We start from the raw sequence: 72089 nt of genomic DNA on the forward strand, positions 1-72089 counted from the left end.
TAGTTATCTGCCCGGTGCGCGTAAGAAATAAATCAAAATCAAAATCAAAAAATCAAAATCAATAATGTCCCACACTGAATTTCATAGCTTGTTATTAGTGCAACTTAACCATAACGTCCCTTTAACAATGTTTTTTCTGTGCATATAAATATTGTTCATTTGAAAAGGAAGGCTGCAAAATCTATGTCCTTTTTTAATTTCTCTGTGAAAGTAAACTGAATCATAATGTGTCACACATTCATTTGTTTTAACAATCCTCAAAAAAAATTGAAGGGTGGAAGTATTCGTCTTTAAAAGTGGTATTTCTCTGAACAGCCTTCTATGCCATTGTTGCAGTCCATCTTCAACCGTATGGAATTGGACTAGGAAATCACTCTTTGCCCTGCCACCAATGGGACCAATCAATTGTGAAGTTCTATGACATCCCCCACTTCACAGGAACAAAAGAAAACTTGGGCATATTTTGGCCCTGTTTGGTTTCTGGTAGCATGCATATGCAACCCTTGCTGAGACAAATAAGGGTCTCATGTCTGGGTATACACTCTCAAGCAAAATCCAAACTTAAATGGATGGAAGGCTTTGACTTTATCATGACCATTGATGTTCTGTGTAGTCTTGCATACCACTGTTCCGGCCCATCAGTACCACTGCAGAAGGCGATCAGCAATATGTTTCTCAGTGTTGGTCCTGCCACCAATTTAAGTTTTTCAGACAGAACTAATAGGTCATGCCCCATCTACATGAGAATTACTTCCTTAGTGACCTACAGCTTAACACCTCAGGAGGAGTAAGCAAGGGATAACTGGTTCAAATATAATGAAAAATCAGTGCGAATTCAAGTGTCTAGGATTAATTAATCCCTGCTTAGTATTGGAGAGTTGCCCTAAGTGGCATGGGTATGCACAAATGAATTACTATGGTCCTAGGCTACACCACTCTGAGGACCTCCCCATATGCCCCCAACCCTGCGCCCCTAATAAGGCTGAAGTATGTCAGGAGTTGTTTGTGATCTTCTGTAAAGGGATGTGCAGATATAATCTCAGTGAAGACCCTGTGATGGCATGAATGCTCCAGTAGATATATTAACTACCATACAAGTATAAACTCACAATTTAAAACATAGTCTATGATCACACCCCAATTCTTCTTCAATAATATCATTGATAAATGTATGGATGCCAGGTCAAGGAACTAAGATCTATTGATAAAAGTGTCCTCTCAAGAGAAACTTTAGCAATCAAGAATTGAACGCATATCTGTTCATGCCTACATAGCGTTACATTGCACAAGTCATAGACGGTATGTCCAACATTACATGATAGGAATAATTAAAGGAGAACCAAACCAACAACATCCAAACTGAGCTGACATCCCATATCATCAAAGTGTTTATGAATGGACTGATCGAAAAGGATGATACAAATACCTTATTGTGAAACACCCAAGAGTGGCAGAATCTATTTAATCCCCAAAATCCACAAGACAGATGACCTTTTCACTAAAAGGAGTCATAACTGATTAAATAGACACACACGTAAATCCACAGGATTTTACGTGGAAATCCTACATTAGAGATATAATAGATAGCCTTAACCAGCTCAGCAAACATGAATGGAAAGACACCCAATACTGGTGTGACTCAACCTAACCATGGGATATACATCAAAGCACATTGCACAACTCTGCATGATACTCAACATGCGATCAGTCATCATGAGGAACAATCGTGTTCTATTTCTTAACATATTGAAAAGTAAGACCAAGTGGTTGCCATGGATGCTAAATGTTCCCTAGTCGGGTTAACCACAAACTATGTAAACTCCCTGAAAACTAAAACAGCAAAAAGTAACACACAGCAGGCGCAATATTGACTTTCGGGACCTGAAGTTCTATATCGAGAACCTGCATAGCCTGGAAACCAAAATCTACCAAAAACCTACACAAAACACATATGGTTTGATCAACCAGCAGTGCATACAAAAGTATCATCATCTCTATCATACTTATCAAATGGGAAATGTTCTGAGCTAGAAGAAACTGCTGTCTACACTGCATACCCACAAGAAACTGTGAACAGGCAAGAAAGGTACCTGACAAGACAGTATAAAATATCAAATAACCGTTGAAGCTACAAACAACAACGGAAGAAGCCCACTTTAAACAACAAGCACAACCAAGACACAGAAATTGCAGAGCAAACCCACAATACCACACAAAGTTAGGTATGGCTAGGTGCGTGGACAAAGGAGTACATGGTTTGCACCCCCTCCATGGTAGGGGACCCCAACTGACTGACTTATACACACAATTTTCTTTAGCAAACCATGAATAGCAAATCTCATGGTATTGTATAGTGTTCTCCTAAGCCTCTGGCCATGCCGCCTGGATGTTGTTGACAACAAAAGTGTGAGTTGCTCGTGTAATTCTATAATTAATGTCCCCCTACATGCAGTTTGTGTTTTCACTATAGCAAAACAAGTGCAATGGTAGGGTTTTCACTTTTCGGGGAGAAATATATTGTTTATGTGCAGTAACCAAAGTTGGCATACAAAATAATAAGCTTGAATGCTGGGATGGTTCAGAAGATAGCTCAGTGAGTTAGGCACTTGTTACAGAGATCTGCCTTCATATACCAGACCCAAGACCCAGATTCCAGCAGGGAAAATGAAAATGCAGCAAGTTTTTTCTTTTTTTTCTCCTGCTACCAGTTTACAGTGGAATAAAGTACGGCAGAACACTGTAAAATTTAGTAGTGTAAAGAAAATGAAATTCATCTGCAGGAATCAGACTTTTAAATGGTGAAATCGCCTTGTGCTGTTTAGCCTAATAATCTTTGCCTAGTAATGGCGTTTTAGAATTGTGCGCGCTCCTGTTGCGAGTGTTGAACTGTTGAGGGTCTGAAGTGCGGTTCACTGGAGCGTCGTGTGACCGTTGGGAAAAGGTCCCTTTGAGGAGTTCTGTGTGGATCAGGAGCGGAGAAGCTAATGATGATGTACAAGAATGTTGCAGGGGTATTGGATATCCTTAGAATGCTGGATCCTGTGCATTCTGACTCATGCCGGCAAACGCAGCAACGTATTTTTCTGTTTCCGTTTCTTTGTTCGTATGGAAACAATAGAGGAATTGCCCTGGCTACGTCCTCTACGCCGTGACGTAGGCGGAAAAGGAGAGAGCTGCAGTGAGAAGGAGCTGTCATTAGCGAAGCTTAGCTTTCACTCTCCGGTAACAAAAAAATGTATCGGATGAGAAGAGCTGCGGTGATATAGTAAAGCAGCATTTGAAGAGCAGCATACGAGGCATGTGGAAACTGCATTGTAAAGAAAAAAAAGGAATGCTGTCGCCTCCACTGCTGACAGTATGCAAAGGTACTGCCTTTGTTCTTGTGTCTCTGCAATTGGGAAGACAAGACGGAACTTGTTATGAAGTGGCCATGTTAGTGACGTGCTGTTCTTTTAGTGGCTCCGGTTAGCATGACTGTGCTAAGGTTAAATGGGGAGCATATCAACATGTTTTTTTTTTAATGTTTCACGCAAAGAGGAGAAAAAGAAAGTGATTTATAAGTCTGCAGCATCTGGATCGGTGTGATGTCAAGGAAACAAAGTGCTGTTTTTATTATTAAAGACATCTCTTAGCAATAAGAGGCACTCTGCATAATACCAACAAGCAATTTATGGACTTCTCAAATTAATGTTTGAGTAAATGTGTGCTTTTAAATTAATGTTGTTATATGTATGTACTTTAACTAGCAATGCAGGACTAAGGGGAAGTAACCATAGGGCATATGTGCTAGTGTGAGTTTGGCGCCTGGCTGGGAAGGTGCTATGATTTTGGCAGTGAGTTGGCAATGACAATGGATGTGATATGGAATTAATGTGAAGTGTATGGTTTGTGCATAATAGTATTAAAAAGGTGTTAGGAAAATGCAACAGGTTGTATGCTAGGTGTTTAACAAGTTTCAGTATTTGCAGGGTGAATATTGACATATAGTCATCTATGGACAGTGGCTTAATGGTTTTGAAAAACTGCAAAATATGGTAAAGTAGAAAAAGTATCGTGATAACATTATAGTATGTTTGGTTTTGTTTGTGCTGAAAAATGTTTTACAGATGTGTAGATTTAACAAATTTGAGGATTTTCATGGTGAGCCTATGGATTTATAGGTATTCACATGGACCTGTAGTGAACAATGTTTTACGTGTGACATTTAGGAAAGGAAATGCATTACACTATTTGTATATTTAAGTTTTGGTTGGTAAATGTTTAAATGCATGTAATAGGTGGGGCATTAAGTTAGGTGAAGTGCAAGCCCCTGATTATATGGAGTGTTTTAGTATCCTCAGTACATTTTGGTATATCAATATGAGTGATGTGAGTTTTAGTGAATTGCATATGCATATGTAGTAAAGGAGGTCGCGCCTCTGTTATGAGTGGATTTGGATGTAATAGGCCCTAATGATGAGTTCTTTGAAGAGTATGATGTGTATGTATGGGCAATGGCTGTGAGCCATGATAGTGGCAATTTGTAAGTGTCCAGCGCATGTGGTGTGTCTGGTGATAAGATGAAATGGATCCACACTTTTGAAAGTGAAATGAAATTTTATGGATTTTTGCGCATACATTTTCCAGATGTATTTGTGTCTGCAAGATCTGTACACTTGATGGGTTGTATGGCCAACTTCCTATTCTAGTGTTCTTTTCACGTACTGTGCCTATGCAGTTACACTGTTTATATGTGATCTTTGTTTAGTTTGTATCTTTTCTTTATTTTCCTACTTTTATATGTTTCTTGGGGCAAGTTGAGTATTTGAGTGTGAGCACAATCTGCAGGTTCTTTGTGGTGAGAATGAGAGGTTGTGTTGTATGGTATGTTGATGTATTGATAAGGGTATAGAATGTTAGTTTGTGTATTTGGTTGGTTGCGTGAAATTGCGCGTTAGTGCTGCGGGTGTGGCAGACCCGAGACTCCGTGTGGCAGGCGGAGTGGAAGGAGTGTAAGCCGTGCTGTATGAGCCATTAAGGTGATGGAATGTGGTTAGTTTGTGGTTTGTGCTCGTAAGTGGCAGTTATGAGATCCAGTGGTGGCAGTTCTGGATATATGGTTGGTTTGTGATATTTATGATGGCTGGGGAACGTTAGTTACGCAAATGTAGATGTACGCTGAGAGGGTTGAGAAAGTGGTTAGTAATTGTGAGGGTGATGAATGTTTGTTTAGGTGGTCTGATGTGAGTTCCTGTTCAGAGCTTGTTGTTGGAGTGTGTGTCTGTTATAATGAAAGGGGATGTGTAGTATGCTGCTTGTATTGGTGCACAGATGCAAGTATCGGAATGTTGCCTGGTGACTGGAACCTACACTACATCAAGGTTCCAGTGGAGACAGTTAGGACACACAGGATGGGAGAGAGATGAATGAAGATGTTTCTACCTTGTGCTCCTACCCTCTTCCCACAACTTCCCTGTAAAAAATAAAGCTAACCTCCTTTCATATATATGTATATATGTCTGCCTCCAGTCTGGTCCCTACTTATATTAAGAACCCTAAATGCTACACTAACCCTCTCTGAGATTCATAATTTCGAGTAGATAAGCTTTGGTGACAATAACACCAACTTCTACAACATAGCATCTGCATGATGGGAAATCTATCTCTTGGTCCTGTCAAACAAGGTTTGTAACAAGCACATCTATTTCTTTGGTCATGCCAAACAAGCTTTGTAACAGCTGGACAGCCACCCAATAAAGAGCATACAGGGTGAGTCAGGGGAGGCCAGCATTTAGCCGAGCTCAAGACAGTGTAGCCAAGGCAAATATCTTGACTTTGCCACCAGACAACAGTGTGATCCTCAACAGATCAACATATCTCACTGTATACAGTACTACAGTACTGTACTGTCTTCAGTAATAGGTTTTTGAAGTAATCCGTGACACTGGGTAAAAAGGTAACAACTTTATTCTGAACCCAGCGGGAAGCCACACAGCCAGCCGCATCGAAGGAAAACTCTTAACTGGCTCACATGGAATGTTGATCCATGAAGATGGAACAACATTCCACATGCGCCAAACATAAGATACAACATATCTCCTCCCCTTCACCCCCTAAACATACAATGACATATGGATGCACACATGAACAAAAATTTGGATTAATTGAACATAAATTGAGCAGTACTATACATAACCGAATAGAGAACAGAAAAACAATGAAGGCAATACAGAGCATTAAAACAGTTAGATAAAAATGAACTAGTGACTGCTGACCATGTCACTCACTAATGCAATTGGACTACGCTAGCACACATAATCTCTGAGCTTGACAGGAGGCAGACGGCTCCTAACTGGGTGCCTCGTGACTCCACCACTCTCAACACAAATATCACCACACCTGCCGTCCTGCAGACCACCATCCAACGGATCAACACCCACGGTCTCTACATCACTGACCACCTCCGAAGCAATATTCTCACTCCTACGCGACCCACTTTCCTCCAACCCACTAGCTTTCCGACCAATGGGAGTGAATTCAAATACATCACCATCTTGGTCCCAACCAGATGTAGCCTCCCTTCTGATACCCAATTTACTACTATCTAGGACCACAACCCGCCTTTTTCTCCCCTTTGAGCCATCCTCCAATTGCACATAACCCCTTCCATATTTGATTACCTTCATGGATGGCAAAAATGAACTCCCTCCTTTGGGAACAAATCTGGGATTTTTTACGCATACCGCATCCCCCACCTTCACTTCTAACTCCTTTCTAACCATTTGGCATATCCTCACTGCCTTCTGGTGCGCCAAAACTCTCGCCACTTTAATTCAAATCACACGGGCCACCACCACCCAAAGCCAACGTCCTTAATCTAGAACCAGGTTTTCTTCCCCTCATCAATTCAAAAGGTGTCCTACCCGTGCTAGCAGAAGGGGTCCTACGATAAGCCGCCAAATACTCTGACACCACCTCTTGCCATTATAACCATTGGCAAGAGCTAACTGAATGGCACTTTTAACAACCCCATTGACTCTTTCCATCAGACCATTGGCGCTGGGATTTTAAAGAGCCGTGCAATGATGCTCTACACCCCACCACCTCAAGAAGTCCTTCATGAGCTTGAAGGTAAATTGAACACCATTATCCGTTACCAAACTGGCGGGTATGCCTTTCCTGTCAAAAACCTTTTCCAAAAAAGCAATAACACACTCTGTGGTGACCCTTCCAAAAGCCGCTACTTCCACCCATCTGGACGTGTAATCCACCAACACTAACAAAAATCTACTCTCAGGTTCTAAATATTCAAATGGACCCATGATATCCAAAGCCACCTTTGACCAGACCTTCCTGGGAATGTCAACTACGTGAATCGGCTGGGGATGGACCACCCTGCTCTTATCACTCATGGCACAAGCCGACAATCCCTCACCACATCACGGTCCATGGCCGGCCACCAATACTCTTTGCGTAACCTCCTCTTGGTCAAAGATCGGCCCAAATGCCCTTCATGGGCTAACTCAAGAAGCCTACCCCTTAGACTGACAGGTGGCACTAACCTCTCTCCCCTGGACACACCCCACGGACCAACCGCCAATTCGTCCAACACCTGGGCGTACACCTTACCTTCAGGTCTATCCTTAACTAGCGCCCAACCCTTGCATAAACCTTCCTTGACCCAAGCCAACGCCACATCCTTTTCACTCTCTGCAAACCAAACAGGCTTATCAATTGTGGGACGAACGCAGGCAATTTGTAACTCCTCTTCACCACTAACCACATCTTGAGCAACCAAATACTTTATAACGGGTAAACGCGATAAACAGTCGGCCACCACATTTTGTTTACCAGGCAAATACTCCATGATGAAATTATATTCCTGTAAATCCACAACCCACCTGGCAATCCTTGGAGATACAGACACAGTTCCCCGAGTGGAAAAGACATGCACCAAAGGTCGATGATCTGTTCTGACCACGTATGGAATACCCCCCAGGAACGTTCTAAAGTGTTTTGACGCCCAGGTTACGGCCAACGCCTCACGCTCAATCACTGAATACCTACACTCCGCATCCGTCACAGTTCTAGATGAAAACGCCACCGGCTTACACTCGCCTTCGTGCCACTGCTCCAATACCACGCCCAGACCCACCTCACTTGCATCCACGGTAAGGATTGTCTTGCATTTGGGGCCAAATGACCTTAAGCATGGAGTATTCTCTACATCATTCTTCACAGCCTTAAACTCCTCCATACATTCATCTGACCACAGAAATCTGGCACATTTCTTCAGTAAGGCTCTCATAGAAAGTGTTTTATCAGCATAGTTAGGAATGAACTTTACATAGTATTCAGCTAATCCTAGAAATTACTTTAACTGGTCCTTATTTGTGGGTGCCAGCATCGATTTGATCACTTGTACCAAATCTGCCTTAGGACTTACTCCTTCAGCACTAGTAAGTCACCTTATCTACTCCCACCTGACATTTCGATAACTTCACGGTCAAACCTTTTTCACTCAACACTTTCATGACCTCCTGCACTCTGACATCATGTTCCTCTCGACAACTACCCCACACTAATATGTCATCTTGTAAATAACACACCCCAGCATGTGACCAAACAATTCATGCATGAATCTCTGGAACACTGCAGATGCCGTTGCAAGACCAAAAGGCATGCGGCAAAAGCGATACGCCCCAAAGGGCATTACAAATGACATAAGTGGTCTGGAATCAACATGTAAGTCAATTTGGTGGTATGCAGCAGAAAGGTCAAAAGTCGAAAAACATGTTGCCTTACCCAGGGTAAGTAAAAGCTCATTAATATTGAGCAACGGATGGTGATCTACCCAAATACTCGAGTTCAACTCACGAAGATCTACGCACTTCCTGAGACCACCATAACCCTTCTTGACAAGGACAACAGGAAACAACCCCTCCAAACTCTCAATTTCCTCAATGACCCATCAGCCCTCAATCTCTCTAATTCAGATTTTAAACCTTCCCTTGCCATCACTGGAACCCCTCTCACCTTATGTATCTTGGCACTGCACCCCTTTTAAGAACAATGCAGTGGGCAAACCCCTTTAGTATACCCAAATTACCCGAGAACACCTCTGGGTACTTCACTCTTAGCCACTCAGATGTCACCCGACATACCTCACCATCATCTTGCTCCTGAATGCTTAATACAGGCACAACTTTCCCTGGGTGAATCTGAATATTAAGGGTAGCTTGTTCATCCCAACCCAGTACACTGGTCCCTTTGAGGGCAACATACAATTTGCACATGGTTCGTCGACCCTTAAATTCAATGCAAGTCTGAACATAACCCAGTACAGAAATAGGACTCTGCCCATAGGCACTGGGACTGATATCGGAGCACAAAGGGCTGACACCTCCTTCACCAAGCTTTCCTTGTATATTTCTGGGGATACTATGGTGTAAGGTGAACCAGAATCAACTAACATCTCTAAAGGATGTCCATCCACCAAAACTGTAACCCAGGGACCCTTGCGCGAGGACCCTTCCACATGGAGTATAACACCCTGTTCGGGCTTCACCCAGGAATCACTGCCCGGTTCCGCACCAGCATCATCCAAAGCTACCATACCAATCACACCTCTAGCTTGCACCTCACGTTGCCCCTGCACATGCGTGCATAATGACCTCTACATTTGCATCTTCTGCATTCAACATTTAGCACCGGGCACTCAATCAAGCCAGTTTGGTGAGTAAACCAACCACATTTTCTACATGGTTCCTTAGCTCTGGACATCCTCCCTCCCTGATTGTCCCCCTTGACCAATCTCTTTTTACTGTCCACACCACCTCTTCTATTTTGAGGTAAAACAGCCAGAACAGCATCCCTGGAACCCTCCTTTTCAGTGACAATTTGTACACTCGCTTTGGACGTCTCAATGGCTCTGGCAATCTCCACAACCTTGTCTAAAGTGGGTCGCAATCAATCCATAGTTTCTCTCTTATCTTTTGGCTGCTAGTCTTCATCATAATTTGGTCTCTTAAGTATTCTTCGAGAATCCCTGAAAATCTACAGGTGGCCATCAACGCCCTCAAGGCCGTAACATATGAATCAATAGACTCCCCCGAGCCTAGTGCTCTGGAAAAGAACTTGTAGCGTTCCAAAACCATGTTGATTCTCCTGCCAAACTGACCTTCCAACTTTTTTAATGCTGTCTCGTATGCACACTGGCCATACCTAACGGATATACCATATTGCAATCAGATAGAACCGATACTCGGGGTGGAGGCATGGCACTCATAACAAGAAACAATCTACCTTGCAGACTAGTGCCATCCCCAGTCATCAACTCATGCGAGCTCATGACAGCAAAAATAAACATAAGCAACATCCAGACCCTCACAATATACCTGGTCTACAGACCTCCAGGCCCCATTGGGACCTTTGAAGATGACATATCTAATATCATCTCAAATAACCTAAAAAACTCCTCTCAAGTCCTACTACTAGGCGACCTGAACTTAGGTTACAATGACTCCAAAGACATACATGCATCCAACGTGGCTAGTATCCTAGCGGAAGAAGGATTCAGCCAAAAAGTGCTCTCCCCCTCACACAACAAAGGCAGAACCCTGGACTGGGTAGCAGACCACAACTGCAACCCCACGATAGCCTCCATATCCCCCAGATTTGGACAGATCACTACCTCATAACCTTTACTCTAACCACCGCCAAACCCACCTCGGCACCCGCACCTCTAGTGCTGTCCATCCCTACCCGAACAAAAAAACATCACCTGTGACAAACTGCTATCCCTCATCCTCCCCACACTCAATGCCATCCCGGAAAACCTGGACCCCGAAGCTATGGTTAAGGAATTCAACCACATCATGACCACATCTCTAGACTCCATCACACCACTCAAACTTAGACAACGCAAACCCAAAGCCCATCTCAATTCGTGGTATACCCCATACCTAAAATCATTGCGCAAACAAAAAAGGCATTGCGAGACATCCTGGCGAGCACAACCCTCTGACAAAAACAAAGCCAACCTCAGTTCCATCACAGCCCTATACAAAAAAGAAATAATCCTAGCTAAACGCGAAACCTACAACTCCAGAATTGCCCAAGCCAACTCTAGCACGAAAGAACTCTTTGTCATCCTCAAAGAGCTAGAAGCACCCATCCCTGTGCCAGACAACTGCATCAAAGACCAACTCTGGTGCTCCAACATACAGCAAGCTCTAGCCAATAAAGTCACTACCCTTCAAACAAAAATTTCCTAGAAAAAAGCCACACTCTCTGGCAACAAACCCACTAACATCAACCTACAGCAAACAAGTAACCCTACCAATCACCCCAGATTTAAGTTCTCCAAGGTCACCATAAAAGAAACAGAAAATACTATACTATCTCTCAAGCCCACCAACTGTCAAGGCGACCTATGCCCCGCTCAACTTCTAAAGGATGCAGCCAGAGATCTAGCCCCCTTTATCACGAAACTCATCAACTCATCCTTTTCCACCAATACCATCCCATCTAACCTCAAAGAATCATGGGTGCTTCCTCTACTGAAAAAGCAGACCCTATACCCACTAATACCCACCAATTACCACCTGATTACCACAGTGCCTTTTCTCCTAAAGATCTTAGATAAAATGGCATACTCCCAGATACAAAAATACTTAGAACCCAACTCTTTACTAGGAACCAGGCAATCTGGCTTCTGACCCCAACACGGGACAGAAACAGCCCTCCTAGACCTTACGTCACAGATTGATGAACTCCGAGATGAAGGGAAATCAGCCTTCCTTCTACTCCTGGATTTATCAGCTACCTTCGTCCTGGTCGACCACAGAGTCCTATGCAGCCACCTGAACTCTGCAGCTCACTTCTCCAAAGAAGCCATAGCATGGATACAATCTTTCCTAACCACCAGGACTATGAGAGTCTTCTCTCCTACGGCAGCAGCCAACCCCATACTCATAACTTGCGGAGTGCCCCAGGGATCTTGCGTCTCACCCCCCCTCTATAATATCTTTACCAAGCCCCTTTTTCGATAATCTGGACCTTCAGGGTGTCACCTACACTAACTACGCAGATGACAAACAGATTCTCCTACCGCTTACCGGTGATTACGACAAGGATTTGGCCTTGGTGAACAGGATATATCTCATCATCCAGGCATGGATGGCCACCCACGGTCTATGCCTGAATGATGACAAAACAAAGATCATCATCCTGGGCACTCCATCGACCCTCAAAAAACTCAGCCTCAAATACTCAGCATTTAACATAGACAAAAATATTATTACTGTCGCCAAAGTGGTTAAAACTCTGGGTTTCTACTTGGACTCCACTCTCTCCTTCAATAAGCAGGTCAATGCCTTGGCCTCGGCCACGGCATATACATGCAAGTTGATTAGAGCTGGCAAGGCCTTCCTGTCACAGGACAGCTTCATCACCCTAGCCAGAGCCTTCATCTTATCCAGGCTGGACTACTGCAACGCTCTATACATAGGAGCCAATAAACAAACCATCAAAAAAATCCAACTCCGACAAAATAACGCGCTGAGAGCAGCCTTAGGAATCCTTACGAGAGGACCTATTTCTAATGCCAGAAGAGCCAACTGTCATGATCTCTGCTTCCAAAAGGTCAGGGTTTTCCCAACTCCCTTGGAAGCAGATCCATAACCCAGGTTCCGAGTGCCAACCAGTCCCAATTGGGACCTTTTGGACCCAGTCCTGGCGCCGGTGGCACCAGGCTCATAAATATGCCCAGTCCCAGCGCTGGAAGCGCCGGGCTCATAATGCTTGGGTGGACTTACCTGCAGCAGACCATGCTGCACTTGCCTGCCAGTTGAGCCTCTGATCCTCTTCTGTTTGGAACTACTTTTCCTGTTGGGTGGGGCAGGAGCCACTCCCTAGATTCAGAACACTGGAACTCTTCTGGAAAGCAGGAACTCTTTTCTTACTAGGCGTGGCTGTGGAAGGAGACATCTAAGCACTACAGGAGGCTATTTAAACCACACCCGATGGATGAATCTTGCTTTGCGTTATTCTGCATCCTCTGCAGCAGAACGCTCATCGTGTCTTCTGCATCTGATCCTGGGCCTAAGGAAAAAGGCTTACCATCCTGAATCCAGTCTTCAGCAACACCTATAAAGACAAGAAAGAACAGGTTAGCATTCCGGCATCTGAAAGGCAAAGGCTTACCTACTCTTCGTGCGCTCCGGAGGTCTTCACACTGCATTCCGGCATCTGAAAGACAAAAGCTTACCAACTCTTCGCACGCTCCGGAGGCCGTCGGCGCTGCATCTCGCATCTGAAAGACAAAACAAGGTGCGTTTAAAGACATTGGGGAACTTTAATACTCACGTGCCATTACTCCTTTCCACATCTAACCCAGTGGGTATCCCGGCACCCTGCAGCCGCTCCGAACTTGTACCTGCAAAATAAAAAGACAGTTAGAGCGCTTTGTGAAGCTGGCAACAAGCGCTTACTTACGTGCTTCCAGGCGCTTCTATTCATCACACGGGCTCCATCTTCAACTCACTTCAGCCCGTCATCCGCCATCGCCGGAACCCTGCAAAACAAGAGACATCATTATTAAAGACTTTAAAGACATTTGAGTTACTCGAAACTTACCGTTCGTGCAGTTAACGACGGACAGCAGTCCTCTGAAGTCAAGAGGCCTGCGCTACCTATCCAGTGAAGAAACTGGCTACAGCACCCTGCCCCGAGGCAGATGGAGAGCTCGGCATTCACTTACCTAAGGTGAGAGCGTTAACCTGTGGGGGTCTACAGGAGAGGAGAAGAGGAAAGAGATAGGGACACCCCAATAACCCCAGTTCATTAACCCCGTATTTTCTATCTGCAGACATCTTACTCTGCACGTCAGGCATACAGGGCACAGAGGTCCAGCCCAAAGAGCCAATCGGGTGCTGCACATCACCTTTGAAGATACGGTAGTCGCCCAGTCAAGACCGGCGCCTCTGCGAGAATCAGGTGAGCGTTACACCAACAACTGGCTCTCCACCCACGATAAAATAAAACTAAAAACTGCATCCCTCACCCACAAATGCTTGAACAATGCAGCACCCCGCTGCCTTTGTGACAGATTCACCTTGAAGCCTACCACAAGAATCACCAGACTTGCCCACACCAACTACCTCTGGGTCCCCAGATACAAACGTGCCAAAATCGGAGGCAGCAGCTTCTAGGTCAAGGCAGCATTCCTATGGAATTCGCTACCATCCCCCCTAAGAATCGATCAAACCTATCACAAGTTCTGCCATAGCATCACTAGTTGGCTCAAAGATGCCGACATCTAGGCACATACCCGCTGACTCTGCCCGCTACCCTCTCCACATTGCAGGCACCAGCAGCACCAACTAACTACCTTGTAAATCTATGCATGCCACAATGTACCTGCCTATATATATATCTCAACCTGATTGTGCCAACATGTAACCAATCAGCACTTGCACACAAATGTATTTTCATGTTGTAACCAAGCTTTGAATATCCTTAAGCCTTGCGCCTGAATACAATGTGTGACCCTTGGGTCTGGAGCGCACTACAAATAATAAACCAAGCCACTACCAGGCACTGTTACTTCCTCTCCTGGCAGGTGGAAAAAGATGCGTAAACCCTCTGTGCCAATACAGTTCAGCAGTGCTGCTTCCTTCTCATCATCACTAAACTTTGCGCCCCCAGCTGTCCTCAAATACACCTTGAAGGCGTCAATCCATTGGTCCCAAGGGGACACAGGTTCACCTGGAGCAGGCAAAAATGCTGGAGGAGGCCTGGCTGCCGTGTAAAACATGACAATGGAACACGTAAAATAGGCAGTACTGAAGGGATGTCCCCAGATCACAGTATCCTTCTACAGGAACAGTACTTGTCTTCCGAGATCCAATGCACACACACACCCACCAGGACTGCTTCAAGTATACCTTGAATAATTTAAGGCAAATTAACACAGTACCTTATCTCAAGGCTAAAATTGCATCACACTCCAGCCGCTTATGGGATAAATGCCACCAACAGACAACACCAGGGGCTGCAATGCCCTGGTACTCAAGGACCTTAATGCGGAGCACCGGAGTCTAACAGCCAATGAGCGATCACTCCGCACAATGTATACGTGGGCGGGACCAGCAACACTCCATCTGTGAATCTAGTACCCACGTTAATGCAATGGGAGGCACAGAAGCATGGGGCACCAGTCAGCGGGGCTGCCTGCGCAGCTCCGCCCAGAGCCGGCTAGGCCCCTTATCAGGTTGACGTACTCTCTACCCACACGAGTATCCAGGCGTTGTTGGCGGATAGCCGCCTGGCCTCTCCCACTTCCGTCAATATGCAGGGCGGGCCCCCAGACAGTAGCACCTCCTTGGGCCTCTTGCGCAGCTGCGATAAGCTACGCAGCTGTAGCCCCTCCTTTGGTTTCTGCGCAGCTGCTATATGCCCCTGAGTGATGGCTCCACCTCGTACCAACCGACAGGTGAGCGCTGTGCTGCCCTTGGAAGGCAGGGGGGGGCAAGGCCACAGAGCTCCGGGGCCTGCGGAACAGACCAGACCCCAGCCGACGTCACTGGCAGCTGCACAGCTCTGTCGCACTGCGATTTTCGGCTCCCCGCTTCTCCTGCTTCTTCTGTCCTAAACAGACGAGCCTGCAGACCAACTGCCCAGTGGAGCGTGATGACTGATCCGCACACGTGGGTTTGAAGACCGGGTCCAGAATACTCCTCGTCGCCAATGAAGAAATCCGTGACACTGGGGAAAAAGGGAACAACTTTATTCTGAACCCAGCGGGAAGCCGCACAGCCAGCCGCACCGAAGGAAAACTCTTAACTGGCTCGCATGGAATGTTGATCCATGAAGATGGAACAACATTCCACACGTACCAAACATAAGATACAACAGTTTTGCCTTCAGTAACCTGTATTTCTACATTGCATTTTAAATGTCTCGTAGTTATTGCTCTCCACACCAGACTGAATAATTGCCTACTACCGAGAGTGATTGCAAAGTTAGTACCTCCTTTGAGTGTTCCACTGTAGGATTCTTTGGTCCTTGCGCCCCACAATACTTCCAGAATCAAAAGACCATGGGCCTCATTACGACCCAGGCGTTAACCATGGCACTATTAGCGCCATGGTTGATGCCGGTAATTTACCGATTCCGCCATGGTGAATAGCAGATTTACCGCCCCATTCCAAGGTTGGCGGGGAGGTAATTCCCCATTCACCATTGGCCCTTCCCCATTCCTATTTTTGCCCCCATAGGGCTCAATGGAAATTGGGAAGGCGATAGTTACGGTACTGCAAATTGCGGTACCGTAATTACCTCCGAGGTCCCTTTGCGGGTCCAATCCTTAACGGCTGGTAAAACCAGCCATTAAGGTAGGGACCCGCAAAGGGACCTCGTAATTAGGCGGTAAGGGTTTAACGGCGCCGTACCTTACCGCCTGGGTCGTAATGAGGCCCCAGGAGTATGTTACACTCAAGGACTTGCCTCATATCTGATAATATTGAAGTACACTAGAATAGTCTGTCTACACCCATCTCCTTATCTTAATTTGCCTAGCACAGCCTGACTGACCACCTTGCACTTGCCTTAAGCACATGTGCACTAAATAAATAATATAATGTAAATATGATTCTAGTTCGTGATTGCCTTCAAGTTGTGTCTGTTCCGAGTAAGATACGGCAAGTATGATTCCAGTATGCTGCAAGAAACTCTGTTTCTGTTTCGGTGAGCTACCTGTGACTTACCTGATATCTCACTCATGCTAATGGCTTCATATATGTATCAATCTCAAATTATGTTCTGGTTAGGATATACTTACAGCGGCCATTTTCCTGGTATCCATCTCTTCCTCATGTCCGTCCTCTGTGATTGATATTATTTTTGTTATTTATCTATTATGTGCAGGTGATTTAGAAGACACCAGCAATGAAAACATTTGCTTTTTTACACTACAAGTGAAATGAGTGGTTCGGAGGGTGGGCACAATAACAACAACAGTGATACTCTAGCATGGGCTGGGAAACGGGAAAATGCAAAGGGTGCACCAAAAAACCCAAAACAGCACATCACTGTGTCACGAGTGAGTGCCCTTTAAGACACCTCACTCGTGAGGTGGACGTCACAGGCGGATGTGACGTGGTGAGGGGCGGGGGTGTGCGGGGCAGGCACTTGCCGGTTAGGAGAGGAATAAAGAAGTTATACTCCACTCTGCTGGATCCTGTCCGTTATTTGGGGCCCTCCGCCCCTAACATTTGGCGACGAGGATTCTCCCTGGTGCCAGCGGTCCTCCTTCCCGCCACGTTGGGGATCCCCCCCCGTGTGCGTCCTTTACATCGGTGATCCCACCGACGAGCGGATCCCCGCTGAAACGGAGGGGGCGCGACCGTGGATGCGCCTCCCTTTCCCACCTCCTCCACCTTCAAACGCGATCCGAATCCCTGGAAGCCACGCACGCAGCTGCCGTGCAGTAGAAGACTTCTCTGCACACGGCGCCTGGTGCTTTCCGTCAGCCTGAGCACCACCACAAAGCAACCACAGACTACCAGGGGCCCACAGAGCTTAAAAAGGAAAAAAAAAAAAAAAAAAAACATGTTCTACATCACCACTCCTCATTTGCTGGGGCCTTCTTCCTCGTCCCAGTACCTCTGTGACTTTGTGCCGACCTGCCTGCAGAACGACTCTCAGCTCCAACCCACCGCTGAGGCCACATCCTACACGCCACCATGAGCACCACTGCTGCCCAGGCATCTTCCAGCTCTCAACCCCCACCTGCGCCAGCTGTCACCAGATCCACCGCCACAGCATGGCGCATGCGCCCCCGTTTTCCATGACACCTCAGGCAGATAAAGGACCTCGATGGGTGGAATGGTTTGAGGACTTCAATAACTTCATTGAGGCCGCTGGAGAAGAAAACTCCCCTCGACTGCGCAGCATGTTCATAAACACGGCAGGGGGAGAGATAAAATCACTTATCAAAACCATTAAGCCAGGGGAAATGGCTGATTTTGATGCCCTCATCGCAGCCCTGAAGAAACGTCTTGTCATTGCTCCCAACAGAGACTATGAACGATAACACACTGCAAGATATGTCAGAGCTGTAGAATTGCAGCAGCAGGGCACCCTGAGCCAGAAGAATAACCCAGATAAGTGCAGGAGGAACCGGTCGAGAGCCAGGTATGAGGCGCACGGGAGGAACACAGAACAACAGAGACGTGGCAAGCGGAGAGATATCAGTGCACGGACGAGGTGCAGGCTTGCAGAGTAGGCCCTCTCTATCACATTACACTCATGTTATCTATTGATGCAGTTATATCCAACTCTTTGTTAAATCCTTCAAAGGCATGTTTCGTCTTTAATCTATATTTATTACATAGTAATCAGGGAATTCCCGTCCACACCGAGAAACCCATGTCGCCACTATTCAACAAGCTTGTACAAATGCCAATTCACTAAAATCATACCCTTTACGTTGGGCATACTATTTAACAAACACAAACGGGTGTGATCATACCTCTTCTGGTGCGACCGTGTTACCACAGGGTATTTATTCTCTGTGCTTACATACAGGGTATTCTCTGTGCTTACATGTACAACCACAGTTTGAGTACCTGTCACCCCCACAAATCCCTACCTACAAATATGTTCTCAGATGTTATGACTAGCGTCACTGAAGCCCATCAGCCACTGTTTTCCACATGAATGGACGTGGCCTCATATTTTATGAGGAAGAGGCCCTTTCAGGGTTTGACCATGTCTACAATTGTTTTTTATATCTTACCTATTGTTGCAGCAGACTAAAAAAATATGGAATGGAAAGATTCCTAGAATAATTGCCAGTGGCTATGATTCATGGAAATTACCATTAACACTTTCACTTCCATGATTTCAATTCTTTCCCTTGAAAATAACATATTTAAACATACAGAAGATCAGGCAATTCCCTCCCCCTCATTCTGATCTCTTGTAAATGTGTATTAGATCATACATCCATAATTCTCCGCTTAGGGAAGTAGCCTGGACGCGTTTCAAAAAGAAAGTTTCTTCATTTTAATTGCTTGAATTCTTCATTTTAGGATTATGGTCAAGTTGAAGCTTTAAAGTTCTTTTTTTTAAACTTTCTTTATTTACACTTGCATCATACATCACAGTACATTACATTTGGCTTTGCAGGCGGGCGTCCAATGGGGAGACGAAGGGGCATTAGTGTGAGGAGTAGTTTGGGATAGTTTGCCATGGTGGGTGCACAGAAAAGTACCAGGGTGATTCACTTGCAGAACCTGTCAACATTTAGGTACACAGAGCATTACTATCAACAGTCTGGGGTTGTATCGGCAGCTGGAAGTACACATAGAAGGTATGCAGTGAAGGCCACCCAAATGTTTCTCGGGCGAAGGTCAATTGGTTGGATCTGCGCCCAGTGTTTCCGTGTCATTAGCCCACACAACGTCTCTTAACCAGTGGTCTTTGTTAGGAGGAAACCTGTGCAGCTCCCTCTGGGACCACTGCAAAAGATTTAGGACTACAGGTGTTTGGCAGTAAACCCACTTGGTAGCAGTCTGCACCACACAGATTCACTGTTGGTAGCTGTGGCTGAGCAGTCAGACTTCTCTCAAGAAGAGTTAAGCAGTATGTGGAGTATACAATATAGGACAATTCTTCACAGTAAGACAAGCAAACACGCAACAAGGCTTCAGTGTAAAGATATTAAGGTATTTATTTATAACGAAACATCTATCAAAAACACTATGGCACTATCACGGCAAACAAATCAAACACAAAACTCTACGAAGAAGAAACGATCAATCCCCCTAGCAATATTTCGACAAGTCTAGGTTTTTCCGGCACCACTTATTTACAGACAGAGGTGTATGCCTCAACCTAGATGACACTCTAATATTAGTTAGGACGGGAGTGAAAAATAGGCAGGTTACGAAAGCAACACAGTTCAATACTTCACGGGAAAAATGCAAGGCAAGAAGGCAAGAATCACAATAGATGATAAAGTTCAGAGGCCAGGCCCACTCGGAGAGAGGCATGGCGATATGTCCCAAAAGTCTCTAGTGGATATGCGTTTGAGTCTTTGTAGCAAATTGTTATCGGCAGATTGAACCAGTTCAGAACAATACGTGAGAAAGCTTGGAGGCGACCCAACGGAAAGGAGAGGATTAAGACACCTCACTCGAACCGATCGAAAGGGAAGCCAGGCGGACACGGTACCTTGTTGTGGAGGGCAGCTCTGGTGGGGGCAGTTGTTCCTGGTGGTGGATGCACGTCGGGTCTTTGCCAAGAGTAGAGATGTTCTCGTCGTCGAAGGAAAGTGAAGTCCGGTGCACCACCAGGGAAGAGACCAGCCGCGGAGTGCTCCGTCACAAGGCACCACCTTTTGGTCGCGGTGCAGGGGTAGTGGCTATCCGGTTGCCGAGGTGCTCTGCACGGGCAATTCGACCACTGCGTCAAAAGCAAAGGGGACTGGTTGTTCCCACCAGTCAGGGGAAGAGACTCTCCGGCAGGGAGATCTCCTCTGTCGTCGGGAAGTGGTGAGTTGGTTCCGCAGGGCTCCACCGGAGGTGTCGTCGTGCAGGTCGGCTCAGCCTTACCCTCGTCGGATTCTAAGGTCCTGTGGCGACTTCTGAAGTTCCAGTCCCAAAAGCCCTGCTTTTATGCAGAAACCCCCATTCATTCAGCCTAGCTGTCAATCAACACATGCTAAGTGGTGAGCGGGGAGGCTCACCACTTGGGCCAATCACTCCAGAGTGCGACCGGAGTTGGCAAGGCAACTCTGTCCAGGGTGCCTAAACCCCCTCCCCCACCCCTGTGGTAACCCAGACAGAATGGCACCACTTTGGAGGGTCTCTGTACAGAGCCCGCCAAAAGTGGAACAAAGGGCTCAACCTTTGGTTTAGGAGTCACAGAGACGAAACACAGACGCCATTTTAAAAACCGAGTTCTGGCAGAAAATACCATCCGATAAACTTATTTACGATAAGTAGACCTGTGGTACGTTAGAGATTAACGAGGAAAAGTATCAACCTCCAACAATGGGACGAATCCCATAGGGTTATGTTCGGGGTCGAACATAACAAGTAGTTTCCACTGCCACCAGCCAAAACTCGACGAGGGGGGACGGGACAGTGCCCCCTCGAGTAACAGATCCAGGAGTAATCGAATTACCCCTACTAGTACGTCCGCAATAAGATGGTTTGTACTAGTTCTGTTAGTAAATTTAGGTCTAGTAAAGCCAATGGTCACTTTACATGCCCCGGGAGACAGTAGTCAGTCCCCGGGTATGGAGTCTATGGTGGAGGTCCGCTAGGACACCCCAGTGTTACGGCACGTAGGGTGCGGTGTAACACACATAGAAAAACATATGAGACCCTATGGAGTAAAAGACCCCATAGCCCATAGAACACATTGATATTCAAAGGAATTACACACATTCATGTCCAAGAGTGGGAGGAAAAGAGTCTCACTCTTGGCAGGATGGAAAAAAACAAACTCCAGAAATCGAGCAAAGCTGCTGGGGGACTCACTAGGTTAGGAAATTCAGCCTAAACAGAGAATTCTCCCTAACAGTCTTTGTTGGGGACATTCACACTCATCCATCGCAGCAGTATACATCTTTTGGCAAGGAGAAGGCACAGCTTTACACACTTGTTTGCACTGCCCAAGGGAGAGTCAAATATGTGGAACAGATAAGACAGTGGGATGGGTCGGATCTTTTGACCCGCCATTTCCGACATTATAGTGCATACATCGCCCCAGAATGGTTGCAATTTCGGGCCCTCCCACATCATGTGAAAGTATTTGGCATCAGTACCATTATAACGCGGATATGTCCCCGACCCTTCATTGGGGAACAGGCACAATCTGGCTAGTGTGTAGTGTAGCCTGTGTAACACCTTCAATTGTATCAGTTGAAATTTAGAATTATATGAGACTTAGTGTGTCTGTGCGCACATGTCTCACCAGAGATCTGGTGTCGATCTGCAGGTCTGCCACTCATTTAGAGCGAGCCTTGTGTTGTGGGCAACCCAGCACGTTTCGGTATAGGGATGACACCAGGCCACGGCTACCACTTGCGGGGGTCAGGATATATTCAAGTAGTGTTTCGTCTGCTGGCTCCCAAGGGAATACCACCCACAGTTTTTTACATGCTCAGCGTAAACCCATGTATTGTAACCATTGTGTTGATGCGCTGTGTGCAAACATTGGGGCGTCATTAGGCTGGATAAAATTTCCTACCAGGTATAGAGACCCAAGGTAATGGAAGCCGTGTCACCCCCAAATTTTGCGTGAACCTGAATCCAACCATGGTAGGTCGGCTACACATTCCCACAACGGGAGATTTCTGTGGTATGATTTTGCACCAAGCGAGTGCAGTCACCCTGGCCGGGTGAAATCTGCAGCTGTCTGCAAGCTGGGATGGAAAAACCAATGAATCCAGGTCTTTGTCCCCTGCTGATTGTTTTTTTATGTGCGTGTGGGGCTGGGGGTTGGTTCCACGGAACGCCAGAGTGTAGCAAACTGTGCCTGTACAGCCATCCAATACAGGTGAAAGTCTGGGGCCGCAAACCCTCCTTTCTCATGTGGTAATGATAGTGTGTTCCACTTCAGGCGCACCGCTACCAGGTATAGAGACCCAATTTTATGGAAGCCGTGTCACCCCCAAATTTTGCGTGAACCTGAATCCAACCGTGGTAGGACAGCTATACATTCCCACAAGGGGAGATTTCTGTGGTATGATTTTGCACCAAGCGAGTGCAATCACCCTGGCCGGGTGAAATCTGTAGTTGTCTGCAAGCCGGAATGGAAAAACCAATGAACCCAGGTCTTTGTCGCCTGCTGAGTGTTTTTTTATGTGCGTGTGGGGGTGGGAGGTGGGTCCACGGAATACCAGAGTGTAGCAAACTGTGCCTGTGCAGCCATCCAATACAGGTGAAAGTCTGGGGCCGCAAACCCTCCTTTCTCATATGGTAATGATAGTGTGTTCCACTTCAGGCACACCGCTACCAGGTATAGAGACCCAAGGTTATGGAAGCCGTGTCACCCCCAAATTTTGCGTGAACTTGAATTCAACCGTGGTACGTCAGCTGCACATTCCCACAAGGAGAGATTTATGTGGTATGATTTTGCACCAAGCGAGTGCAGTCACACTGGCCGGGTCAAATCTGCAGCGGTCTGCAAGCCGGGATAGAAAAACCAATGAGCCCATGTCTTTGTCACCCGCTGAGTGTTTTTTTATGGGCGTGTGAGGGGGGCGGTCCACGGAATACCAGAGTGTAGCAAACTGTGTCTGTGCAGCCATCCAATACAGGTGAAAGTCTGGGGCCGCAAACCCTCCTTTCTCAGATGGTAATGATTGTGTGTTCCACTTCAGGCGCACCACACCAGAGTGCCATACATATTTGCATATTTCAGTTTCCAATTCTTGAAATAATGCTCGCCCTGGCCACATTGGTATATTACGAAAAACAAATATAACTGTTTTGGGAGCATAGTCATTTTAAAGAGTGCTATCTTGCCGGCTACTGTGATAGGGAGTTTGGCCCATCTCCTGAGTTTATCGCGTAGCGGTGTAATGTATGCAACATAGTTGCATTCGTATAGATCATGGCTGTTTCTAGCAATGGTAATTCCTAAGTAATGTATGGTTAAGGGGGCCCAAGTGAATCCTTGTAGGTCAAGGGGTGGGATGGTGGCGTCTATAAGAGGGAAGAGTTCTGACTTACTACAGTTGACTTTGAGCCCCAATATTTTGCCAAAGTCAGAGACATTGGACATAATGGGTTCAAGATGGAAAGAGGGGTCCCTTATGTACAATAAGGTGCTGTCTGTACATAAGAAAATAATTACTGATTCCCCGGTCATCCTAATATCCCGGTGCTTGTGTTTGTGCTGAAATAAGTCTTCAAAGGGTTTGATGACAATCGCAAATATGAGGGGTGATAACGGGCAGCCTTGTTGGGTACCCCTCTCTATCTCAAAGGGCAAGGACAGTGTTCCATTCGTATTGACCCTAGTGGTCAGGGGCGTGTATAAAAGGCATAGAGAAGCAAGGAACTGCGGGCCAAATCTGCATTTTGTCAGTACTGTGTACATGAACCTCCAGGATACCGAATCAAATGCGTTTTGGACGTCCAGGGCAGCCACTACCGCTTGAGTTTCTGGAACTATCTGGGCCAATATATTAAAGAGGCATTGTAGGTTCAATGCCATGGATCTTCCAGGGATGAACCCTGATTGATCCGGGTGGATAATGTGAGGCATAAATGGCATCAGTCGTGAGGCCAACATCCTTGCGTGGGTAATGTCTGTGACTGAAGGGATTCTTGCCATACCTGTAGTAGGTGTGGGGCCAGGCAGGTCTTGTATCCTTTGTAAAATCCGGCCATGAGGCCATCAGTGCCAGTGGCTTTCCAAGACGGTAATTGTTCAATGACTTGGATGATATCGGTCAATGAGATTGGTTGTTCTAAAAAAGGATCTGGCATCATGAGAGAGCTGACTGAGTGGTAAAGCATCCAGGAACCTGTCAATGTCCTCCGTTTTGCATGTATCAGAATAAGCGTAGAGGACTGTGTATGTCATGATGCCCGCTCCCGGGGAGCCGGTTCAAGCCCTGCGTCCCCGAAAGCGGACATCCAGTCCCCAAGGAAGGACCCAGCAACCCCATATAGGGGCCCTTTGGACAGTGTCCTGGCGCCTATGGCGCCAGGCTCATAAAAGACATCAGTCCTGGCGCCGTAGGCGCCAGGCTCATTATGGGAGTGCTTGGGTGCACTTACCTGATGCAGACCATGCTGCAGGATCCCGGCCTCCTTGAGACCTGAAAGGAACTACTTTACCTGTGGGACTAATTTACCATCCGGGTGTGGTCGGGGAAGGATACATACCTGATTGGAGGAAGGATACATACCTGGAACTTCTTCCAAGGCTATTTAAACCCCACCCGAACAGCCACAAGTGCTTCGCGTTGTTCTGCATCTAGCAGCTGGATGCTCACCGTGTCGGCTCCTGCATCCTGACTTCTGCCACGCCTGCCAGCATCCTGGATCACCTGCAAAGGAAGAGAAGAAGAGAACAGAAGAAGGAAAAGTCCTTACCTGCTAAATCCGCATCTCGCTGACAATCCTGAAAAGGAAGACTTTTATTTAAAAGCTCATCGCGTCGATCGCTGCAGCGCCGCATTCCACTCACCTTTTCAGGGCGCCTCCATGTTCAGCAGCGATCATCCGGATTCGCAGTCACGCCCCAGCACCTAGGGAGAAAAAGACCAGAACAAAAGGTGAGAGAGAGAAGGGAATAAGGAAAGCTAAATCTCCATGTGAAGACTTACCAGTTGATTCATTCCCTCTTCATTTCGGGTCCGCGCCGCATCCTAGCATTTCCGGACCCCGGCCCCCAAGGGGAAAAAAGACATCAGCTTTAATGAGCGAATGAAAAGACATTACCAAAAAAAAGCTCATTAAAGACTTACCTGATTTCTACAAGGATTTCACTTCTCATCTCGGGTCGGTGCCTGTTCCCCGGCATTCCGTACCCCGGCCCCTATGGGGAAAAAGACACTAGCATTAGTACATTAATGCATGGACACAAGGGGAACCTCTTATAAAAAAAAACTTACCTGGAAGCCAAGCAAGTTTGGTTCTCACCAATCCGAAAATCCAGTGAAGTAACTGGATACCAACGCGCCCCTGCATCAGAAGCAGGATGGAGAGCTCGTCCTTCCAGACCCTAAGGTGAGATGCTACGAGGAATCACAGAAGGGTTTCGAGGAGGGTGAGAGGGGAAAGTGGGAGGCCGATTGCATTACCCCGCAGACAGTTAATCCCCTATTTTTGCCAACAGAAGGATACTTCTGCGAGCCAGACAAGCCAGATTTGTGGGGCCCGGTCCAGTCCATCTTCCGAACCCTGTGCATCACCCTAGAAGAGGTCACAGCAGCGCGAACCAGGCCAGCGCCTCCGTGGGAGTCAGGGGAGCGTTACAGTGTAGAACTCGGCAAACACCTCATTGATGGCCGCCGGTGTGTGTACCAGGTTACCTAATGTATCGGTAATTGTCGGATGGATCCACTACCCTTTTTTGATGGGATATCCGGTTAAGCGGCTTACCCGGTCTATCCCCTCACCATACCTCTGTGTTGCCATAGGAACATCAAGAACTTTTCTTCCCATTCGGCATGTGCCCTGAAAGTATCTAGAGTCTCTTTTATCTGCATTAATGTGGCGGTGGGAGGAACGGGCGTCAGGCCGTTCTCGGGTTCTTTCAACTTATCCTCGCTTTTCACAATGTCTTGCCTTATTGTTTTGAGGATGCTGAACTCGGTAGACATTGCGATCCCCCGTATGTATACTTTGAAGGTTTCCCAAAGTGTGCTGGCCCGTGCCACCAAACCCACATTGGTCTCCAAGAATAGGTTCATGTGGTCATCCATGACAGATGCGAACACCACATCCAGCAGCATCTGTGATTTAAAACACCAATTATTTCGAGGTCTGGGGAGTGTGGACAGTGTCAGGTTAAGACATACCGGGGAGTGATCAAAGTAGGTTCTAGGGAGCATGCAGGCCTCTCTGACCCCCCATCAGTACATCAGAAACCAACCACATGTCGATGAGCCGAGGAGTAAAAGAAATAAGATTGTTCGCTACCATGGACCACTCTCCAGGCGTCAACCAGTCCAAGGTGATTTGGGCCGCCCATATTAAGGTCCTCTGGGATGTTGTGGATCTATCTAGTAGGAGGTCTCGAATGGTATTAAAGTCCCCTCTCCACAGTATTGGGACTATTGGGCATTGGGATAATCTGCCAATGACTTGAGCATAGAATTGAGGGTCATCTATGTTAGGGCCATAGACGTTCATTAACTGTATCTCCCGCCCCGCCAGAGGCACATATATCATGCCATACCTGCCAAGAGGGCCAATATCCACATGTCTATGCTGAAACGGGAGGGATTTGCATATTAGGGTCATGACTCCTCTGGCTTGTTTTGAATATGACATGTAGAATCGGTTCCCCCACAACTGCTTAGCAAACCCCTCACAAGTGGCAGAGAGTGCATTTGTCTCTTGTAAATATTGAATCTTGGCTAAGCTAAGACACTTCACGTCACCCATCCCAATGCTGACAGAAATAGACGATTGCCGCCCATGACTCCGCCATTCCCATTCCTGATCCCAACCCATCAGTAGAGCCCACATATGTCCAATGCTTGCATGTGTGATTTTTCTCACCTAACTTCCCAATCCCTCCCTCCACCCACATCCCCCCCAAACTAATGATGAAACCTTTTCAACTACGTACCCATTAACAAAAAATAAAAGAGAAATTAAAACAACCCAGAACATTCAGCTCAACGTTGCATGGGGGACTGGAGCGCTAAGCAACCCGGGTGCATCTCGGGCCAGTCACATAGATAAGGATATATGTTTGCAGCCTTGTTGAAGTTGATTTGCCCCCATGGGGGTATCATTTGGTAATTGATCGTGACATTACAATAGCGGGAGGCCTCCACCTCCTAGTAACTTGGACGGTGTTGGGAAGGTAAACGCGGAGTACCTAGTCAATTGACATATAGAGGGGTGTGTGAGTGTCCAGGTATAGGGTCACATTTGCAAGTACAACCGGCGGCTGCTGCCCACTTGTTATGGTGCCGGTAGGATCCCATCCAGGAATTTAATGGGCTCCCCTGGCAGTGTGAAAAAGTAGGCCTTGTCGTTCAATTTCACGCAGAGTTTAGCAGGATATAGCATGGCGTATTTCAAGTGTCCATCATGTAATCACCTCTTGACTGCCAAAAAAGGATTTTCTCTCCTGCTGCACAGCAACCGAGAAGTATATATGGACCCTATTTGATCGCAGCTGTAAGTCACCCTGCTTGCAGGCCGCACGCAGGATAGCATCTCGATAATTAAGGATACGTGCAATGATTGAATATGGGGGTGCGCCGGGCTTGGGTTTGGGTACCAATGATCTATGGGTACACTCGACAGTAAATTGTAGCGATAGTGTAGGGTTGCTCAAGCGTGGCAGCAGGGTGTTGGTGATCCATTGTTCCAGGGAGGACTCGGTGTTGCTCTCAGGGACCCCTGTAATGCTAACATTGTTCCGGCGGGATCGAGATTCTAAATCATCCTTTTTCCTCTCCACCTGGAGTACTCGCATAGAGAATGATGTTAGTTTGGATCGGGGGTGGATACATCATCTTCCACCATGCCCCTCGTGTCTCAGCTTCATCTAGCCGCTAATCCGTTCTGTCTATTTATGACATAATGGAGTCAATAGTAATAGTCATGTCATCGAGTTTGCTGTGTACCTTGGCAAACCCCTCCTGCATTGATCCCATCATGCGCTGTGTTTCGGAGGGCTTGGCAGGAGACAGTTCTTGTTCCATGGTGGCAGTCGCCTCCGCAGCTGCTACATGCTGAGGGGTGGTTTTAGTATATTGACTCATAGAGTGTTGAGTCTTGCTCCCTTTCGTCATCCTCAAGCGATTACCCCTGCCAGTGGATAGGCACCCTTTCAGCGTGGCAATTGTTCTAAGAGTATCAGAGTTTCAGATGTGCCCACCAGGTGAAAGAGGTGTTGGAGCTCAGTTCAATGGGGACTTCCGTATTGGTTCTGGCATGCAATCACAGGTGTCCCCCCAGGTCCCACATAGTCTATCTGGTGGCAGCTGGGGGGCTATTCAAACCAGTCCCAGCCCCACTGCGATCACAGTCAGCGCCAATGCTGTCCCTAGGGACACTTTGAAGGTGCCCCCTGTGGAGTGGCAGGCAGCTATTGTTTGTAATAGTACAGGAAAGAGACTGCAGTGCCTCGCATTGGGTGAGACTGCCCAGGCTTTGGAGAGGCCAGTGCATGAGGCTGGGCTTCCCCCAGTGTTACTGGCCTGTACTCTAGTCTGCACAAGCAGAGCGGCAGCACAGTATTCAGGCTGGTCAGGCCAGTGCTTCCTGCTGACAGGCTTATCCTGCAGGGGAGGGGTCCGTGTCACATAGTCCCCCCTCGTGGCATGTGCGCAGAGAGGGCTACCTCTCATGTACCCTCTCTGCAATTCGCATTAATATGTGGAGCGGGCTGATGCGCTGGTGCTCAAATGTGCCCCAGTGGTTAGGGGGTTAGGCGCCCTTCCTTCTTTCTCACCTCCATTCTGGCGCAGTAGCTGGTGCATTCTCTCCGATGTTGTGCGACTGGGCCTGCTGGTACGGCGCAGCCGCGAGGTCACGTATGCTTGTGGGTAGAGGTGTGCCCAGCTCCTCGCAGGTCCTCTTCACCACGGGAAACACAGCCGCCCGCTGTTAAGCCAGGTGGCCCCACTCCAGATTTCAAAGTGGCCAAAGCGTAGACCAGGCCATCCAGGGTTGGTGGGCAATCACGGTCACAGTATACAACGGCTGCAGAAGGTGTTGCGTGGCCAAGGATTACACCGGGTGCGGGAGCTCTAGACGCGAGCTGCCATCTTGGTTGCCGCGCAACAGTGCCCCCCTTTAAAAGTTCTTCTTTGCCTAAATAATATATTATTCCAATGTATGTCAATGATACCATATATGTTGTTGGGTGCCCTGGTGTCTTGATCCAATTATTGAAGATTGTCATTGCATGATTTTCACAGATATCTCGAATAATACATTTTTCTACATATACCTTAAACAAATATTGTTGATTGTTGTTATCATATTATGTACACTATTGAAAAATGCTTCGATCCAGACTAATTTACACATTTAATAAAAGAACATGCATGGCACATACTAGTAAAATGGTTTTAGTTTACAATTATCTCTCGGAGTCATGCCCTTGCTTTTTCGTTTCGTCTTTACCTGTAATATTGACAAATTGTGTGGTGTTTATTCGTTTGAAGCATATTACAAATGCACCTGGTTGATGCATTACATATTCCAAGATAATGAAAAAGGCAGAATGCCTTGGCTGAGAGTATTTCCAGAGTATTTCCAAAGTTGAAACTGCTTGCATTTCTCTAACGATGCACAGTTTACCAGCACTGTCTATTTATCATAATCACGTTTGCCATGAACAGGAGTAATCGTTGCAGTGTTTCACTCTAATGAGAAAAAAGACGGTTCGATGCATTGAACTATTTTACATTAACATTATAATTGCAACCACAAATTACATAAATAGCACAACCTCTATAAACGGTAGCTATTGCCTGATCACCTGCAATTTTACTAAGTGCTACTGGATATCTATAATCTATTAAGGTCAAACAGATCATCACAGCTCCAATGTGAGAAAGTTATTTAAGCCCATGTGCTCTCGCATATTGATATCTTACAAAATTAGCCATTAGTGAGGTAGGTGGGGCCAACTACACAGACAGGAAGGCACCGGCATATGGGATGCTGAAAAAAAACGAGTGATTGATAAGGCAGTTGCATCCCCTACCACATCCCTAGAAAGCTTGTTGATGTGTGTTTTTGTGAATTAGAAAAGCAATCATTCGAAATGTTGTACTAATTGATGCAGCATACGAGGGAAATGGAGAGTCTTGCATAGAGTGCGTGTTTAAAGCACAGGGAATGGGAACGAGGCACAGCTGAATCTATAGCTGGTATTGTATAGCACATGCTTAGCTAAACTATTGATTGCCAGCAGAATTATAGCAGCACATAAAAATAACGACATTTTTAAAAATATTCCAGATTTAGGCCCACTACTTACATCAAAATATGCTTAATAATATCAAGAGCCTGGGTGGCAGGTCAGTGGCAACACGCTTGTCTTGGAATTACGACTACGCTGAGCAGCATGGGTAAAATACCCAGTCCCCCACTGAGAGGCTGGGCTTTGGCATGAAGCATAATCGATTAAACCATTTGTTTTATCGATATATATCAGATTTACTTCTTGATACCCTAGCAAAGTACTTATCGACTGGTGGGCCTAATTTTCTGGAATCAAGGAGGACATATGATATAGACAAATAAACCATACATGGTGACACATTTTAAATAAATGCAAATAGGCTGCACAATGGCTATATCCTATGAAGTGCCTCATGTTTGGTGACAGTAAGCATATGCCGTGGCCTGCAGATAGCGCAAGGAGAACATGACATGAATATAAACTGGAAGTGCTATATATCTAGGCCTCAACCTACTTATACAGCATGGGGAATTGACTGAAGTCAGTTTCATGAGTGATTGGCATGTGCACTGAACATTGTCACAATTTATCACATGGCACACGCGCATGCCTGGAATCTCCTTCCCGTACAATGTGTGTGGCGCACAATAAAAACGCTTTGATTTTTCCACTTCGGAATCTTTGTTTGAGTAGGCCTCCAACCCGTTTCGCACGCAACCTCCACAAACACCCCGTGTCACAATGGACTAGGTACCAGACCTGTGTGCATCAATAAGATATTTATTAATTTATTATTTAATGTCAAATTAGAATAAACCAATTACAACAGCCACCATTGTTGTGGCAACCATCTGCCTGAAGCCTGGAAATACCTTGGGTTTTGCAATTTGCACGGTATCCTCCAGTTGAGTGCAGAGCTCTCTTGTTATGGTGTTGGCCTGGAGGGTTCACGGAGGGAAGATAGCCACTGTTGACTTGAAATATCACCTCATCCTTCCTGATGTCACAGGTTACCTCTTTTCCCACCATAAGGGCAGGATGAGTACACCAAGAAATTCCCACCTTTCCGGATGAAAATCTTGTCTGGCGGTATATTGTCGTCACAGTGGTAGCAGTCATTTGGAATTTGTCCCTTGATCTCATTCCCTAAATCAATGGAAACATGTTGGGCATCAACCAACATTCCAATAGACGTGTCTGCGCCCAAAGCGAAACTTTTAGGGTCGCTTTTATCAACCAATATACGAATGGTGTTGTGTTCTATGTCAACTAGTGGTGTTGGGTTCAAATACAATGCCTGCTGTTGGAGGTGATAATTCAGATTTATATAAGCGTCCTGATTTTTGAGGTTCTGTCCTCGCTTACTATTTGGGGGAACTGTGAATTGTGGTACCAGTCCTGGGATGGTGACCTCTTCTCCAGTTTGAACTTCAACTGCATACAGCAGCAATTGGGCTGACCGAAATGCTTTCTCATCATTGTAAAAGCCCACAGGGTTACTCCAAAATTGGGTCGAGACTTTGTTATTAATTAGGTCTAAATTAGTTGGCAATCGATTGAGAATGTCACGGCCTGAGTAAAATGCAGAGGGGACATCACTCACAACCCAACAATTATGATCTATGCTTTTGTCACCAATGGACATTTTTAGCATAAACCTGCTAAGCAGGAGATGTTTGGAATCTGGAGTTTCCAGCCCCATTTCGCACTTAACAATCAACTTAAATGTGGGAATTGTCTGATCCTTTGGGAGTTTCCTGAATAAAGCTTTGCCGATTAAGCTTTTTCCATTATTCAGGCATACTCTGAGGAGAACAGGCTACCTCCCTCATTTACCTGAATGGGGGAAAAACAACTGCTCACCCTTTTTCTGAATATCAGCCAAACTTTGAGTTGGTTTTCATCATCTTTTATCATGGGATTTGGGTTCTCTTCAAATTGTGGATCAGTATAACATTTCAGGGTATTTCCTTCCAGTGTGGCATGCCACTTGAAACTGGGAGGAAGGTTGATTTTCAAGAATGGCAAAGGGTTCCCATCAGCTGATCCTTCCCATCAGCTGATCCTTCTTGTCCAGCTAACTATCGCCCAATTTCCATTACTCCATTTCTTGGCAAACTCCTGGAAAAGTTGGCCATCTCTCAGCTTAACCTTCATTCCAATTCTGTTGGCTGTCACCATGACCACCAGTCTGGCTTCAGAGCTGCCAGAAGCACGGAAAATACTCTCCTAAACATCCGTGAAGATCTGCTCACCAACCTTGACTCTAACATTCCCTCTGTCCTCATTCGCCTCGATCTCTCTTCTGCCTTCGACACGGTCACCCATACCATCCTGCTCAACCGTCTCTGTGAAAACCTGGGTATCACTGATCAGGATCTGGCTTGGCTGACCTCTTTCCTCTAAGATCGACCCTCCCAGGTCCAACTTGGGTCCTTCCTTTCATCTATCTTCCTCTCTACCTGTGGCGTTCCCCAGGGGTCTAACCTCTCGCCATGGCTTTTCAACCAATACCTGGCAACTCTCACCCACTGCATTGCCATTTTCTGCTCAAATTTCCAGTGCTATGCTGATGACACTCAACTCATTTTCAGGCTGCCCTCTGCCACCTCCTCTCCCTCTCTCATCTCTGATTGCCTAACTGCAATTCAAAATTGGTTTGCCGCCAATGATCTTTGTCTGAATGCCAGCAAGACGGAGATCTTCCTCATCGGCACACCTTCACCATCCTTTCCCCTCACTCTCTGGCTGGCCTCCCTTGTACCTCCTCCTACCCTCACCTGCGAGGCTAAGAACCTCAGGGTCATCTTTGACTCCACCCTTTCCTTCTCCACCCACTTCACTGAGGTCTCTAAAAATTCAAATTTCCGACTGCACCTCCTCAGAGGTACTCTGCCTTTTCTCTCCTTCCCCCAGAAGCTCATGGTATCTCAAGCTCTGGTTCACTCTAGCTTGGACTATTGTAACAGCCTCTATCTAAATCTAGCTGCCTCTACTCTCTGCCCTCTGCAACTAATCCAGAACAGGACTGCAAGATTTGTTCTTGGCCACAAGCCCTTGGATCGTATCTCTCCAGCTCTGAAATCTCTCCACTGGCTCCCAGTGGATGCAAGGATTAAATTCAAAACCCTCTGCATTGTCCACAAGGCTTTCTGGGGCCTGGGTCCAAAATACCTTCAGCTATCCCTCCGCAAATACCTCCCCTCTCGAGCTCTTCGCTCCTCTACCTCCAACTCACTCAGGGTCAGTCGTTTTTCTAAGAAACAAGCTGGGGGTAGATCTCTGTCTTTGGCTGGGGCCTCCCTCTGGAACAGCCTCCCTGCCACTCTAAAACTTGAGGAGAACCATCTCCGGTTCCGGAAGCACCTCAAGACCTTCGTCTTTTCTTTTGTCTTTGCTCCCCCTCTCCCCTGCTGATCTGTTCTCTCTTTGCACCGTGCACCTGGCCACCCTCTGTCTTTTGGGCCCAGGTACCTGCTCATCCTGCCACCCTCCCGCACTGCCTCCGGGCCACCCCTTGCACTGCGGTCTGTATCTGTACCCATACAGCCCCCCCCTTTTTCTTCCTGCACTTATCAGACCTACCCTGTCTGCTGCCTTAAACCTAGCACTTGAAAATTGCTGGCTGCATTACCACTGTTTGTTGCCTTTATTATTTATTTATTGTTATTTATCTGTTTCTCCTCTGTGTCGCACTTTCCACCTCTCCCCCTTCCATGCACTTTTCCCCTCACCCCTCTCCCATGCACTTGCGCGTTCTCAATGTCACTGGGCCTAGTAAGATCACTTTTTTGTTCGCCCCTGTTCCCCTCCCTTGCCTTGTCGTGCTCTGAAACACTTGTGTACGAGCGCGATAGAAATAAAATATCAATAAATCACCAGTTTGTTCACCTACAGATATGACAGTGATGTCGGAGACTTGATTGTTCCTAAAGTGGAATTCGATTTGGTCACACTGCTGCTCAATCATGTGGCAGGTGCCATTTAGAGTTACATAATTTGTACTTTGTTTCAACTTTATTGGCTGGTTGGTCTGTGTGCAGAGGACCTTGTTCACGCAGTCAATCAGGGGTGACAACCTCCGGAGGAGGTCATTCCCCAGGAGACAAGGCATGCCATCTGGAGTGATAACTATCTCTGGGTGTTTCACCCTATGTCGACCAATTTTGATCTCCAGATATGCAGTTCCCTCGACGGAAATGTCATTTCCATCAAAGTTTTGGAGTTGTCCAGGAAGAGGTTTGAGGGGAATTTGGTGACTCTCCCCCATCCTGAATTCATTTGGTCACATGCCTTTTTTGACAGAAGGGTGGCTTGGAATCCTGTATCCACCAGCGCTGAAAATGCACATTGGCCCTGTACCTTGACGGAGGCATGAGATCTGCCTTCTCTCTCCTCAAGGGGGCAAAGAAAATGTGGATTTTGGGTCAGCTTGGCAGTAAGTTTCTTTATTTTGAACTCCAACACTGTGTGATCTTGGGCAGATTTCTGTGTCGGAGTCGGGAATCTGTAAAATAAAATTGGCACCCAGATATTTGTGGGATTGTGGAATACCCTTTTCCCCCTGATTCTCTGTTGTCCCCCTTTTCTTGGAGACAGTCACTTGAACTGGTTTGGAAGGACGATCCCTCATTTATTTCAGAGTCATCTGGGTGACATGGTTGGGATTCAGCAATTGGTGGTTCTGGGTCAGTCCCCATACTTACCCTGTCTAAGTTAGGGTATTTTGAGACCCATTTTCCCTGGGAGAAATCCCCCCATCTCTGAAAGAGAAGATGTTCTTCGCTGAATCCTCCAGGGATTCTTCTCCTTCAAACTGGATGACACAGACTTCCTCCACGAAATGGGTTTTCTTTGTCCCTTGGTTTCTCCTACTTACCCTCTGTTCCCTGGGTTGCAGCTTTTCAGGGGTAGGAGATTTGGGATCAGATTCAGAGGTTTCTAGGGGTTTTTCACGAGCAAGAAAGGAAGTTTCCTCGTGGGCTTTGCATCTCCCTTCCTCGGCCTCCTCCTCTGCAACCTGTGGGTTGTCAGGATTTTCTCTCTGTCATTGCTCCGGGGCATTGGCCCCTGGTTTGAGCTGTTATGGGCAGCCATTTTCATTTGAGGGCCCTGCTGAGCCCTCAACGTGCGACTCAGGTCTTGGGTCAGACTTTGGACCTGGCGCTCCAGTTGCGACAACCTCTCTGGTTGGTATGGGGGTCTAGAGTCATACCTTTGCTGCTCTCGGGAAGGGTAGCTGTCCCTTCTCCCAGAGTAGCTTGGGTATTGAAGGTTTCCATGGTAGCCCTCCAGCTCTGGTCTCCCTTCTCCCTGATTTTGAGGTCTAGACTCCAGCGGGAAGAGAGAGGAGGATTGTTCTGAAAGTTGGGGTTTGGAGGGTACCTGTGGAAGAAACTTAAATTGGAAGGTGGAATATTTCTTCCATCCTGAAGCACGTTTTGCGGGAATCTTTGAGGGAGGTTTGGAGAGAAGTTTTCTGGGGCCGTACTTACCTGATTGGACCCCCCCCTTGTGCCAGGGGAGTCCATACATACCCCAAGATGGGTCTGTTACCCTTGTATTGTGGGCTAATATAGGTGGCAGAGTCAGGTGACTCATTTGTTGGATACCTTGCCTGGCTACCACCCAATTGGGATTGATCAGAGGGTCTCTTCTGCCTCTCATTTTGCTTATTAGTGGGAGGAGAATTTTTAGACCCCCCCCATTTCTAAGTCCAAAATTGGGGTATTATTAAGCTCTGCCACTTTGGCAGCGGCAGGGGTGTTGGATGGTTTGGGATTTTTGGGATTTTGGGATTCAGGTAGCCTGTTCTATTACCCAATACAGAGTCCTTTGCTCATGGAAGTCCCTTACCAATTGGGTCATCATATACTTAGGGAGGGCACGAAAATATGAATGAATAAACTCCCTACTATTGGTCCACAGCTGTCTAGAGATATGGTCAAATGCCCGCATCAGTTCTTGCACAAACGCTCTAGGAGCCTGGTCCTCTCCACACTGCAGGTTGTAGGCCACCTTGCAAGCCTCCTGAGGGTTCCTGTTCAAGTGTTTCAAGATGGCCGCCTTGTAGGCAGACCATCTTTGATGTTCTTGTTCCTCCAGACCAGCAAAGACGCTGGAATATTCAGGGGAGAATGTCCACTTGACAAACTCCATGGAAATGTGATAATTTTGTATGCCAAATGACGTTATCATCTGGTCATAAAGCTACAGATGCTCCCATACTGAGTATTTTGCATTTTTGTGGTAGGGAGTCATGAAGCTTCTGATGGCTTTGATCTGCAGAATTGGATCTTTTACAAGAGCTCTCTTTTGTTTGGCAGACTTCTTTTTCTGCTGCACCTGAGTCCATTTTCCCTCAGACTCAGAGCTGTTACTATTTGTGGTCCACTCACTGTCCTCCAGGAGAATCCCTCCCAGAATGTTGGCGTCTGGTTTCTTCTCCCCTGTGGTGCTGTGGGCTCTCTGGGTCACTTCCCTTGGGCTCCCCTTTTCGCACAGGGGAATACTCATATTCCTCTGCCCTTCCTCCGGGTGTTGTAGGGTACATTTAAGGCCCAAGACAGAAATCCCATTCAAACCAAATCCTCATTGAAGTAATGCCACAAAACGGCTGTGCTTTCTTTCCCTGGCGCATGTGTGGCGAGCATTGAACACTGCCACCAAACGAAGGGCTCTGCATTTGTTTTACCTTCATTTAAATCATCACACAATTGCCGACATTCAGAACGGCATCACATTTGCTGTTCTGTACTCTGAAGACTAAAGCTGCGCCTGACATCCAAAACGGCTTTACAAATTGTTCATTTTTTCATGAAAACATCACAAAGATGTGCCCATGATGGAAACAAACCCTTGCATGCTTTATTTCTACTGATTACCAAGGAGTGAGGCAACACATGTCAGGAACAGCTGTGGAACTGATAAAGTTCTTGAGGAACAACGAATTCTGTTTTGAACTCAACACTGCTTGTGTTTTCTTTTGCCAGACCATCCCACTCAAATTGCAGAAAAGGAAAAGAATTAATGTCGCATTTCTTTTTCTCATGTCAATATCAAAGAAAGCCTGGGCAACATCCGTTTGAGTCCATAAATCAACCGTACATGCAAACAACCCCAGAAGGTTAAGTGAAATGAAACTATGGTCTACAGAAACAGCATTTGTAAAGTTGAAATGCAAGGAAATGAACACACGTGTGAATTTGCTCTTCTGAGAACCAGGAAAATGCTGTTTAAAAGTGAAATGACAAATGACAGCTTCTGCTCACACAGACATGTGATTGAATATGTGGGTGGGGGATTTTGCTATATAATGTACGGTATATTTATTCCCAAAAGATTTGGTTTCCTTTGGAGAAAAAAAAACCAGAGAAACCAGCAGATCTGTTTTTTGGCCCAGGCACTGACATCAAGAATGTTCTGCCTCCCATGGAAAAAGTTGCATCCATAGCTGAACCAGCCCAAAAGGACACCTGAGAAGCCCAAGAGTGTGAAAATGCACGGCACCCACTAGACTGTCCAGCATCCGTGCAGAAAGGAACAAAGAAACCCAGTAGGGCTGGTGCATGACTGAGAGGTACAATTTCCTCCAGCTCCCACCCTGAAGGTGGAGCTGTAAGAACTTCAAAGGGCATTATAAAACTCCTTTGTTGTAAGACAAACCTGGCAGAGACAGTTGGCTGTGGGGGGCTGCAGGACCGCCCACACAGTGATAATTTCATCCCATTGACTTTAAAGAACTTTGGTACATTAAGAAATTTTTTGAGCACCCTGATTAAGTAGCAACCTCATATTATGCCAGTATTTCATGTGATTTTTAGACAAACAGAAAGAGACCCAGTCCGTGTTTCTAGCACTTGGTTAACTGAAATGGCCATGAAAAATGCATTTCGGGTGAATTATAAATGGGATAAATCTGAAACTAAGTGGAAAGATGCGAAATGGTATTGGGAATATGTGTAGCCATTGGCAGATTTTTAAAATATGCTTTTCATGATAATTGTGAAATTGTACCAAAGGGCGATGCGACTTTGCACAGAGTTGGTGATCGGACTATCCAATTCCCTTTGACTTAGGAGATCTGTATATCTGCTTCTCATAATGATGACTAGTATAAATGTGAAGTTTGGAACCACAGTATCAAGACAACCACAAGATGCTACTTACAGGACTACTAGGTGAAAGACTCAATGTAATTGCACTTATGATCGTCTCTAGCCAGAGTACCGAAGGGAGCAGGGGGGTGGAGGGTATTTTGGTTTGTTGAATGTTGATACACTAAATGCCAATAAAAAGAATTTTAAAAAAATGTGCAGTTTGGCTCTATAACTCATTTTAGGTAGCTCAGGGGAGGTGGGCGGATCGATAAGCGTGCCTATTCTAGGATAGGATTAATTCCAGAGTACTTCCCCCTAGATTGTAAAATTCTATGAGGTCACTTTGGCTATTCAAAGGGAAGACAGAGAAACACAAGGGACAATCCACTGAAATTCACCTTCAAGATCCAGGAAAGCAGATCCATCCACCCGGATCCAGGCACACACAATAATCCAGGGAGGGGAGGCAACTGATCCCATTCAAGAGAGCAGAGTGACCAGACCTTGCCTGGCTGTCCAGCACCCCATCCAGGAGAGCCCAGTGACCAGATCCCTTGGCCCACCTGTCCCAGTGACCAGATCCCTTGACCCAGCCTTCCAGAGTGACCCGATCCCTTGGCCTAGCTGTCCAGATACCTCACTGGCTGTCCTGAACCCCAAACAGAAGCTTGCATTGTAAGTATCACATCACCCATTCCCCAAATTGCATATCCCAATCTTTTGACTCTTATACCCCATTGAAATCCCATTCAAATCTCATATTGCCAGTATGATCTCTTCACCTTTCCATAGACAAATCTGTATTCGCTGTGTATGTTAGTGCATCTCTTTGATAAATCTTTCAATAGTCTGCATAAATCCTTAGCATTATTTGAAATTAAATCAATGAATTCCCCTATAAAGAGATTCACGGTGAGCTGGTTGCCATTTGAAATCAACCACCTCATGCCAAGTTCCTTTCTTTAATAATTTTAGCCATTAAAATATAGTCTCATCAGAACTAGTCCCAGTGCAACAAAAAACAAATTTGCCTGTGTATAGTGCTTTCATGTAAAATCTGATTTGTATGTGTCCAATTGAAAAACCCAAACAGTAACCCCATCAAGAGTGATCCCTTTCCATCAGAATCCTATCTGCAATGTGCCTTTGTTTCTTATCCTAAAAAACGATTTTTGATTTTGACAGCCAAGCCCTTTCCGTGGCTGCTGTCTTCCCAAGTTTCATATAGAAACTAATTGATATTCTGCCGTGTGTGTTTTCTTTTGCATTTCTGTCTTTTTCTCCAAATCGATTTTCCTACCTGTGTTCACATTGCTTTGGTGCCCTGCTCAGTAGTCTGTAAGCTTCCTCATTTCTTAAGTGCAGCCACACAAATTTCTGTCCTAGCTATCTCACCGCAATTGTAAACGGATGTGCAAGTAACAAGTAAAATCTGATTATGCCATTTTGCTCATAAATAAGGTTTTCATTTTCATTCTGCCCTCCCATTATGAATTTGAGTGCTATCTGTTATTTTTAAAAACACTTTCTCTTCTTTTTCGCTATTAACGGTTTGTGTATATTGTGTTCTAAGGTTTGAATTAACTGTATTGTGGGAATCGTTGCATTATATTGCCACCAAAAAAAAGAAATTAAAAAAAAACTATGCACGAACTTGTCAGATCCAGACATCAGTTTATTTTGGTTATGCCATTTTGAGGCTGGAAACGTTTTCACGTATTGGGCATCAACATATGAGTCGCCCTACGACATATTTTTGCTACTTCAGCAGTAAAGTGTCTCTTTCGAGGACTTCTGATTTATGAGAACGGTGACGCCTGAACATACTTACAAACAATTAATACTTGGAAGGAACCGATATATGGAGCTTTGCCTTGAAAAAGACCTGTGGAGGACAAAACATGTGTTGGCATACTACTCTGACTTCTGAATATGGACCCTTGATTATGGCCATTATTAAATATTGAAAATACAACCTTGAGATCTCTATGAGTTGCATCTTCGAGGACTTTGCTTCACTAGTAACCTTGAATACTATCATTGAAAGTCTTGGACCCTATTTTTGATGCTAGCAGCGCACTCATGTGGTGGAACACTAATGTTTCTCTTATATTGCCCCCACATTGGTGATTGCTGCCCAAATTGTTTGATTTGCTTGATCTTTCATTGAATCCTACAATTAATAAATATCATATTGTTACACACTGGCCTGGTTCATAGTCCATAGCAATACGGGGTGTTTGTTAAGGAGGGTGTGCGACAGTTTGGGGCCTACTCAAATAAAGAACCTTTGGTTAATTCAAGATAAAAATCCTTTTTATTGCACGCCACATTCATTGTCAGTGGAAGAAGTCCCTGGCTGTAGTGTGCCGTGCTATAAAACTGTTAGGCAGTGGTGGCTTGTGCCGTGATTGAGATTAGAGTTTCCAGCCATGACAGTCTTACACAGAAGGCTAAGCCATTGAAGGTAGTAATACGTTTAGGGGCTAGAAAACTGTGTTACACTGTAAAGGCGCTGCCCCAAAACGTAAACCCTAGGTATCAGGTCTGTGTCTCAAAATAAAATAAAGTAAAGTTAACAATAAAGTAGGAAAGAGCAGGGTACCATTTTGTCTTTGCATAGATGAATAAACAAAGGAAGAACACTCTTCATAATGACCACTGTGGAGATTAACATAGCTAGGCAGCATCTTCACTCCAAACATTATTAGAGGGGAATGGGCAGAACAGGAACCGGAGGCCTGGCTAGCAACAGGTCACCTCCATAAGCATGGATGGGTGGCAGGACAGTGGCCTGTTCCATCATGCCCTGACTGAGTATTATATGACTCAGAACAACAAAGAGGAGCAGATTAAGATGGTCCAACTCACCACCTACATATACCTCCACATCATAGTTTTGGAAGGAAAGTGTAACCTCTGGGAATAATCAGTCTGATCTTTTAAATCAAACCCAGAGTGAATTAAAGCAGGTAGAAGAAAAAATGCGAGAGAGCCAAAATTCTGAGGTAGAATTGGGAAACCTCATCAAACAGTTAAAAGAAGAGTTGTCAGTACAGCAAAAAATCAACTCAGAACAGGAGGCCCAATTAGCTACATTAAAAGAGGAGTTCCAAGAAAGGGTTGACTCTCTGGAAGAGGGTCAACAAAAATTAAACCAACAAGTGACATACAATAGAGCCTGCTCAGGGCAGATAACCACTTAACAAAATCAGATCCAGCAATTGGAAGAGGAGAATAATAAGTGAATCATTAAGGAACTCCATTCCCATACAGATTCTGACCAGGAGTGCCAGAAGCTAAGCGCTATAAATCAACAGAGGTATGACATGACTGAACATGACTGAACAGATGGGCACCATGTAGCAGGAAAAAGATGCCCTATGCAAGGAAGTGTGCAGATTAAGTGCAGACCTGGTGAGGAGTGTGTCAGGCCTCCAAGAACTGACTGAGCTAAAAGTAGAGTATGGAAATGCAATGGGGCATATAAGACAAGTAGAAGGGGATCTAGAAGTGACCACCCAGGCCACAAATGTGTAGAGACAGGAGATGCATCTCCTGCATCAGAAATGGTCTGGGTGTTCCCATACAATACAAGAAGCACAAAAAGAAAATGATGCCATTTGTGATGAGAACAGGGGGCTCCAGAGCCAGGTAGCAGCACAAGGGAATGTAATAGAGGTCAGTCAAGCCCTGATAGCAGTGCACAAGGCTCAGGCCTTTGCATACTATCAAGGGGCTGAGAAGGAGAAACTTGGGAAGTTAGAAAAAGAGTGTGCTAGATTAAATCAAGACTTGAGGAACCCCGAACTGTCAGAGAGTGACAGGGCAACCCCTGAACACAGTGTGATGCCCTCTGTACCAGACAGGCAGGGAAGTGAGGGGAGTTCTCCACCAACCGTGGAAACAGTGAGGCGTCAGATGACTACTTTCCTGTGCGAAAGAGGGAGTCCAGGGTAAGTGACCCAGATAGCCCCAAGTACAACAGGGGAGAGAGACTAGGCCCCATCATTCTGGGAGTGACTCCCGAGCTCAAAGAATTAGGGAGCGCCTAGAGGATAGGAAAAGGACCTCAAATAGCAGCAGCTCTGAGTCTGAGGGTGAAAGGACTCAGGTGCAGCCGAAAAAGAAGGTTGCCAAGCAAAAGAGAACTCTGGTGAAAGATCCCATTAAACAGATTAAATATATTAGAAGTTTCATGACCTTGTACCATAAGAATGCCAAATATTGAGTCTGGGAGAATCTGGAGGTATATGACCAGATTCTGACATCTTTTGACATTAAAAATGATCAGAACTCCATAGAATTTGCCAAATGGACCTTCTCCCCAGAGTACTCCAACTTCTTTGCTGGGCTGGTGGATCAGAACCATTCAAGATGGTCCACCTACAAGGCAGCCATCTTGAAGCACTTCTCCATGCACAGAAACCCCCAGGAGGCTCGCAAAGGGGGCCTACAACCTGCGGTGTGGAGAGGATCTGGCCCATAGAGAATTTGTGCAGGAATTAAAATGGGCCTTTGCACAAACCACCAGGTGAGTGCGCACGAATAGTAGGGAATGTATAATTACCTATTTTCATGCACTCCCAAAATACGTCATGACGCAGTTGGTCAGGGACTTCCATGATGAAAGGACTCTGGACTGGGTAATAGAGCAAGCGACGCGGATCTACGAGGTCCAAAAGCCCGTAGAAAACAAGAATCCCCCAAAAGCCCCAACACTCCCGCTGCTGCCAAGATGGCAGAGGTGAAGGTTCCCCCCATTTTGGACCTAGAAATGAGGGGGCCTAAAAATACACCTTCTGCAAACCAGCCAAATCAGAGGCAACAAAGACCCTCTGACCAGTCACAAACAGGTGGTAGTTAGGCAGGGTACTGCACAAATGTGCCCCCTATTTCTGCCAATTACATCAGCCCGAGGTACAAGGGCAACCGACCCATCTTGGGGAACGTGTGGACTCCCCCAGCCCGGGGGGGTTTGCAATCAGGTGAGTACGGCCCCAGGAAACTTCCCTCCACACTTCCCACAGGTGGGCAGTAATCTTCCAGGTTCTGGTTTAAGTTTCTGCCCCAGGTACCCTCAAAACCCCAACATGCAGGACAACCCTCATTACACTCCCCGCTTTCAGGAGTCCAGACCACCAAATTCCCCTCACCGTTCTTCCTGGACAACTCCACAACTTTGACGGAAATAAAATTCCCGTCGAGGGGACTGTGGATCTGCAGATTGAAATTGGGCGACACAAGGTGAAACACCCGGTTATAGTCGTGACTCCAGAGGGGACCACCTGTATATTAGGGAATGACCTGCTTAGGAGGTTGTCTCTCCTGATAGACTGTGTTAAAAAGGTCCTATGGACTCAGGCTAACCGGCCAATAAAATTAAAACAGAGTACCAACTACATCAGTCTAAATGGCACATGCCACATGGTTGAACAGCGATCTGACCAAATTGAGTTCCATTTTCAGAACAATCAAGTACCTGACATTACTGTCATTGCTGAAGGACAACAGACTGGTGATGGGAACTCCTCTCCATGAATGAAAATCAACCTTCCTTCCAGTTTCAAATGGCATTCCATACTGAAAGGAAATACCTTGAAATTGTATACCGATCCACAATTTGAAAATCCAAGTCCCATGATAAAGAGTGATGAAAAACCTTCAGAAAGCTTGGCTGATATTCGGAAGAAGGGTGAACAGCTGTTCCTCCCCATTCAGTTAAATGAGGGGAGAGAGCCTGTTCTCGCCAGAGTATGCCTGAATAATGGAAAAAGATTCATCAGTGAAGCGTTGTTCAGGAAAATCCCAAAAGATCTGTCCATTCCCACTTTTAAATTGATCGATAAATTGGAAATGGGCCTGGAAACTCCCAATTCCAAAAATCTCCCGCCTAGCAGGTGTATGCTAAAAATATCCATAGCTGATAAAAGCATAGAACATAAATGTTGGGTTGTGCGTGATGTCCCCTCTGCATTCTATTTAGGCAGTGACATTCTCAATTAGTTTGCAATTAATGTGAACCTCATGAATCACAAAGCCTGGTACTGACTGGGGGGCAAACACATGGGCTTTGATGATTCTGAAAAGGCATTTTGGTCAGCTCAATTGCTACCTTATGCAGTTGAAATTCAAATTGGAGTGGAGGTCACCATCCCAGGACAGACCCGACAATTCCCAATTTCCCTAAAAATTAAGAGGGGACAGACACTCCAAAACCCGGACCCTTATGTACACATAAATCACCATCTCCACCAGCAGGGGTTTGGGTTGAACCCGACACCATTAGTTGACTTAGCACACAACACCATTCCAATAATGGTGGATAACATTGACCTTAGGAGTATCACTCTGGGCGCAGACACCTTTATTTTAATGGCGGTTGATGACCAGCATTTTTCCTTGGATTTATTTCCTTGGAAAGTATTTGTGCTTTAATTCTTTTAACCTTGTCTTTTTACCCCTTTTTAAAGTAACTGAAGTGCCATTTTGCTCCCACTTCAGGGGAGCTGCACTTCTTCAGAAACTGATTAGTTGTCTATTGTAGTATATTAGATTGTGATATTGAGCTGCTCTTACTAGTAGAATGTTTTCCAACTGACTGTGTAAATAAATATATATTATTTTACCAATAAACCTTGAGTAAGTGTTTGTTTGAACCACTGTGATTGCTGCCCCTTTGTGTAACCTCTTGTACTGCTGACTTTACTCTTGAGATAAGTCTGGCTGCTCAGCCACTGCTACCACATTACTGTGTAGTACAGACTTGTACTAAAGGTGAAATTGTACTTACACTTGTAGTCTTAATTGTGTGTAGTGTTCCCAAAGGGTACTGCATGTGATTCTGCCTAACATGAGCATTCTTCAGAAGTTTGTTGCAGACTCTGGGCCTAGTTGGGACATCCGATTACCACTTGTTCTGATTGCCATCGGATCTACACCATCTTCTGTAACCAAAATGTCTCCATTTGAGCTTATGACTGGACGAAAAATGGTGCTAACCCTATAGAACACAAGAACAGACACTGATTATTGCCTCCACAACACATGAATATGTTGACAATCTAAGAAAACACCTTTAGTATGCTTTTTCATACGCTCAGCGGAATCTGGAGAAATTGGCAGAGGGGATGAAAACCCACTACGATTTAAAGACAACTAAACAATAGTATCAAGTAGGAGACAGGATCTATTTGTCCAATTTTCAGAGGAACCAGACCCAGGAGCGGAGATTTCTCCCCTCCTGGCATGGTCCCATTGAAATTGTAGACAAAATTTCACCTGTCGCATATAAGATCCGCATTTCCAAAGGAGAACTGTCAAATGAAAAATGGGTACTCATCAAACGGTTAAAAAGCTGTCACCCCAGACACACTTTGTAGCTGATTGATGAGCCAAAGGAAAATCCAGCAGAGCAACCATCCGAGGAGTGAGAAGAAAAGAAAACGCAAAGGGGAGTATTTAGATGCCTAGGTATATCTATCTAACAGGGAGTATTTTTCTTGATGTTATTGGAAAAATGATGAAACAAAGTTGTTATCAAATTCAATTTGTTGACCTTGTTCTGTTGTAAATTACTTGGTGTGATTGTAAAAAATGAGAAAGATCTCTATAAGAAAAATTGCAAACTGCAATCATGGTTTCACTGTTGTAAATCTTCTGGGAAAACTGTAATTGAAAAATCCTAAAACTTGTTTTTTTTATCTATCTTCTATTAGATCATTAACATCATTACCTCCTATCCTGGCAAGGATCACCCCAGGGACCTGGAAGGGAAGGAAGGAAAGAGGGTGCCCCTCCATACCCTCCAACCACAGGATGGAAGGAAATCCTGGATGGCGCTCCCTGATGAAGGAGAATTCTGCTGAATGGACCCCACTCTGCCCTACTCTCCCTCAACAAAAAGTCATTGAAGAGCAGGGGGGAATCTGTGGGATACATTTAAGGCCCATGACAGAACTCCCCTTCAAACCAAAACCTGCATTGAAATAATACCACAAAAACAGCAGCGCTTTCTTTCCCTGGCGCATGTGTGGCGAGCATTGAACACTGCCACCCAAGGAAGGGCTCTGCATTTGTTTTACCTTCATTTAAATCATCAGAAAATGGCCTACATTCAGATCAGCATCAGATTTGCTGTTCTGTACTCTGGAGACCAACTCTGCGCCTGACATCCAAAACGGCTTTGCTAATTTTTTGTTATTCCATGAAAACATCACAAAGTTGTGCCCTTCATGGAAACATACCCTTGCATGCTTTATTTCTGCTGATTAAGAAGTGAGGCACTACATTTCAGGAACAGCTGAGGTACTGATAAAGTACTTGAGGAGCAACAAATTCTGTTTTCTACTTAAAACGGTTTGTGTTTTCTTTTGCCATGAACCATTGCACTCAAATTGCAGAAAATGAAAAGAAATAATGTGGTGTTTCTTTTTCTCATGTCAATATTAAAGAAAGCCTGGGCAACATCATTTTGAGTCCATAAATCAACCGTATATCCAAAATCCCACAGAAGATTAAGGGAAATGAAATTATGGTCTACCGAAACTGCATTTGGAATCTTAAAATGCAAGGAAATGAACACACATGTGAATTTGCTCTTCTGAAAACCAGGAAAACGCTGATAAAAGTGAAATGACAATTGACAGCTTGTGCCCGCACAGAAATGTAATTGGTATATGTGGATGTGAGTTTTGCTGTATAATGTATAGTATATTTATCCCCATAAGACTTGGTTTCCTTTGAAAAAAATAACCTCAGAAACCAGAAGAACTGGTTTTTGGCCCAGGCACTGACTTCAAGGATGTTCTGCCTCCCATGGAAAAAGTTGCATCCATAAGTGAACCAGCACACGAGGACACCTGAGAAGCCCAAGAGTGTGAAAATTCACTGCCCCGCTAGACTGCCTGGCATCTCTGCAGATAGGAGCATAGAAACCCAATAGGGCTGGTGCATGACTGAGAGGTGTGATATCCTCCAGCACCCACCCTGAAGGGGGAGCAGTAGGAACTTCAAAGGGCATCATAAAAATTCTTTTTTGCAAGCCTAGCCTGGCAGAGACAGTTGGCCATGGGGGTTTGCAGGACCGCCCACACAGTAACAAATTCACCCCATTGACTTTAAAGAACTTTGGTACATTAAGATGTTTTTTCGAGCACCCTGCATAAGTAGCAACCTCATAGTATTTCATGTGATTTTTACATAAACAGAAAGAGACCCAGTGCGTGTTTCTAGCACTTGGTGAACTGAAATTGCCATTAAAAAAACGCATTTTGGAGTGAATTATAAATGGGATGAATCTGAAACTAAGTGGAAAGATATGGTATTGGGAATATGTGTAGCCATTGGCAGATTTTTTAATATTATGCTTTTCATGAAAATTGCAAAATTGTGCCAAAGGGTGTAACATCGTACAGAGTTGCCAATCAGACTGTCCGATTCCCTGTGACTTAGGGAAAACATATATTGGCTTCTTATAATGGTGACTAGTATACATATGAAGTTTGGCTCTATAACTCATTTTAGGTAAAAAGTAGCGTTGTGAGACATAGAAAGGTCATAAATGCACACACATAAATGATGTCATTTTCCCTGAACCAATCAGCCCCGGGGGAAGTGGGTGGGCTGATAGACTGGTCTATCCTAGGATTGGAGTAATTCCAGAGTACTTCCCCCTAGATTGTAAAATTCTATGAGGTCACTTTGGCTATATACGGGGAAGACAGAGAAAAACAAGGGACAATCCACTGAAACTCACCTTCAAGATCCAGGAAAGCAGACCCATCCACCGAGATCCAGGCCCACACAAGAATCCAGTGAGAAAGGAGGGGAGGCAGCTAAACCCATTCAAGAGAGCACAGTGACCGGACCTTACCTAGCTGTCCAGCACCCCATCCAGTTGAGCCCAGTGACCAGATCCCTTGGCCCAGCTATCCCAGTGTCGAGATCCCTTGACCCACCCATCCAGAGTGACCAGATCCCTTGGCCTAGCTGTCCTGAGACCTCGCTGGCTGGCCTGAACCCTAAACTCAAGCTTACATTGTAAGCATCACATCACCCATTCCCCAAATTGCATAGCCCACTCTTTTGACCCTTGCACCCCATTAAAATCCAATTCAAATTTCAAATTGCCGATATCATCTGTTCACCTTTCCATGAACAAATTTGTATTAGCCTGTGTATGTTAGTGCATCTCTTTGATAAGTCTTTCCATAGTCGGCATAAATCCTTAGCATTATTTGAAATTAAATGAATTAATTCTGCTATAAAGAGATTCACGGTGAGCTGGTTGCCATTTGAAATCAACCACCTCATGTCAAGTGCCTTTATTTATTAATTATAGCCACTAAAATATAGTCTCACCAATACTAGTCCTTGTGCAACAAAAACCGAATTTGCCTGTGTATTGTGCTTTCCTATAAATTCCGATTTGTATTTGTCCCATAGAAAAACCCAAAGAGTAACCTCATTAAGAGTGATCCCTTTCCATCAGAATAATATCCGTAATGTGCCTTTGTTTCTTATCCTATAAAATGATTTTTGATTTTGACAGCCAAGCCCTTTCCGTGGCTGCTGTCATTCTTCTATGTGTGTTTTCTTTAGCATTTCTGTCTTTTTCTCCAAATTGATTTGCTTACCTGTGTTTACGTTGCTTTTGTACCCTGCTCAGTAGTCTGTAAGCTTCCTTATCTCTTAAGTGCAGCCACACGAATTTCTGTCCTAGATAGCTTACCTCAATTGTAAACCGATGTGCAAGTAACAAGTAAAATCCTGTTCTGCCATTTTGCTCATAAATAAGGTTTTCATTTTCGTCCTGGCCTCCCATTTTGGGGTGATGGCTGAATTCTAAATCTGATTCTTCCCTCTTCATTCTGACTCCTTGCCACTGCTTTCCATCCACAAAGAATTTAGTTAGCAGAAGTTTGGAGTGTCCAGGGGGAGTGATGAACAGTGCTACCTGTTATTTTTTAAAATGTTTTCTTTTCTCTTTCGCTATTAAAGGTTTATGTATATTGTGTTTGGAGTGTCCAGGGGGAGTGATGAACAGTGCTACCTGTTATTTTTTAAAATGTTTTCTTTTCTCTTTCGCTATTAAAGGTTTATGTATATTGTGTTCTAAGGTTTGAATTAACTGTATTATGGGAATCTTTGCATTATATTGTCAACACATTGGTGATTGCTGCCCAAATTGTTTTATTTGTTTGATTTTTCATTGAATCCTGAAATTAATAAATATCATATTGTTACACACTGGCCTGGTTCATAGTCCATTGCGATTCAGGGTGTTTGTTAAGTTGGGAGTGAGACAGGTTGGGGCCTACTCAAATAAAGAACTCATGGTTAATTAAAGATAAAAAGCCTTTTTATTGTGCGCCACATTCATTGTCAGTGGAAGAAGTCCCTGGATAGAGTTTGCTGTGTTATAAAACCTTTACAGAGTGGTGGAGAACTCTCCCCTTACACGCTGGGTGAAGGTATTTAAAATGTTCTTTTGAGGCCTAGACTCTGATCCTGAAAGAACAAAGAATATCGAGGCTGAGTACCACAAAGGAAATACACCAATCACGGGCTAAAAAGTTTCACATATCTTTTATTACTGTAAAGTTTACAAAGCAAAACAGATAGCTATCTGGCTCCCAACACCTCGTGATGTGTACCAGCTGACTGGGAGAGGTGAGAGAGTGCTGGAAATCTAAACATTTGTGCTTTTATACAATTCGTGTAACATTGTCCAACCTCTCTTCACGTTAATAATTTGGAGTCTAGAGTTCGAGCCTAGTTCACATACAGATTATACAATATTATGAAAAGGATTACATAGGTTTGCATTTCCATGAAGGCACAATACTGATGTATGTTCTCGGATCCCGCGGTAAGCCATGTACAACGTTCCTTTACAATACAGCTTGACCAATGTATACGATCGAGGTTTGTTCTTCACTGTCCCAATGTTTATACAAGGATTAGTCTTGTGAGCGCAGACAACACTTAAACAACAGTTCATATGAAGCACAAGGTCTCATTGCTTAGTCTAAACAGTTGGTTCTCGGATAGCCTAAACATTAACAGAACTCAAAGATCGAAAGGCTTGGTTGGAAGTTGAAAACATAGTCTACCATTTTAGAATGAAGAACACACAAGTAGAAATCAAAATGGCAGATGAATCTTAAAATGGCGGCGAAGTTAACCCAAAAATCTGAACTTTTCAACGCGGTTTTCCGTGTAGCGAGAGTAGGCTTAGGCCAATATAAATACTAAGGAGGCACTACATAATTACCATTTAACAAACCCTCCTTTTGGCCTAAGCCAAGAGCCTTCCTAAAAATATTTGCTTTACTCGTAACTCCACGTTTCAATGTCCGTACATCCTGAATCACATTCATCAGATACATCAATTGCCAACAAATCCTTAACAGTAATTTCCTTCATTACAAAAACATTAGTCATCTTCTCAGGTGTGTGTATTTTCAGTCCTAATATTCCTACAGTTTGCGCACAACATCCCCCTAACATCGAACATATGACAGGAAGACATTGTATGCAACAACAACAGAACAACAGAATACCAAGGATAACCATTAAGACTGAAAGAAGTTTCCATCCCCAAGACCGTAAAAAGTCCCAGAACCAAGTACTAAGATCCCAGTTTTCCTCGGGAACATGCACTTCTGTAGTTAGGATGTGCAGATTTTGAATTGCCTTGAATATGGTCGGGGAGGAGTCGGGTGCAAAAAAGCAACAAGCAGATCCCACCAATTTACATACTCCACCACGCTCGGCCAGGATGACGTCTAACACCATCCGGTTCTGTAGACCCACTCATGTAATTGCTTTCTGTTCTAGCGCCATATTGTAGAGTATATCGGTAGTCTGGTTGATGGTTCTCTCCAATACTCTTGCTAGTCCCCTAATATCCTCGGAATTCATGATCTGACCCCAAAATGGCACAAAGGATTTCGCTACATCACCCATGACTTGAGAAGGAGTATCACCTTTCTCGTCCTACCTTGGACGAGCCCTAGAGACCTCAGTGGTGCTAGCTACATATACCCCTGGTAGCAAGATACCCAAATAAGAAGTACCCTGCCAATCCCTAGGTAGCCACGGAAAATCTTAATTACCGCTAATGAAATAAACAGGATCACCTACATACAAAGGTCTGTCCTCACTAGTCAAGTTCGCAATATTAGTACAACCCTCGAAAGTACCCATTGACTGAGAACCATTCCTTTGTATGCAGACGGAACAGAGTTGGGGCTCTGTTTGCTCGTATAGGAAGGAGGCGTAGCATCCCGGTTGCCTACGGGAGCCATCTTGAAAGAGATTAACGATTGAAAAGGTCTAGATAGTCTATCAAAAGGCCTAATAGAAATAACATTAAGCTTGCTCCTATTTGCAAAAAGGGAGCATCCCAGCGGCATTAGGACTCACCTTTCGAACTCATTTAAATTAGTCCCATCAAACTTCCCTGAGATGCTATCGTTCCAACGACCAAAGAATAACACCCTTAGAGAGGCATAGCATGCAGTAGTTAGAGGCAAAGGATGAATATACCAGCCCAACCTTTTTCCCCGTGTTGTTGCAAATGCGAACAGATCCAACAATTAGTTCTATTCAGGATTGCATGAGTTGCATTCATAATTAACATAAGTGTATTATTGTGGTTAACTCTGTCTGTGTTGGGAATCCCAGGGAGATAGAGTGTGCAGATTCAAGAAAGGTGTAGACATAGTGGGAATACTCTCAGTAGGTAAAAATGTTTCAAGTGGACTCACCCCTTCAGTGTACCAAAACCCAAAAGCAATTGCTTCTGTCAGACCGGTTAACATAATTAGAAAGGAAACAATACGTCCTCCAGGGCCATGTATTTTCCTGTCCAATGTCTTTGTTAGCCACACAATCGATTGGTTGTTCCGTACGAGTAGAGATAGCGACAGGCATTGTTCCTCGAAGCTCTTTCCCGAAAAATTCCTTCAAAAAACACTGTAGTTCGTTTGCTGTGATCTCCTGATCATGTGATCTTGATTGAAGATAGCTTTTGCTGGTCCCAGCCACTTACTTATGTTTCATCGCAAAGGTGGCAATGGATGAGGTCACCAGTCTTTTCCTGTGGGCACAGCCGTGCTGTGCAGTAAGTCTAGTGCCGTGGACGCAGATCGTACCTTAAGACTCCAGGTACTGTGTGATCTGTAAACAGCGTGTCGTTGCTTCCTGATGGAAGTGGTGAAACAGAGGTAAGGTCGTTCAAAGGTGCAGAAAGATTGGAAGAAGAATTCAGAGACAAAGCAGCAGTCTCCACAGGCCCCTCGGGCTCAGGGAGGTTCTCTGAACTACCCTTGGTGTTGTTCAAGACCGATTGATCATCAGAAACAGAGCAAGTAATTTTCTTCTTTTCTTCTCCGTCGTGTGGCAAAGGGAAAGCTATCCTCTTGATGTGTGTCGTGTCTATCCAATGTTGTTTACCAGCTACTTGTACAGCAGTCTGTGTGGCCAACAAGACCTGGAATGGTCCTCTCCAACGCGGTGCAAGGCTGGATGCTCTCTCAGATGACTTTGTGAGCACCCAGTCACCGGGTCGAATTCTGTGACCTGGCCCCTCGTATTTAACTTGGAGGGCTTCTCGCACCTGTTGATAAATCAAATGCAAGTTTTGAGTTAACTGGTCACAGTATTCAGAAAGAAGCAAATGCTCTACATCCTTTAATTGTTTAGGCTTGGGTAGGCTCCAAATGTTAGCTGGCCTCCCCATCACAATTTCATATGGGGAGAGCCCAGTTCTAGTCTGTGGGGTTGTCCGCATGGACAATAGCGCTATAGGTATTGTGTCTGGCCATTTCAAATTACTACTAGCACAGACCATAGCAATTTTATTCTTCAAGATACCATTATGGCGTTCTTCAAGTCCAGCACTTTAACGTGTCTTGCCAAATGGAACCATTTATTGATCTGTAATCCCGCGCATACTTGCAGAATAACAGCACCGATAAAATGTGGACCATTATCCAACCAGATTACCCTTGGCAAACCAAACCTAGGAAAATATTCCTTAAGCATGGTTTTCGCTGTTGTCATTGCTGTAGCATCTTTCACAGGGAAGGCTTCAACCCACTTGCTAAAGGCACAAATGACTACCAAAACATACTTGTAGTTGTTATAGTGCTCCATCTTTATGAAATCGAAATGAATTACCTCAAAAGGCACAGAGGGAGGGCCAAAACTACCCCTCTGTGTCGTACCATTCCCCACATTATGCTGTAAGCAAACCATACAATTCTGGACAAAACGCTCAGCAGTTTTTGAGATGTGAACGTTCACCCAGACAGATTCTAACATTTTGCAGATTTTCCTAGCACATATATGGGTGGGACCATGGGCCCTTGTGATCATGGCGGTGACATATGCATCGGGTAACATCCATCTTCCTTTTGAATTATCTACCCAACACCCTTCCTCATCCAACTTTGCCAAACGTTCAGCACAATGTTTAAGTTCTTCTACAGTGGCATCAGCTTGAATATTCTTTATCGAGTCAATCTCTTCATCTACAGTACAAGTGTTTGTGGCTTCCTTTGTAATATACATTTCTGAGTACAAATCAGTAGCAGTCTGTTTAGCTATCCTGTCAGCAAAAGCGTTCCCTTTCCCTACATCATCTACTACTTTCTGATGTGCCGCGCACTTCATGATTGCTAGTTGAGTAGCAAGCGATAGTGCTGAGAGTAGATGAACTATCAAGGTGCCATGTTGGATTTTTGTTCCATGTGAGGTCAAGAAACCTTATTCTGCCCATAGTCTACCGAAGTTGTGAACCACCCCAAAGGCATACTGGCTGTCAGTAAATATATTCACTCTAAGCCCTTCGGAAAGTTCACAAGCTCGAGTCAGTGCAATAATCTCGGCGGCCTGCGCAGAGTTGTGTGAAATTCTCTTGGTTTCCACGATCATGCTTAGTGCAGTGATGGCATAAGCAGCAGTGGATGTACCATCCGGAAGTTTGAAGCAGGAGTCATTGGAAAACAGCTCCCCTTGTGGATCATTCAGAGGTGTATCTTTCAAATCAATCCTGCCTTTAGTTTATTGTTTTGTGGTATAAAGACAGTCATGTGACATTTCGTCATTGCAAGCAATATCTTGCGGAAGAGGTAACAATTCAGCCGGATTCAATACACAACACCTTTTAATTTGAATATGCGGTGCAAATAGGATCAGTTCATATCTTGTTAATCGTGCGGAAGTAAGGTGTTGCGTTTGCGTTCTATTCAATAGAACATCTACAGAGTGAGGTACCAACACGGTTAAAGTATGGCCTAGGACCATGCCCTTGCTCTGCTTTACAGATGCAGCAGCAGCGACAGCTCTCAAACATCTCGGCAAAGTGCATGCAACAGGATCAAGTGTGGAGGAAACATAACTGCACAGTCTATTCTTCCCCCATGTTCCTGTGTTAATACAGCCAAAGCACATCCATCACGTTCATGCACATACAACTCGAAGGTCTTATCAAGATCTTCAGAAAGATAGGCAGTTGAAGGATTATCAAAGATGTTTCTGCTATCTACACTAGGTTGCTGATTATCTTGCGAGAAAGACTGAGAATTTTTAGCAAACTGACTTCTAACAGGACCCCTACCCCAGGGCGGCCTCTGGATCATCTACCCATGACACTGTAAGTGCTATTCGACCTCTGCTGGAGGATCAGGCATTGTGCTCGCCAATGACCCTCTTATGCCGGTAAGATAGCTCAGCGGGTTGAGCGCTCGCTGCTGCGATCTGAGCGTGATCTGCAGGTCGCAGGTTCGAATCCCGGCAAGGCCAACTCAGCCTTTCATCCTTCCGAGGTCGATAAATGAGTACCAATTTCGGTTGGGTGATATTGTATGTAAATATGTGGTCTGTACAGCGCTTTGGATTAAGGCGCTATATAAATAACACATCATTATCATTATATGCAATAAGCACATTGGTTCACGTGTACAGGACCCAACGGTACATTACTTTGGGGAAAAAACGGACCTCAAAACTGTGTATTACCACCTCTAGGCCCTCTAACTATCTGTTGCAATAATACCTTAGTTTTTAGATCGCCCCTTTTCTTTTCAATCCTTTCTTTCTCATTGTTGACTCTATTCTCATAATACTGAGCCATATGCAATACTTCAGTCTGTGATTTAGCTTGCCAAGCACTCTCGGAAGTCATAATTTGTGACTGTATATCAGCCAACAATCCACACACAAATGTATCCACAAACAATCTTTTCCCTGACTCAGTGCTTAAATCCTGTCCGCTTAAATCTGAGAATACTTGTTCGAACCGATTAAAGAATTCGGAAGCACCCTCAGATTTTCCTTGGGTACAAGCAGTGAGTTTGTCCCAAACAATCCTTCTCTCAGGAATTAAAGTCTTCAACTTTGCTACTATTCTTTGTGGCAAAGTCAGTATCACCTGCGGTGGTCTTTCCCCAGCTGTCCTTTCTGCATCTAACCTAACCAAGTTAACCCATGTGTCACCTAACCCTGCTGGATCATCTACAGTCCTATTCTGTTTACATAAATCAGCAGGTAGGAGCACAGGAAACAACAAGTCTATATCACCCAGAGAAAGACTGATGAATGCAAGACAGATTCTATTTCTTTGTAAAAACCCTGCTGGATTTTCCCTAATGTCTGGAATCGGCTGTCTAATAGTATTCACCTCCTGTCTTGAGAAGGGGTCATCAACAAACTGTGATACATAGTGAGCTGCAGTATCATAGGCTGCTGCACCCCTTGCAACATTAGCCGGAATCTAAACTTTGGGAACAAATGTCAGAGGAACCTCTCTCATGGGCAACTGGAAAGTAGGCAACTCCGAATGTTTACTAAGCAACAGAGCCAAATGGAGCAAGTGGTGGAAGTAGTATCAGACGCAAAAGCTCTCTTATAGATATTCAACAATTCTGCGGGACAACAAATATTTTCTTTATACATTCATTCTGCAGGTATTCTACCATTACCTGTAACTCTTTCCTCTGCATTTCTGGAGTATACTGACTATACGTACCATATACTTCTACGGGAGATATCGACATATCTGAAATCCATCTAAGCGCATCCCTTGTGCAAATTCGCGTTTATTCACTCGTTGACTTACAAGGAGTAAGGAATTGTTTCTGCACGTAAAAAGCGTTCAAACTATCACCATCTACTTCATCATTCTACAACTGTTCTAACTCCCTTCTAAACTCAAAAACCCTCTTGTCATGCTCATGTACATTCTCTGCAGTATCCCCTGAATAAGCTAAAACATTCAAATCCCTCAACCCTTGTGGGACATCTGTGTCCATTAATCTATTCCACATTACAGCCAAATGTATCCCCATCCCCTCACTAAAGACATTCTGATCGGGAATACTTTCTAGATTAGAGAGTAGACAGTTAACAGTAGATTGTTCACTTTTCTCTATACATTGCTTAGCCCATGCATTCAAATTTCTCCTCGTCTCTTTAGAAACTGTGTTTCACGTTACAATTTTCTATTCAACACTCGCTCCTTTATCAGCTACAAGCGGAGCAGAACCACTTGGGAAAGAAAGAGTAGACAAATTCTGTACAGCAGGTAGTGGAGGCACTACTACTGGCGACAAAGACAGATCTATTGGAACAGTAATAGTCGGTAAATGTGGAGGTATAGACGGAGGAATAACAACAGGAAGCAGAGCAATAACTGGCAGCGGAGGAGCAAAAGGAAGAACAGGAATTGCTACGGGAGAAGGAATGACAGCAGGAAGAGGTAAGACAGCAGGAATAGGTACATAAGGAGGTGGTGCAGTGTAAAAGTGTATCAATTAGCTCATTTGAGGCATGAAAATCTTTAGACGGATATATTTTCTGTATACCAAGTTGGAAAGCCCTATCCATGTTTCTAACAGACTCTGATTGTTTTTGTTGATCATACAGTAATGCCTTTTCTGAGTTTGACATGTGTCAACGTGAATGCTTCTCTTTACTTTACTAAGTTGCTGCATAGCTTCCTTTTTACAATTTTGTATTACATCAAATGCTGCAGGTCTAGCTTTTTTCTTTAACAATATGGATTCTAAATACTCTATTTGGGCAATCTCAAAACTACCATTGATTTTCCACTGAAGTTCAGAAGCAAGTCTAATTTGTCTGTGTCAAATATCATTGAATACTATACTACCAATGCCGTACTTACAGTACATAGTACATGCCGGCGACCCCTCCTGTGGTGCCGGACCGCCAAATTCCAAAAATTGTCTGTCTCTGCGAAATAACGCCCTGATACAGGTAGACAATTTCCCAGGCATGTCAGATTACAGGTGTTACCTGCCACCTATTGCGCTTGCGAGTACAATACTACCACCAAATATCAGGATACTTAGGAATCAGGGCATGACTTACCTGATTCAAAGGACTAAGGGAGGTCCGATCGGATTACAAAGGACAACAAAGGACCCTTGTGGTTGGTGATTTCGGCAAAACTACCCGCCTCGATATATGGACCCTCGTCAAGATGCCGTCTCGGACCGCGCGCTGATCGTCCAGGGATCGGATCGTGCAGTACTGTTGAGGTGTTGCGTCTCATCCACAAAGGGGCCCCCTTTCTCACTGTCCGATCCTGGTCCAATAGCCGCGTCAACTCTTCAACGAGGTGGCATCAATCTTGAGGGTCCCTATTCGGTCGCCATCTGAAAGAACGAAGAAATATCGAGGCTGAGTACCACAAAGGAAATACACCAATCACGGGCTAAAAAGATTCACAGATCTTTTATTATTGTACAGTATACAAAGCAAAACAGATAGCTTTCTGGCTCCCAACACCTCGCAATGTGTACCAGCCGACAAGGAGAGGTGAGAGAGTGCTGGATATCTAAACATTTGTGCTTTTATACAATTCATGTAATATTGTCCAGCCTCTCTTCACGTTAATAATCGTGGTCTAGAGTGCGTGCCTAGTTCACATACAGATTATACAATATTATGAAAGGTTTGCATTATCAAAGGAAGGCACAATAGTGATGTATGTTCCCGGATCCTGGGGGTAGCCTTGTGCAACGTTCCTTTACAATACAGCTCGACCAATGTACACGCTCGAGGTTTGTTCTTCATTGTCCTAATGTTTATACAAGGATGAGTCTTGTGAGCAGTTCATATGAAGCATATGAAGCACAATGTCTCATTGCTTAGTCTAAACAGTTAGCTCTCAGATAGCCTAAACATTAACAGAACTCAAAGGTCGGAAGGCTTGGTTGCAAGTTGAAAACATAATCCACCATTTTAGAACAAAGAACACATGCGTAGAAATCAAAATGGCAGATGAATCTTAAAATGGCGGCGAAGTTAACCCAAAAATTGGAACTTTGCAACACAGTTTTCCATGTAGTGCGAGTAGGCTTAGGGCCAATATAAATACTAAGGAGGCACTACATAATTACCATTTAACAATCCTTCTCTATCTGCAAAGTGACCAAGTTATGTTTCTGCCAGTCTAACTCCCAGATCCTCTCATTTTTTGAGCCCTCCTGGTCAGGTGTGTCTGCTGGTGTATTTTTAAATCGGGATAAAAATGAAAATCCATCAATATCTACTAGGGACTGGCCTTCTGGCTCAGTTGCACTAGGCCTGATTGAGTCCAGCTGCCTCATGTTTTCCTGTTCTGGTAAACTGGTAGGCATGAAATTAGCAGTGCTCTGTGCATATAAAGGGGTGAGTTGGCTAGAGGCCCCTGGCAAGGAGCCCATTATTCCGTGATCAAGGTTGCCCTTCCATAACCTAACTGTTTGGGGTTCCTCAAGGTATCATTGTATCCAGCCATTTCCATCTCCAATCCTTCTGATTTATCTTTCTCAGCCCCTATCTCTTGGTAGTATATAGATGCCTGAGCTTTCAGGGCTTGAGTAGAATATATGAGCTTGCCTTGCTTTGTTCCACTACTTGGCCACTGAATCCCTTGTTCTCCTCACAAAGGGACTCATTTCCCCTCTGTGCCGGCCGGTATTATCTGGCTGTACTCAGACCTCTTCTTTTGCAGGAGACTAATCTCCTCACTTTGTGCACTTTTGGTCTGGGTTGTCCCCTCTATATCCAATTCTACTTGCCTCACATGTCCCTTTAATTTTTCATTTTCTACCCTCATGTCAGTCAGTTCCTGGAAACATGCCTCGGTTTTCTCCAAGTCTGTGTCTAAGGGACACAATTCCTGGCACAGGTTTTTTTTTTTCCTGACACCAAGCGCTATTCTGTTCGCTGAGGAGATCTCCCGGCCGTTTCATAGCAGTCAAATTGTGGCACTCCTGATCCACTTCCACCTGGGAATGGACCTCCTTTATGATCCACTGGTTATTCTCCTCCTTCAATTGCTTAATCTGATTTTGAAATGTGCACATGTCCTCTAAGCAAGCCCTATTGTGCACCACTTGTTGAAACAATTTTAGTTGACTCTCTCTCAGGTTCTTAGCACCTTCTTGACACTCCTCTCTCAGTGCAGAAAATTGGGACTCTTGCTCTATACTCGTTTTCTGCTGTGCCACAAACTCATCCTTTAGCTGCTGAATCATGTTTTCTAATTTTAATTCAACATTTCGACCCTGTTGCACTTTCTCCTCTACTTGCCTTATCTCTCTCAGTGCTTGATCCAAAAGCTCACATTGATTTTGCCTAGATGCTACACTCTCCTGGTATCTTTCTTCCATGATCATCATATGGAAGTACATACATGCTGTGAGCTGTGCCATTTTAAGATGCACATCTCTAGTGGTCTGTGTCATATACAAATCTGCCAGGGCTTGATTTAACAGGCCATTATCCTGCCACATATCCATATTTATAGAGGTAACCTCTTACATCATTCTAGATTGCCATTTTTCATGCTCTTGTTCTGTCCATTCACCTTTAATGAACACATTGGATAGATAGTGCTTCCTAGCCATGTTAATTTATATGGTGCACATTATGAAATTTGTTCTGCACCTGATGGGTTCTCTATGCAAGGGCAAAATCTCATCCCTGCTTCTGCTTGATTTGTTTTCACAATATTTTATTTACACACACAGCCCTGAAACCCAGGGTACGAGTTTGGATGGCGCCTTCACAATGTAAGCCAGCTTTCTACCCACTAACTGTATCAAAACCTTCAATGTCTAGTCTGCCATGCTGCACTGTCAAGGTTAAAAACACTTTTCTCAAGCATGCCACGAGTCCCCAATTTTTCACTTTCATTACTCGGCACACACGCATTCCAGGAATCTCCTTCCCCTACAATGAGTGTGGCGCACAATATAAACGCTATGATGTTTACACTTCAGATTCTTTGTTTGAGTAGGCCTCCAACCCGTCTCGCACCCAACCTCCACAAACACCCCGTGTCATAATAGACTAGGAACCGGGCCGGTGTGTATCAATAAGATATTTATTATTTTATTATTTAATGTCAAATTAGAAACAAACAATTACAACAGCCACCAATGTTGTGGCAACACGAAAATGCAATGACCTCTGTAAAGCAACAAGGTTAAGATATACTGTCACAAATACTTTCTTTTTAATGACAAAACAGAAGAAGAACAATTAAACACACATGATAGCACAAGAGCTCAGCAGACCTCATGCATCACTCATCCCCCATACATCAATTGGACTTGATTCCTTTGATCGGAAGGCAGTGGCAGGGAGTAAGGATACAGGGGTAAAATCGGTTTTGGGGTGGTTCCCACAGAAACAATATAAGGAGCCAGCAAAGAAGGGGAACATTCTTTTTTAGAGAACAATGGAAGAATGGGGTTTTAATTATTTATCACAACTGCTATGGGAAAGAAATGGAAAGACCATGAATTTGTTTGCTTAGACTTAGAAAGACAGGCAGGGCTTTAGAGAATCATACTCAGCACACAAGAGGAAAATCGGTTTTAGGAAATTCAACACAGGGGCAATGTGGAAAAAAATGAAAATGGAATTCATTTTTTATCCCACAATGGGCAAAGAGGAACAGAATGGGAAAATCTGTTTTTTGGATGTGGAGTACAATTTCAATGGGAAAGAAAATGCAATTGGAATTCATTTTTACTAATGCTAAAAATGACTGGCAAGCCCTGGGAAAGGGGGTAGCTCGCAAAAGGAAAATCGTTTTTTGGTTAGGATAACAGAAGCAGTGGGAAAATACAGCTGCAGATGGAAATTTGTTTATCAGGGCACAATTTCAACATAGGGACACATTTGTTTCTCAGATCACAATGGGATTAATTCCTTTGGGCAACACTTTGACTATACAAGTTCAGAAAGGCACTGGGGTAAGATGTTTGGTTTTGAATCCCAACCCTACAAATCCCGTGAAATGAATGGTGAAGTTAATTGATTTGCTTAAGAAAAATATACTAAGGATCTACACAGACAAGCAAGGAGTTTTTCAATGGGGGATTGCTTAACATACCCAGGCAAACAGGGGAGGGGATTTTCAATGGGAAAAATTCTAAGGTAATGCTGAAAGAATATAGGGCTTATACAATCTATGGCTTGAGGTATATATACTTACAAGAGAGATCTGGAAAGCACAGGAGGGAGCGACAGAGCACCACTGCTGGGACAGTCAATGGGGTCAGCCAAGGATTTGTTCTTTCCTCCAAGGGGTCCCAAGTCAGCTACTATGTCTCCTGGCTCGTCTGCAAGATTAGGCCTCACTGCTAGTGCTGAGATTGATCAGATTTCGGCAGCATCTCACCTCAGATGTTAGTGGGCAAAAGTCCTGATTGAGGCAGTGTGACATCTTTATAGGGCAAATGACATCACAAGAGAAGGGATTGGTTCTGTGTCACCCGTCCACTCCCATATGTGTACAGATAGGTCCAGAAAATGTGGTAGTGCTTTGGTACACTAGGGGAGGAGACCCCTCCATCATCTTACTTCGACAGGGGGGCTTGGTCTGGTTTGGGGACATAGAAATCTCACTGCATGAGAAGTGCCTTTACTCTCCATATGAAGGCATTTTTAACACTGTATTTTACTGTGAGTCAAATGACACTACTCAGGAGTTTTTATGTAATTCCTATGCAGAGCTATAGTTTTTATGCATTTAATCCAGAACTATATCAGTGACTAATATGCCCCTCAGTGGGCAGCATATGAATCATATTTTACATGTTTTATCAAATTTCTCCATCTCTCACGTTCACAAGAAGGGCCTGTTACATCTTCCTACATAACATGGGTTGTGTAGGTCGCACATGAACGGAAGCAGCTAGCTAACACCTTTCCAGAAATCTCAAAATGACTATTGTGGGATAAATAATATTGATTTTACAAGATGAAAACTATTTCTCCCATTTTACACAATGGACAGTTAAACCATTCATTGGCCCTGGCCCCCACCCTGCAAGTCCCTGTTCCTGGCTGTGACGTCAAGAGGGGCTCTTTGTGGAGATTAGCTTGCATATTGCAAGAGTTAATGACCAGCTAATGCAAATATTTATTGCTGCTTGGAGAACCTAGGGTCATAAATGCTGGGAAACAGACCTCATTTATCTGGAACAGCCGGCAAATTTGATCTCTAATGGAATTTAGGGTTGTATTTTTAAGAGAAGGCACTTGATGGGTGCAGGGAGTCAGGCTTAAATCCCTATGATAATGGGTATTGGAAATCAGTTTCACATTTGAAGAAATTACAAGCAAAGAAAAACCCCAGGCCTGGCCCAACATATCCAAGGAATTGCCATTTATCTAATATTTTTGCCTTTAAATATGCTCTTGAAATGCAAACAATGTAATCATGTAGAAGTGTCATTGCAAAGTTGTTCCCTGCATACGGGGTGAAATGAGGGGATTATAATTACATTTTTAGGAGCTTTGGCGCACCTTGTCACTCGTTGCTTGATAATCGAATTAGCCACGTCTTTATAGATGAGGCAACTGCAGACCCTGTGACTGTATCTTTTGGAGTGCCCCAGGGGGCTTGCTTGTCCCCTTGTATTTATAATATTTTTACTACCCCATTCTTTAATACTTTAGAACAAGAGGGCGTGCTGTTTACCAACTATGCCGGCGACACCCAGTGTATCATCCCTTTGGCAGGCTCCTATGCCCATGACAAGGAGGAACTCAATAGAGTCTATTCGATAGTGGAAGAATGGATGATAGCAAACAATTGAGCCCGTAACAGGGACAAAATCGAGCTAATGTTGAATGGCACACAATCTATGATCAAAAAGCTGGGTTCATGTTATTCTGAATTTCATCTGGGAGATGTTATCATTAAACCACAGAAGAAAGTGAAAACCTTCGGTGTAATATTTGACCAACATCTAGACATGCCACCACACGTGAAAAGTTTGGTCTCATCTGCTACCTACTTTATAAAATTGCTCGCCCATTTGCGCCCTTTTATTACTCAAGCTAATGCCGAGAGAGACATTGGCACGAGCTATCATGGGATCTAAGATGGATTACTGCGGTAGCCTTCTGATTGGATGTAGCAAAAACATCACCAATAGACTTCAAGTAGTGCGAAATGGGGCTGTCCGAATAGTAGTGGGATTGACCCACCGTGAACACGTCTCTCAAGCAAGAAGGTCTCTTCACTGGTTACCCGTAGCATCCCAAATTCAATTTCAGTTATTAACAATAACCATGAAATGCAGGCTTAGTTTAATGCCGAACTACCTTCAAGATTTAATGGAAAAGGGTGCCTTCTCTATTGCAGCCCCAGCAGCTTGGAATGCTCTACCATTAGATCTACGGTGTCATACTTTGCTTACCAGCTTTAAGAAGAAACTGAAGACCTTGCTTTGGCATAGACCTCGCTCTTACGCACTTTTCATGTCCCATTCTGACGCTCGTTCTGTCTGTCCTCCCATATGATCCCTCTATTTGTGTCTCATGTTTTGTCTCTGTCTTAGTTTGCGCCCTAACGCCCATGGGTTCAAGGTTGCGTGGTACAAATGACGTAAAGTAAAAGTAAAGTAAAGAAAAGGAAACACAAAAGAACATTTGATTCATGTCAACAGTAAAATAAACTCCATTTTACTCCATTTTACTGCAGCTGCTTAAACTCAGTTCAGCCTCCCATTATAGATTCTGTATGTGCTGGGCTCATGCTAAACAGAAACCAAGTTCATATTTTTAAAGTCTTACAGACACTTTGAAGAGCATTATTTTAATTTAAAGGGAAACACGAATATTCATGCATTTGTTTCTTTCCCAATAAAAATGCCTAATTTTGCTGCGTAGGCTTGCAACCCAATCATTGCATTTTAATATAGCATTCGGGGCACTGTTGTTTCTGAGAATGTGACTTCAGCTCGCCAAGAATTTGGCAAACCTTACCACATGCCTTTCCCTTATGCCAGGCCCTTGGCATATTCGTTTATCTTTAGATTTTGAGGCCCAATTTTACTTAGGCGCACGTCCCCCACTGACTCTGGCCTTTTACTTATGGCATTCAGGTCTATTTCACCCACAACATATAAGTAGGACACAGACAAATAATACCATTTGTGTACATACTATGCATGATGACTGACACTAAATCATAAATTCATACGGTGTTCATCATATTCAGTTTCCCCTTACAAAATGTTACCTTACTGTGCACCAGATTTGTATCCACCAATACTCAGGGCATACTCCCTATTTCCACAAATGTGCTTAGTGCTTGATGTATATTCACTCCAAGTGTAACATTACTCCGAGTTTGGATGAGGCGTAGGTCAGGTTCATAAGAGTTTGGCCTGTGCAGTGGCACGCTTACAGTGAAAGTATAGGCAGAATGCAACAACATGAACGGTAAACAACCTATAATTGTACTATCCAAGTAGACCATACAAGGCATGTTCAACGTCTGTGCTCCATGTTGTATTTTAAGGTTTCTATATTCTAAACAGAAATTCAATATACTGTTTATCTTAGGATAAGTACATTTTGTGAAACATGGTCTATTTCATGAGAGACCTACTTGTCAACACACATACTTTGGCTCCAACACCCCAAACTCAAGCACTAGTCAGCATTTCTGTCAGGATGTATGCAGATGTATAATGGCATATGTGATGTCAATCGATTATGCTACTTGTAATGGCATCAGTGAAGTCATGTGTGTTGGTATGAGCAATGCATGGTTGGAGCGTGAGTTATGGTTATGTAGTTTGGCATAACTGATGAATTTCTATGGTGTTTAGATGTTGTGCTTCAATCAAAGCATCATTTGAAAAATAGTATTTTCACTGCCTTGACATGTTTTCTAAACTTTAACTTTAATCCACAACTTAAATAAAGTTTATTTCACTGAATTACAAAGGTTTTTAAAAGTAAAGATGTCTCATGTTATTGCAGTAATCATCACTCATTCAAAATATATGTAAGAAGTTGCAAACATTCACTCTTTGGGTGATCTCCTTCTAAATTTGGGGAGATCTTGTCGCTTGTCAAAAGATGACCTGCTGTGTTTGCCCAGAAGTATGAATACATTCTAGGATTGCAATCTTTTGGTTACAGGCACTTGAAACCTAAAGATTGCAATCTTAGAACTTATTACAAATAGCTCTTACCACAGAAGCCATTTCAGAATAGCCAGCTGTTACCCAGGGCATAGTCCTTGCTACTCCTGGCAGTGCCTCTGCAACTCTAGATCAAAGAGGTTTTGCCCAGGGCAGTTAGAAATGCCTGACTCTCGGGTGATTTTAGTTCAATAAAGAAAACAGCATGATCTAAATTAGCTTTTTAGAAAACACCACCAGTATTTCATGCACCACTTAATATTATAGAATTCAGCTTTGTTTAAAGTTGGGGGTGTTTAAGGACACTCAAATTCTAACACATCATGAGTATGGAGAAGATTGGATCTCTAGGATTGTGAATTTAGCTAGAACATTGTTTTTCTTATTACACAACCGCAGCGTGGGCATCTTTATGTTCAATACAACAAATAGAATACTTCACTATTCATGTACAGGAATGATTACAATTATTTAAAGGCTATTGACAAAGGAACCTCCTGTTGCTACTGGCCTAGTTCATTCTTTGCATTTTAGTAATTGTGCATTTAGATTATTGAAAATAAGATGACTTGTGCCAAAATAAAAATTAGGAAATATGGACAGGGCAAACTGTGTCAATCACACCTGGAGTGGGGCAGCGTGCGATCTCGGGCATTTTTTCCTACTGAATATGAGTTAAGTGTTCATATTCCAAAAAGGAAATATATTTATAAGAGAGTACAATAACAAATATTTACTAATTGATATGTCCCGGAGGAGTGACGTAGCACATCCCCATTGGCCAATTTTAGGGTCATACTTTTTTTATTTATGTATTTATTTATTTCATTTACAAAGCGCACAAAGAACCCAGAGCCATTGAGGCGCTGTTGCAGGTACAAGTCAGGAAGCGTAGTTTGTCATATAGTTAGCGGGAATTACATCAGAAATGAGCACAGTAGATCAATTACAAGGAACACATGTTGGTGAGCAGAGTACAGTTAGCTATACAAGCCACTATGGCTGTGAAATCCTTTAGGGCCCAAAAATGGTCATATATGGAGATGCCATGTTCTTCCGCCGGTGTGTGTGCACTGCCGGCAGGGCTCTCAGTGCAGCGCTTCCTGTCATGATGAGAGTGCTGCATTGCGTGTCTTGCTGACAGTGCCACACTTCTCCTCCGCAAGGCCATACCTGAAAGATGCAGGCTGGGCACAAAAATCCCCCCACTCCTTACTTTTACACCCCCTTGCTGGATACAATCTTCAATGGGCTGCACCTAGCCGACGCAGCCCAGTCTGTCCCCCATGTTTCCCACTGACCTCCACTCCAATATGAACAATGCAGTTCTGCCCATTTCTAAGCCATGCCTCTCCCCCTCCATCATGTTGTTTTTGGTTTTGGCTGAACTGGCCAGTTATGAGACCTGCTCGCTACGCTGCTTGTGCTGAGTAATGAGTAATCGTGCTGAGTAATTGTGCACTCACAACCACCTCACTTGTCCAGTTCTCCTTCAGTCTCACTACAGCAGTTCCAGTCCTTCTGATCCCATCAGTCTGGTCGATAGTCAATGAACCATCAAGGTATAGTATGTCTCCCCCCTCAAGTGCATCCTCCTTCACCTTACGTGCCTCGCTGAATTGCTGTATGTTCTTTGTAAAGTCAGGAGCCCAGTCTCCCGGCTGAAGCACTTCTGCCAAAAATGTTGCTCGATTTACTGTTTTGCAGCCCTACATTGGATAGTATGACCTCATATCCTGATGATCTTTGGGTTGTCAGTGTGCTCTTTGGCTTATGCAGTATCGCAAACAGGGCATGATCCACATAAAGAGTGGTGATGAACCCCTTTGTCACTGCTGATTTCTCCACTGCGAATGCTGCAGCAGCCAATGATTGTTCGCAAAGATAATGTCCTCTCATCACTGGGTCAAGCTGCCCACTGTAATACACAATTGGCATATGGCTCATGCTTGTTTTCTGGGTCAGTACTGCTTTCATCACCACACCACCAGTGTGGATAAACAGTAAAATTCCTTTTTGTAGTCTGGGGTCCCTAATACTGGTGCTGTACACATGGCCACCTTTAACTCCTCAAATGCTTCGGCTGTCTCTGTGGTCCATTATACTGTCTTTGTCCGCCTTTGGGCCTCCTTCAGTGCAGTCAAGAGTGGTCTGCTATATGTACTGTAGTTAAAGGGTTCCATGTGTTAAAATCGCGGCGCAAATGGCAGTGGCACAAAATATCGTTGCAAAAAGGCGTGGTTTTGCCATTGCAATCCATGTAAAGGATGCAGGGGACACCCCTGCAATCCCCGTACCTATTATATCGTTTAAGGGGAGCGGGGCACACTTCCGTAACCCCCGCTCCCCTTAAATGGTGTATTGGGGTACACCTTTAACGTGTCAAACCACTGCATTTTTGCCATGATTCATTTTTACAGACAACATTTTTGCTGCAATTTTATCACTGCATACCCGTCAAAGACCCATGCTCTGCAGTAGTTGCACAACCCCAGGAATCGTTGCATCTTCATGACTGTGTAAGGCTGTGGTGTGGCAAATATTGTTGTGGCTCTCTTTGGGGCAATGTGCCTGCCATCCTTAGATATCATCTGTCCAATGTAGAGCACCTCCTTCTGACAGTACTGCAATTTGGCCTTGCCCACCTTGTCCCCCTTGTCAGCTAGAACCGTCAGCATGTGTAACTTCTGCACTCATCTCACTGCAGATCAAAATGTTGTCAACGTACTGTAAAATGTGCTCTCCTTCTCAATGTTGCTTAGGTCCATATGAATTACTCAGTTAAAAATTGATGGTGACCCGCAAAACCCTTGTGGGAGCCGAGTAGGTTTCCACTTCTGATTTCAGTACATAAAGCTAGTCAAGTCTTGTGAGTCAGGGTGTAGTGGTACTGAAAAGAATGCATTCTTTAGATCAATGACTGTAAAGCAGGTGGCTTTTGCTGGAATACCACACAGTATTGTCACTGGATTAGCTGCTACTGGATACTCTGCACCTACAATGTGATTAAGAGGTCTTAAATCCTAGATGAAACACCACAAACCCCTGTTGGCCCTGCTCACAGGGTACACAGCTGTGTTGAATGGAGATTCTGATACTACTAGGATGCCTCTCTCAATGAGGGTGTTTATTGTCTCATAAATGTCCTCATCTGCTTCTTTGGTTAGGGGATATTGTTTACTCTGGGCATTATTGCTCCTGGTTTCAATTTGATCTTCACTCCCCCTATACCTTTGATGAACCCCACGTCACAAGGACTTGTGGTCCATAAACTGTCTGGTTTCTTGGCCATGTCCCCCTCGAAGAATGAGGGCGGTGCCTCCAGCACCATTTCCACCCTCTGTTGTACCTCTCAGTGATGAATTTGCAATGACAATGTCACACTCATCTCAAACATCATTTCAATTTACAGTTTTTCTTCCTCAAAGAGATCCTCATCTGTCACTGTGGTCAGCCTGCACCCCTCCGCAACTGAAATGATTGCTCTCCACACCCTCTCTTTGTCATCTGTGGCATGCACTGCAATCCAATCGTCCCTTTCCACCACTGCCTCAATCTCTATGGACACTATGGTCCCCTCTGGCTCATCCAATGGTGTCTCTGGCCTGAAAAGTTACTTGTTTGGTACTTGCCACATCTTCCCTGCGATGCCTGGTGTCCATGCAATGGCGATGTCTTTCCATATTGAAACATCTCAGGGTCCACTGGCACCCCCCTCTGCATGGTGCGCCCACAATAGGCCTGAACCATATGCCTTACATTCATCATGCATATGCCTGGTGTTGAGCAAATTATGCCCTTGTCTGTGAATGAGATTGTCATATTTAGTCTGCTCATAATGTCACATCCCAATATGTTCACAGGACCATCGAACCCCTTGATGGCGGAGCCTTTCTTACTGCTGCTACTATAGGCTCGTAAGGCTCGGACTCAGGGCTGACACATTTGATCTCCACACTGGTCGTGTGGTCGCGTCTTTCCCTCATGCATCGAGAGGTGTGACAAAAGATGTTAGGTTCTTTGAGCTCTCTTCCAAAGCTATCTGCTGATAGGCTGAGGAGAGGTCCAGAGTTGTAAAGTATTTTGCAGGTTTCATGGTCGATAGGAGTTCAGATATATTGGGAAGTGGGTGTCTGTCAACCCATATGTTTTTGTTTAGGTCTCTCAAGTCGACGCACATTCTTATGGAATCGTCCGTTTTTTTTACTAAGACAATAGGGGCAAGCCATTCTGAACTCTTGATGGGTGTATGATATTTTCATCGCAGAGGCGCTTAAGTTCTTTCTTCAACGCCTCTTTTGTTCCAAAGGGAACACTGCGGACTCAGTGGGCCACTGGGACAGCACCTCTTTTGAGGATTATTCTGTGTTGGAAACCTTTTAGGAGTCCAATCTTGTCGCAGAACACCTTGGGGAATTGTTTTGCTAGATTAGATTTGATGTCCATATCTTTATTGAGCACACTCAGCACGGGGATTTCTTCACCAGGGTGTATTCTTACTCGAAGGGCGGTTTGTTCTTCCCATCCCACAACGGAGGAGCCATCTTTGGCTACAAAGAGTTTGCAATATGAGTAAAGTAAAGGTAGTGATAAGTTGTGATCTCAGATAGATAAGGAAATGTTATCAGTAAAAGGATCCACTTCTCGAGCCAGAACGAATCCTTGAGTGTTCATGGCATCGCCTGACAACTTAAATGCTCCCTCCCTGATGCATGACCTAGTCGCCCCAGTGTCAACAAGAAAGGAAAAAGGTTAGTCACCTATTGCCACCCATACGCGAGGATCCTCCGCAGGATTGGGTGTGACTGACAGGATGGCACACATCAAGTTCGTCTGTGGGCTGTCCTATTGGGGGTACATAGATAACCCGTTCCCAGTAAAGGTATTTTTCCCCACCATGGTGACCCCTCCCACTCGTATAACTGGTACTGTCACAATCATGTCCATGGGTTCTGCTGTACTGCTTTCGTGTCTGCAAATATGTTGGTAGTGGTGCTGCCACTTGTGGTGCTTGTGTATGTAGCTGTGGTGGTGCTTGTGCTTGTGCCTGTGTCTTATGCTGGTAGGTACCTTGTATCTGTCTTTGTTGCTGTTGAGCCTGAGCATAATAACCCTCTTGGACCCCTTCATAGTTCTGCTGGCCCTGACCTCCCCAGTTCTGCTGTGTACCACCAAGTTAACACGTTCTTGAAATGTGTCCTAGCTGACTGCAAGTCCTGCATTGAGGTGGTTCTGTCCCCTGCACTGGGAAACCCCCCTGGAAGTCCCCTACTCACTGCTGCATCTGATGGCCATGCCCTCGAAATCCCCCTTGGTTGTGATGCATTTGTGGTCCGGAACCATGCCCTCTTTGGAATCCTTCCCTTCCTTGTGACCAAGGCTGGAACCCGCCTCCCCATGTATCCTCTTTCCACGGGCGGTGCATATTGTTGTGGTTGCTGGAACTGCTGCTATGGTGCCGGTGCTTGAGGGGTGATGCTGGTTATGACAGCCCCCTCCATTGCATACTTTGATTACTTCTTTTGTACTAGTTTGGCCTCATCTGCCTTCCTATGCCTAATGCTGAATCTTCTCCTGCCATAACCTGCAGTGATGCACTATTGTAAGCTGTATCTCCGGCCATCCCTTCGCCTTCAGCCCCACTCATTTCTTCAGTCTGTTTTGCACTGGCTCAGGTAGCCCATGCATCAAGATGTGATAGAAGATAGCTTTTGTCTTGTCTGAAGTCTCTTGAGTCTAATGACACCAAAACTCTTGAATCTCCTGAATGTATTTGACTGGATCTTCGTCCTCAGACATCATGTGTGACGTAATTGCCCTAATGTCTGATGTGTCTGAGTATTGCGTACATAGGGTTTGCTAAACCGCTGCTTGGCAGTTTGCAAATGGTGAG

At 44.7% G+C, this 72089-nt stretch overlaps 1 long non-coding RNA gene across 1 annotated transcript; it reads left to right on the forward strand.

Annotated features, from left to right (window-relative positions):
* Window positions 1-3164: 3164 nt before the first annotated feature.
* On the forward strand, window positions 3165-49963 carry LOC138516715 (uncharacterized). Its single transcript, XR_011282304.1, has 2 exons — window positions 3165-3365; window positions 46436-49963. It is a non-coding gene; the product is annotated as an uncharacterized lncRNA (long non-coding RNA).
* Window positions 49964-72089: the final 22126 nt, after the last annotated feature.

Source organism: Ambystoma mexicanum, chromosome 6q, assembly GCF_040938575.1.
Source record: "Ambystoma mexicanum isolate Mex_15411 chromosome 6q, UKY_AmexF1_1, whole genome shotgun sequence".
Taxonomy (NCBI): Eukaryota; Metazoa; Chordata; class Amphibia; order Caudata; family Ambystomatidae; genus Ambystoma; species Ambystoma mexicanum.